Below are 72,089 nucleotides of genomic sequence, written 5' to 3'. Positions count from 1 at the left end.
TGAAGTAGACTTGAAATATGTTTTAAATTAAAAGGCTCTGAGTCAAAAAGGAGGTTGGTTTTGTGCTCACTGTGCAGCATTTTTATAAATAAAAGACAAACCAGTTAAGGAAAATTCATACCCTCCTTTGTAAATACTGATTTTTTTTTTCATATTCCTATATTACTGTGTCTCGATTTGTTGTGTCGCAAAGAATGCTTCTGTTTACATACATAAGTGTAACTTAATCAGCTTATAAAAATGGAATGAAATAGAAACTCTTCTACTTTCATAAATGTTGAATTGTGTAACTGAAGTGATAAAAATGTTATTTTAGTCTTACATTACACATATATTGCTTACTTATCAACAATATTTTGAAGCTTAGCTTGAAAATGCAGACTAAATCTTGAATTTGTGTGCTACCCTTCTGGAGTGCAGAATAGACTTCCCTGCTTTCAATGCTGAAAAAGCTGCTATCTCAGTGGCTGGCAGGTTTTTGTGGCTGTAGCTTGGCTAAATGCTACTTCAAACAGAGTGCAGAAGTGATTGCAAAGCACTGTCTGTGAATTCTTTTTCCGCTGGGTGGGCAGGGATTTCTCATTTCATACATCATTCACAACTCGCTGCAGTGATTCCACAAAGTCACTTAGGGGGCTGTAAACAGTTAATGGAAAAGAAAAACTTCCTTTTAGTTTGGGATATTTTTTCTGTCTCCTCTTGGCTCTGCACTTTGGCTGTGCTCTGTACCTGCCTCTATTGGTAACACTGACAAAGTCAAGGGAGTTTTTATGGCAGAGGTACTTGGGGGCAATCTTTGCTGGCCTCTTAGTAACAAGTGGTTACAGGAAGAGGTTGGAGCATCAGCAAGCAGAAATAGCTTTCTCACCGTAAAGGGGAAAGACAGCCTAAACAGGATCTCATTTTGACAAGAAGATTAAGTTGCTGGCTTGGACAACTACCTCCAAGCCTGCCTCCATTGCCCAGGAGAGCCATTGGGTTCTGACTTTGAACAAGAGGTTGCCTCTGCAAAAGTGGTCTGCTTTTACAGACTTGGTAAACAACAGATGTAAGTCATGTTATGTATTTCCTCATAGAAAACTCTGAATCTGTTGGAGACTGGAGGCTTTTGACATCTCACAGGAGGTATAAACCCTCTGTGTCCTCTGCATGGTCCTTCGCTCGATGATGTATGAGGTTGGCTGTGGATTCTACTGCAGTCGGGTGTTTTACTCAGAGGACCACAGCAAGGGCTCAAGGCATATTAGCAGTTTGTATTCATTAGTGTTACATACACTGAAATAAGAGCTAGGCCTGTATAAATTAATACACTTATACAGGTGACTTTTTTTTAAAATAACTTCACTTTCTTGACATAGTGTTTCCAATTTCAATTACAGCTTTACTAGAAGTTTCATTCAGCAGTTTATGGGCTGTGTTTTAATTTTGCTAATGTAAGTAAATGATGAACAAGCAGCTGAATATCTGTCTTTCTTTAGAAAAGCTACACAGTATTAGGAGTTCCAGGTAACAGAACAGATGGATTTCTTATGCAAAAGTGTGAAAATCATGTGTGCAGTAAGGAGAAAAGTAGGGTTTTTTCTGAATATAAAGAAATGTGAAATCTCTTTAATTTGGAATGTAAAAGTTAGTGATTCAGAATTTGACCTAAATTATGGCAGAATACAAGTGGAATTATTTCACTGGAGTTAATGGACTTCTCTGTAATTTTACTTCTATAAATTAATTCAGTATTTCTAGGTAGGCAGTTAACTGAGAGCCATTTTGCTCTTAACAAACCCCACAGAAATCTGAGCCTTGATTCTGTATTGCAGTGCCATCTTTTTTCTTCCCAAGACATGGTATAACATGGCACTAACATTGTAATCTCAGTTTAACCAAATGACTCCGACAGCGATGCAAGGAGCATTTGTTGCTAGCTTGGCACAACCATAGGCAGACGTATGCCTTTTCAGCTCTGTCATTGCAGGACTATGAGTGTGTCCCTATAGCTGTTAGTAGTTGAAGTGCCCAAGAAACTTCATTTATGTCAGCCATCCTTAGGTGTTCCTGCAAATCATAGAATCATAGAATGGTTTGGGTTGGAAGGGACCTTTAAGATCACCCAGTTCCAACCCCCCTGCTATAGGCAGGGACATCTCCCTCTAGACGAGGTTGCTCACAGCCCTATCCAGCCTGGCCTTGAGTGCTTCCAGGGAGGGGGCATCCACGACCTCGCTGGGCAACCTGTTCCAGTGTCTCACCACCCTCACAGTAAATAATTTCTTCCTAATATCTAGTCTAAATCTACCCTCTTCCAGTTTAAATCTGTTTCCCCTTGTCCTGTTGCTATGTGCCCTTATAAAAAGTCCCTCCCCACCTTTCCTGTAGGCCCCCTTCAGGTACTGGAAGGCTGCTATAAGGTCCCTCTGGAGCCTTCTCTTCTCCAGGCTGAAAAGCCCCAGCAATCTCAGCCTGCCTTCATAGTGGAGGTGCTCCAGCCCTCTGATGAACTTTGTGGCTCTCCACTGGACCCACTCCAACAGCTCAGTGTATGAGGTCTCTGTATTCTTGTGCAGTAATGCAGACATTGCACAGTAGCTAGCACTCTGTTTTCAGTAGTGTGTGTTTTACATTCCCTCTTTCTCAAGCTAGTCTAGTACATCTCTCTCTGGTTAGTAAACAGTTGATAAATTCATATAGATTGATGTGTAATGACTGGTAGGCTGCTGACAGAAATGGACTGTTTAACATTCTCTGACTGTGCATGTAAAATCATCATATATTCCAGTTTCACCTCACATGACCTGTTATCAGCTATTAATCATTTATAAAATCCTTTCAATGACATGTTGTTTGTATATGAGGTGTTACTGTGTCAAATTTTGTTATGCGCAAACAAAGCAGACTTCATTTTCCTTTCAGTCTGATGTGTTAGTGTCATGATTGCTTTAATCTTATTTTTATCTGTCTGGATAATCTTGGCTTTTAACAACACTAAAATCCAAGTGGTTTAATTTAATTGTTGGTTAAGATCCCTTAGCTTCTCTCCTAGATTTTATTCACAAATGTTCACATCAAATGTGCTTTACTTTGTTTTCCTTTATCCTGCTGGAGTTTCAAGTATGCATCGCTCTGATGTTTAGCACTGTAAGAGTTACTGCCTCACTGAACTCAGATGACAGATATTCATTTGTAAGCCAGTGAAATACCAGTGCTAAATTCAGAAGCACTAATGCTAATGTGTCCTTATTTCCTCTTTTCTTATTGCCAAAATAATGAAGGTTAAGATACCGAACCATAGTATATATCATAAATACCTTAGTATCAATCTAGCTGTTCTGCAGGACAACGGCCATCTGTATTTTATGTATGCATCTGTACATCTATTTATTTATTTATGACGATGAGTTTGCACCATTTACTGATATAGATTGTTTAAATTCTGTCTTTGTGTTCAGTTTTATTAGGATCATCTAGGATCTATGTTAGTAAAATCCAGGCACAGGATGCTCAGAGTTTGTATACTGCAGAAATTTGCCAGAAATATAATATATGCATATATATAATTTATGAATTTATTTTGGCAAATTTCCTTACAGCAGTTAATTATTCATATATATGAGGTAGAATTATTGTGAACAATCCAATAAAAAAGTTCAATTAAAAACCTAAATTATAAGTTTAATCAGAATCTTCAATGGCACAAAAAAATGATTTGCATATTGTCTCATTGAAGAATGCTTTGTGTAAGACGAACATTGCATTTTTGTGCAGTCTCAGCTCTATTAGTTATTTCCGCTGCATAAGAGATCATATATCATTTAATCGATGGCAATTTTCTCTGTGGCTGCAGTTCCTTAAAATATAAATAAATCTGTAGCGCTGCAACACCATACTGAGAATTCAGTGTGTTCTTCGTTTTTGTATATGAGCAGTATCAGTATCTGAATCAACACAAATTAGAAAATATAGAGTGTTCAAAAGGAAAGCTGTGTCTATCTGACTATCTCCTGTTTAGTACTACTGAATTGTTGGCCTGCCATCATAAAAATCACATCAATACATTAATAGCAGGCTTCAAAAAAGCTTTCTTGTTTTGACTAAAAGCACATAAATCTCTACAAGTATCAACCATAACACAGAGTGATTGGGGAGATTATTTTATCTGGTAAAATACAGAAATGAGAGCTGCCATGAAAATTGATCTTATTAACTGCAGAGGAAAATTACATTAAAAGAAAAAAAGTGAAAGCACAAAACCCCACCTTAATTGTGCTTTCATGATGCCTTCTTTATGTTTAAATGGAGGTTTGAGATGCATGCAAGGACAGTTTCAAACCCAACACAGTTCAGTAACTTTGGATAAACTCTGTAAGCAATCAGCATTTAGCACAACAGGATGCTCCTCTGATAGAAGAATGCATTAATTTTGTAGGTTCACATCCCCAGATTTAGTTGTGTTTTGTGGGTTTTTTCCTCCATTTTTCTTCCCATGCAGTATCTTTGAGTTTAATGTTTAGATCTTAGTTATATAAACATGTTTGTCAAGAGTGAGTTGATGGAGATCTTGTTACATTGAGTTCTGTATGTGACCTTTTGGATATTTTGGACTTTTGGATTGGAAAGAGTTCTATTTAAGAAAAGTATTTGTTTTGATTTGTGAACAGAATAAGCATAATGCAGTACGTGGAAAGAAAAGTGTATGTGTATGTTGGTGTATATGTGAGAAGTTGCTTTTTGCAGTATGAACAATTGTTTCTTCTACAGTCACTGTGGTTTTATGAATCTCTTTCCAAGAAAATCTTCTATTTGTGTAGAAGTTGTACAGAGTGATAATAGAAGAAATACTCAAAGCACTACCACCATGTATAAAAAGAAAATAATTTTTACATGTACAGGGGTCTAGATTCATGACTGTTATAAAATACTGAAGATATATAGTTGAATCTGACAATTCAACAACAGTTGTATTTTTTTAGGATGTGTTTAATTGTACAACTGAAATTGTAATTTTCTCTTTTTCTTCCTTTTACTTGTCTACTCATGATAACAGCTGAAGGTATGTACATTTCTTATTAAATTTACCTATCATTTTTTAACTATTAGGGATAGATTTTTATGTGGCAGAATTCGCTGCATTCATTCTCCAAGGCAAAGTCACCAAGAAGCAGTGGTCACTACAGGCTCTATTTTTTGTACAACCCTCTGTGCCATTATTCAAATAATTCCACAAATTCCATAGATAAGTTGCTGAGCAGTAGAGATAATATCTCTCTCATCTCTTTTCATCTAACAGCAATGGAAGAGGCTTAGTTGATCACTGTCTGTAATGAGGGCTATAAGAGTGCACAGACATTTGGATCAAAGGGCAATCTCTCTCTTTTATGTAACTGTGGAGCCTCACATATCACTAGATTATTCGCTGCACTTGCTGTAAATAATTCTCTCTATCAGAGCTAAGTACTTCGCAACCATTGCCTCTAAATTATAAAATGATCTATACCACCTCCACCTCGGTGCAGTTCTCTGACCTGAAGTTACTTATTTTCACTCGACACCAGTTGTAGATTTATGGCCACAGTAGTACATTTTATCTCAAGTGGACAATGCATTTTTCATATCAAACAGAATTTGTTTTCAATGAAATGTTTCACCATCACCCATTATTATTGTACTTTGGAAAGCATGGTGCCCAGCTGAAAATACGAACTTATCTCTATTCATTGAATAGCTTAGAGCTACAGGAGGGATGGGAGCAATGAAGATTTCCTCTGAAGAGTTTTCAAACAGAACTGTAGGGATCATTCAATATGTTTGCTCAGCTGCTTCTTTGCTGGCACATAAGGTGGAGATTGAAGACTTGACATTCACAGCTTGATGCTGTGGAATGCTGGAATCTATAGACATTCAAGGTTGGCTGGAAAACCCTCTACACCTTAGTACCTGAAGAAGCATACAAGGTTGTGCATTGTTTTGTGATCCTGACTTAGATCTCTTTCCTGTAGCTGTAAAACTGTGAAGTCTGAAGTTAAGTTCTGTGCTATGGTTTTGCACCATGATTTTTTTGCATATGATTTTGCCCAACTCTCTCAGCCTTCCCTCATAAACGTGATGTCCCAGTCTTCCAATCATCTTTGTAGCCCTCTCATGGGCTCTCTCCAGTAGATCCATATCCCTCTTGTACAGGGGAGCCTATCACTGGGCACAGTGCTCCAGATGTGGCCTCACCAGGACAGAGCAAAGGGGGAGGATAAAAGCATGCATCAGTCACGAATGAGATACTTTAATAGTTAAGATTTTATTTATCTCATGCCCTAGAAGTGGATGCTCAAGCAAGGAAGAGTTCTGATTACGCCGCATGCCTGGAAGTAATGTGGCCTTTTCCAAAGTACTGGAGTATAAAATGTCTTCGAGAGCAATCACACATGCACAGTATCATCTTCCATTTAATGTATATATACCTTCAGAAAGAACAGAACTGCAAGTAATATAACATCAACTGCTTCATTGCCAAAAGATGATTTTAAAAATAAAATAATGTAACAGTGGCAACGATGTCTTACTTTTTGCTGTAAAGCTCAAAAACAATGCAGGAATATGAAATTAAGAACTCTTTTCCCAGCTCTCTTACATGTGTAACTGTTCTTTCATTTTACAGTCATATGTTTTAAAATAGGGATGGCTGAAGGGGCTTCATGCTGCTTGTGGCTGTTCCCTTTCCACCAGACATTCCTCCTTCCCTTCACCTCCCCATCTCTATTTGGAGGGAAGATTCAATCTAACATTTCATTCAGAAGACATCATTTGTCCTCATGAGTATCCTTTTTACACTGCATATTACTTTTTTGCTCTGGATTTACCTCCAGCAATCTGTTATTGGTCTGCTACCACTGCCTGTTCTACCTTCCTGCTTGGCACCTTCTCTATCAGCGCTGCCCTGCTCTTTTTGTGGTGTGGGAACATGAATTGGTCTGGGTGTCATTTTGTCTTTCTAATACCCAGAACTGAAAGGCTGTAAAAATACGTGAGCCTCACTGCATCAATAACTCAGTCACTGATAGCTGGAGAAAACGCCTGATCGCAGCCTGTCCTGTTGGTCCCGCGGTGCGTGCATCCGGTGCTGAGGTGCCGAGCAGTGTCAGCAGGCCGTGCTGCTTGTCCACGTGTCAGCTGGCTGTCACAGGGACGGTGTGTGAGCACAGAGAGAGGTGCATTCAACATCTCGGAGATGACACTTTCCTAATGTGCCTTTTCACAGCGAGTGTTGGAGGTGAGAATGAAGAGGGTAGCGCTGAGTCCTGCAGCTGTCTTTCCTTTGGTTCTAACAACTCAGCAGCGCTCCACACGTGCAGCATTATCACTTGCACCGAGCAGTCCATCTCTGCCATGCCCTGAACTTGGTGCCAGTTTTCAATCAACTTCATTATGATAGTCACCTGCTGTGGTGAATTACCTCTGAATATACCTTTTTGTGTCAGTTTTTGCTACGCAGTTTCAGATGTCATCAACCTCTTGTGATAGAGCTGTGGTAATAAGACAGATAAAGGGCAGCGGAGCAGAGCATTCAGAGAGTAATGGAAGGAACGAAGTACAGAGCACACTCTTTGTCAAAGGAGCAAAGCAGTTGCTGTTATGATAGAAGAAATTTACTGACAGGCAAAATAGAGATGAACCTCTTAATGCTTCGATTCGAGTGAAGCCAAACACTGATGATTTCTGCTGTTCTGTTAACTTACCTCTTACTGGATAGGTGCACTGAGTACTCCTGCTTGTGTCAGGGTGGGAGTCCTGAAAAATCTGAAAAATGCCCCCCCCAAGAGATGGTGTATAGCTTTTTAAAAAGAATCTGGGTACCAGAAAATAGTAGGGACTTTGTTGCCACACTAATACCAAAATTATGTGTCACAAGATTTTAGAACAGAAATAAATGCAGAGGAAATGTGAAGAACTGAGAAAATCTGTAAACTGGAAATTAATAAAACATTTCGCTAGTTGTGAAGAAAGACAGAATTTGCACAGTGAGCAAAGGTTTAGCAGAGGTGAAACTGGAGATGCTCTTCTCATAGAGTTGGTAAAAGATATGCAAGAAATGAACATAAGAGCTTACTCAGCAACATGCCAGATAGGATATGCTAGGTAACAGGCTAATTAAGGCTAGGCAAAAAACTATGGAGAGATACTTCATGCTTACCTAGGGCATCTTATTTGATGCTTTAAAGAAGCTAAAAATCTTACCTGTGCACATCATTGCTAGTAATGCCAGCAGCCGCGCTGATCATTCCTGAAAGTAAGGACAACTGATACTAGTGTGTGAGCTGGGAATGCCTTATCACACCCTGCTGGAATCCTCTAGTAGAGTGGATTTTTTTTTTTAATTGAAAAAAATAGATATGAAATTTAAGATGTTGGAATTTAAATCTTTCTGTGTGATGGTTTCAGCTGTTATTACAGCTGCTGTTGCATTTTATACTTTATTGTATCCTTTTCTTCCATCAGTATAGAACGAAGAAATTTGTGACTTAAACCTCAAAAAAATTATATATTAAAATCAAAAAATTTGGTAAGACAGGCCACAAGTGTAGCTTTTGAAGTTAAGTAAAGCTGACAACATTCATTTACAAAGTTCAAATGGCAAATGAAAAACATCTACAGTGAAGCAAAAGGAAGAGACCCATCTTTCGTAAGTAATTTATGAAGTTTTAATGCTCAGACAGAAAGAAATAAAAATAAAACCAAATGTAAGGGTTACTATACTACCAGCTGATGAACTGATATGAACAGGAGGAAAAACCAAGTCATGTACAAATTTAGTTGAATATTTCTTTGTGGGTAAATGATACTGAATTTTGGTGATTGAGGTTGTGGTGTTGTGTATATTTTTTGCTTTGTTTTATTTCATATAATGGTGATTTTGTTGCTCAGTGCATGTCTACTAAGCTTTGAGCTAGAAGAGCATTCTAAGCACAAACGTAGCCTTATACAAGAGCTTCAGATCCTAACATATCATACTGACTCCAAGGCAGAGTGATGCATTTCTTTTTGAATTTAAGGCCTTTATTCCTACACCCCTAGCATTTCTGTGCTTGTCCAACTTTATTAACACAGGAATGAGCCTGTGATGCTACCAAAGGCCTTACCAAGGGTCACCAGCCACCAAAACCTATAATTTCAAGGGAAGACTCCGGTTTTCATCTCATTTTTGAGTATTTGGTTTTGGCCTTAGCTTCATTGACCATCAGAAATGTTGAACTGGCAGCACTGTGTAACAAAGAAGTGTAGAGTAGTTCTCCTAGGGAGCAGCTTAGGCTAAGCCTAAATAATATGGAATAGTGAAGGGGAGCAGGATGATACAATTCAGCCTTCTGCAGCGTTTTCTGACTTACTGTGCTGATGCTGCTGGCTCGGAGCCCTTTGCACTGAGTACTGGGACTGCAGGATTGGCACAAACATGGCTCTCCACCACAAAGGGCTCTTCATGGAATAGCGAAGGATTGTACAGGCTGGTGTGTGAGGGCCTCTCCATGCGGCTCAAGTAGAGGATTTCAAACACAGAAGCTAGATCCTGTTGTCATTACACATTGCATATCCTGCAAGTTTTTCATAGAAGCATAAAAGGAAGAGCTCAACATCTGTCTAACAAGCACTTTCTGAGGAGTGCTTGTGCTATTCCTGTTGTCCAGTAGATGATGCCACCTGATTCAAAGCATATGAAAGGTTTAAATGATGCTAGAACTGCAAGAGCAAATTTATAGGCCAGACAGGCACTCCAACTGAAGTGGTGAATATCATATTTTAATATTTTGAAATATTAATGAAGAGTGCAAAGGGAGAGGATAAAAGGATGTAGAAAACATTGTCTGGATAAAGTCAATCCAAACTGGTTAAAAAATGTACAGTACTTGTGAGCTGCCTCCAAGAAGCTGGCTGCCTCTTGGAATGGGTATCTTGCATCACGTTATTCGAGTGAAAGAGATGATCTTTGCCTTTCCCCATATTCAGGGTACATCTTGATGTAGGACGCTGATGTATAGCAAGTCTGCCTTAATCTCTCTTATCAGCATAGAAACAGGTTGGACAATTTTGATAGTACTTTTTCATTGAATGTCTTTCTTCATTTAGAAAATGCAGCAAAATTTTGTCATACAAGTTTCTCCTTAGACATGCTTAAATTACTTACAGCCAAACTGATTTTATCTGTCAGTCAGGAATGCTTTATAATAGTTAGCTGGTTCATAATTTTTAGCAAATACCAAGTAGAATCAGGACTTCTTCCCTTCAGAGATCAGTCCAATATGTCTTTGATAATTCCGATTGCAGAACTTTCTGTTGTTAATTAGTATGCAAATTCACGTTTTAGTACTCTGTAGACTGCCACTGAATTTTAATGCGATCCAGCTAACTCCTCATGATACAGTACTAAATGAATAAAGGTACAGAAGTAAGAAGAATTTTCATATACTTTCACAGGTGCCTAGGTTTTACTTACCCAATATCCAGGTGTATCTATATTTTATGAGTGGTGCATAAGTGGTGCAGCTGGGTTTACTGTTCTTTGCTCCTTCAAGGGGAATGAGAGGAGGACCTATATATTCTTCAACAGCAGTCACAGTATTTCATGGCAGCCATCAGTTTCAGACTCTCTTCCATAAAAACTTGATGTCTATCAGTATGGATGCTGATGTTGTATCCTGTATGACCAGACATTGCTGGCCTGCCTTCCATGCTTCTTCAAGCTTAGTTAGAGTATTACTAAAACTACTTGAGAAGTATCATGTCCTGCACATATGTTGTTTGCTGGAAATGTTAAGTGATTTCCATCCTGATGAGATGGGCAGAGGTTAATCCTTGCAGAGAAAATTTTGGCTAATATATAAACCTGTCAAACAAATCACATAGGAAAACATTTTGTGTGATCTGATGTATTTTTTCATACTCTAAATCAGATTTCAGACACCAAAGAACAATTTTATGTAGGAGTCCACTTGAATGGCTACAAGAGTTCTGTGCTCATATGCATTAAATTCTGAATGTTTGTTGTGTGTAGCCTGCAAAAGTTGCATGATAAACTTTAGACAAGCCAATAATTGGCTCGGTTGAAAAGATTCTGTAAGGCTCTTTATAACATGTAATGTTAAGGTAGAGGCTGTATAAAGTGGATATCATTTGCTTGTGAATAAAAGATAATAAATGTGAAACATAAATTCAGATACTAGTGATAAATACCTGGATTTGTAGCCAAACAATTATTTGTAGAGTGCAGAGGGAGGAGAAACTCTTAAGTTGTAGCCTCAAAGTTGCCTAACCGTGTGTTTCCACTCTTAAAGACCTATGCTGTCTTTAACAAATAGTCTTAGTTGAGGAATTCTGAGAATTTTCAGGAATTTTCTCTTTCTGAGCAGAGGAAGACATCAGCCTCTTTCTTCCTCTCAGCTTTCTGTATTTTACCATTTGAACTCAGATTCTTTTTTGACTGAACTGCATTTGAGGGTAGATGTTAGAGCATTCAGAATTAAAGGTTTCAAACACTGTCTTGTAACAATCAAATATTTTTCTTATGAAAGAGAAACAGAATTCTCACATAGTCCTCATAATTCCTCAAAACACATTCTTCTAGGAAAAAAAACCAACAGTATATTTTGAAGATTTGCAATAAGAACATTGGCTGTGTGTTTTCCAGTGCTTAGTAAAATGGGCTTATGGTTCATACCACCCTGTCCTTTTTTTTCTCAAAGGGTATAAAGACAATTTTCACATTTTCCAGATATTCTTCATTTATTTTCACTCTTGGCTGTCTCTGTCTATATATGTGTACTTTAAGAACCAGCTTTAGGAAGGAGTTTGGGGGGAGATTTTTTTTCCTGGAAACTATTTTCTCCTTTTGAGTATTAAACATTATGACCACAGCAATGAAATTCAGGTGGAAACAATTACTATTATTTGCTCCTCTTCTGCATTAAGAGACTTGTTTAAACAAGCCCATTGTGTTGCAATGGGGATACTCTAGATTGCTCTGCATTAGATATACTAGATTGAATACTAGAAGACAGCAGAACCATTTTAGCATGCCTCCACCTATGCTAATTTACCAGCTATCTCACTGGTGCTAATGAACTGAGACATAATACTATGCTAACAGGGAGTCGTGGCTTCCAGTATCGAGCCAAATTTATTTAACTTTAGCTTGAGCATCTCTATGCACTCAATGAAATGCCGTTCTGTGCAGATATAAATTGAAGCAGATATTAATGTGTTTTTAATGAACTAGCAGAGAAAAAACACCCTTCCCCATACTCCTGTTTGATTTTTTTTTCTCTGTGCTCTTGAAAAACGAAATAGATTTTGAGAGCACAGGAATTACTTGAAAACAACTAACTTTCTAGTATGAAAAACAAGCAAGCAAACAAAAGGCTTTGCTTCCCTCCCCTCCCCTCCCCTCCCCTCCTCTTTCCCCCTTCTTTCTTTCAGTCGTTTGGACATATGAATGGAGAATAAATTCCTGAGACACAGTGAAACATAAATTCATGAAACACAATGAAAAATGCTGCTTTCCCCTGCAGCATTTAGTGTGTCCTCTACCATGAAGTCTCAATTTACATTTTTATTAAAAAAGAGTAAATTTATGTCAATTTATCTGAAATATTTCTGTGTAACTAGATACTACTCTGGAAAGCAGTTTAAAAAAAAACCCGCACCCTACTCTGGGAAATTTCAGGAAGTTACTATAATGGAAAAATCTGACTTTTTTCAGGAATAACAAGATAAAGATTTAAGTATTATTTGCAAAACTGCTTTTATGGGTTTTTTTGTTTGTTTGTTGTTGTTGTTTAGAATTATGATATTGAAAATTCTAGGTCTTGTACTAATATCGTGATGTTTGGGATATTTATACTATAAATAGAACAGAGTTTGGCTGGGAAGTGTGGATGTTTGAAGTCTTGCTTAAATTTCAACCACTTATTTAACTTGATGTAGTGATTCACTACCTCACACTGCAGTCTGCCTTCTTGAACCAGAAAGTAAGAACCGGATCTCCCTGTGTTGCCTGTGTCAATGCTTTTTAACAGTTTCTCTAGTCAACAGAGATTCTTGATAAATGTGAGATACAGATTTTGGCCTTCCATTGTAATTTCAAGAGACCAGACTTTGTGAAGGCAACAGTGCACACTGATTGGAAACAACAGCTTTAGTAAACCAAATACAACTGTGCAGATTAATTTCTTGTATAATCTAAAAGCTGTGCTAAGTCTGGCGAAACCATTTTTTGTTAACTTTTTTTTTTTGGTAGACAATAAACAAACCCCTATTCCTCACAGTCACATTTGAGGGATCACATTGGAAAGTCAAATTACAGAGGCATAAAAGGGGACAGCCTGCAGCATTTAGTTGTATGCCTGGAATGTTTAAAAACTCTTAACAGAAAGCTGGAAAAAATCAATGAACATGTAAACGGTACTTTCTCTAGTGCTTGTAAGAAGAGCAAGAAGCAGGGAAGGGACCATTCCATAATTGGCTCCAGAGCAGGGACAATGGTGTCAAAAAAAGAAAAAGTCTGCAGGGATCCTCAGGGAGCAAGGTGGTGGTGAGTCCTCCAGAGTCCTAGGGCAGAAAACAGGAGCCTAACTGCAGGCGCCCACTGTAGCGGTGGCTCAAGGTATCCTTGCACTGTCTCTACTTTCCATGTTGTTTGGCTCCTTTCCCATTTAGAGCCTCTTGGGCATTGCTACCGCCAGTCCCAGCCGTGCTGTAATGCACAGGAATTTTGTTTTGACATCTCTGCTCCTATTAATGTCATCCTCCTGCCACTTGTTTGAGAAGTGTTCTACAGCTTGTTTGTAGAAGTGTTTCTCGAATTATGCTGACAAGTGAGACCCAATTGTAGTTTGAGTGTTATGTGGTAAAAAAGATTTGAACTCTCTTGGTCTAAGATATGGAGAAAAGTGGCAGGCCACTTCCCTTCCTCTTCAGTATCACTCATCTATCATAGGCTGCCTTAAAGAACTTCAGCTGTTTGTCCCTTGCTGTCTGTCCTCCCTTCATTATTACAGCCAAACTTCTCTACCGCTGGTGTGTCCTAGAACCTTAAAGTTCTAAGAGCTGGCAGAATGTCCTTTTGCATTTTCCCTCCTGTTTAATGAAACATTCATGCCCACTCTGTTGGAGTTTCACATTCCTGGCCGATGTAAGAAAGTTTCAGACCACTAGATGATAAATCCTACAGCATGACAAATCACTTGGGAATATGCACAAATCTCAGAGCACAGATATAATGTGCTTTCATGAGAAGCACCATTAAGTCAGTGGGCTGCTTTATTACACATTAAAGCTTTGACACTGTTCATTAAGGCTAATAGCAACATTCCCTGTACATTCAGGAGAACACACCTCAGATCAACTTTCTGAAGTGACTTTGGGTATGGTTCCTTGAGAGGGCATGTAAAAGAATTCTGTCCTCGGTATATTTTATTGTACCTGCAGGGATGTAATTTCAAAAGGAGGAAATAACAGGGGAATAGTAGGCAAGGTTACATTTTTTAAAATTTTTCAAGACTTTTTGCTTCCACTTGAAATGCTATGCAAAATCCTGAGGCTACTTACAGAATAAGATATTAGCCTCTTTTGTTCATCCTTTGTTCTCACAAAAGCATTTATATTATTCATTCACCTATGCATTCACCCTTTATTTCACAGCTTTCCTGCAGAGATGGAGCCTTTCACAACAACATTCCAAAATCTTTCTCAGAGGGCAACGATTCACTCTTAAAGCACAAGGTGAAAAATGATCTTTACATTTTCGTATTCATCTCATGTTTGGACTGAATTAAAACTACAGAAGGAGAATGAATGCATTTTAATATTTATTTTCTTTCATAGTAGTCTGATAGGGTAGATCAAAATATTTTGTGCTTGAAATCAATATCAGAATAATGTGTTAAGTAAATCTTGCTGTTACCACTGTCTCAGCCTCATGTTTAGACTGTTGGTTGTTGGGGGACTGTCATTTCTTTTTCTTCACTCTGTGACAGAGTTGTTATGTTATTGCTTAATCATAATTTGCAGAATTTAAATATAATAAAAAACACAGGACTTGATTCTGCTGCACGCTGTAAGCTACTTGTCCGTCTTATTTACCAAGTTCTGGGTTTGCAGTACTGTATTCTGGATGATGCCCAGGCTCTTTCTGTTGAACCCTTTATAACCCTTCACCAAACCCAGTTCCATACAGTGCCGTACGTAACATTTTCTAACAAGTAGTTTAGGAGGTGATGCAAGATATCCAGGTTAAGTTTTACTAGAGTAACTTCCTTGTGATCTTTATGGAAGGTCCTCTATAGTTTTTATCTAGTTACTGACAGCTTTCATTTATTCTCTCTTCCCAATTCACTTTCCTTTGTTCTTCATGCTTTTCTCAACCTTTTGTTTCCTTATTCTTTTCTTCTGACATTGTTTTTCAGTTTAAAATACCTTTACATTTCTGATATTTCTTTGCCTGGCTATATAAGGCTTTAAGACCAGTTTGTGAGGATATGGGTTGAGAAGACAAATGTATGACAATTGGACAAGGATTTAAACAAGGACAGAAAAGTAATGAATGCTTTACTTATGCATTTGATTAATTACACGTTATTTATTTAGAGACATATTACAGTTCTAACCTGCAACTGCTTACCCTGTAAAATACATTTTAAGGATTTTGATAAAAAGTAAGCTACAAAGTTAGAAAGTGTGAGATTCCTGTCATTATATTTAAGTTGCCTAAAAGTTAGGTATTTAGTCTCTAATAGCTGTCTTGAGCCTTCTAATTTCCAGTGAATGTCCCATGATTTGGCTGGTGCTCAGAGAATCAAAACGAACTGCGCTGCAAATTTGTTTTGATGTTAACAAAGTAAGAGTCAAACATAATTGCTAAAATTTTTTCACATACTTTAAAATATAAATTAGTGTTCTCCTTCCTATCTTATTGGCATTAATCTATTTTGATATCTGTTTCTGTGTATTCTGTTGTTTACACTCTGCTAGCAGGTAATGTGATTAATTAGATACAGTAAACAAATGTGTTTTATGCAAGCTGCCTGCCAGTGTGATCATGTACATAGCATAGATAGTAAATACTTGAGTTTCTTTGGTTGCAGTGAAAGGAAAAGCTGTGCAAATTGTTTCTCGCACTAAGTAAAAATGCAAAGCAAAAATACTGTATTCAAATATTGTAGGAATATATAAAAATTGCTCGCAGAATGTTGTAGATTTGTCAGCTCTTTCCAAAACAAACATGGTTTGTTTTTACCAAAACATCTGAGAAATGAAAATCCAGGTTCACTTCCATGTGCTTTTGCATGTTTTCATAGTCCAAATATTAGCTGGAAAGTCAAGCCTCTCAGGAAACAAGTAGATGCTTAGGAACTTAAAAAGAGAGATTTGATGGGCAATTTAACAGTCATGGTTTGAGAAGCCAATAACTAGGCTGTCAGAAGCTAAGAAGATATTGTTACTTTTATTTGGCAGTAACTTTGTTTATCCATTGTTTATGAGATGTAAAATGGTGGAAAGAAATTAGTGAGCATTACAGGGGAGTATGCTACAAGCACTGAGTGCAAGGAATGAGACAAACATAGAGTGATGGGTTGGTTTACGCACCGCCGTTGAAGAGAGTTGGGCTCTGAACAGTCTGCGGTTGGTGAAACGAGGAGGGAAGGTTGAAAGATTCATTCTACAGGTTTCTTTATTATCATTTTTTTTTCGTACTGAGAAAGACAGTGCAGGAAAAGGAAACAAGAATGATTCCATTAAAGAGGAACAAACACAGTGCTGAAGCAATGTGTCTTTCCTGTATCTTCTGTGGCTGAGTTGCTGTAAGGGGAAACGCAGCCAGTGCACCAGCAAGACCCAGGGGCACAATATGATGGCACTAGTGGCAATGAAACATGATAGAAGCAGGCATGCCTGTTCTGAGAGGTTTTGTCTAGTTCTGATCTCATTCGCTTCAACGTGATAGAAAACACTCCACAAGAGTCAGAGGAATTGCACTGGGTTAAAAATGGTGTGGGTAAAGTTAGGATCAGGACTTTTGTTTCCTGGTTGAAAAGAAAAGTTCAGACTCAAATTTAAATCCCTGGAAATAAATTTAAACAAGAATGATGGTTCACACTTAATAACAGCACTACGGATGCTGCCAGGGGTATTGACAAGCAGCTATACAATATCCTTTTTCTTATTATTGTCATGATGACCTAAAAGCTGACACAAAACCATCATGCGTGATATTGTCTGTTAATTGGGTTATGCTTTATAAAGTATGCAGTTTTACTGATATTAGTACATGGCATGTAGGGAAACTGAAGCTCAGACATGGTGTTCAGATAATCCTTTGATCTGCTATCCTTCACAGTGTCACGCCTGACATTCTTGGGGCTGCATGAGTAGCTGCTAGGGTACTTAGATAGGAATGCCATTAGAAAAGGAAATTGTTCCAGATGGATCTGCAGGTTAAAGGACAACAGTTCATCTGGGAATTAGAGACATTCATATTCTCTAATGCTATCATTATTACATTGCTATCCTAGCTAATTTTTACTGGATGAACTAGTAGCAATTCTTATACTTAGGCTGCTTGCCACTTCTTATTATAGAGTGTTCTTGTAACCTTTATTTGAACAGTTTCAACACCTCAACTGCTTGCAAAAGACCTTTGAAATTCAGTAGGGTGGAAGCCCTCAAGGTAATAAGTGTTTTCAATGAGAATCAGCTGGGATCTTTCTGTAAAAGATTTAGAGGCTTTCAGGTTGAAAAATGCTGATTCCCATGAACTGAATCTTTCCAATCCTGAACTTTGGACAGAGGCAGAATGGAAGGTCTGGTCCAAATGAGAGAGAAAAAAATACATGACATGTCCAATATGCACAATGGAAATGAAACAGAAAATCGCCTACTTGAGAAGTGCGTCAGACACTTAAAATACTTAGAATCCATCATACAGGCAACTCAGTTTTAGTTAATGCTCTAAATTAATATCTTGAACCTGTACTTTTAATGTATTAGCTGTGCCATAATGTCTGAGCTTTGGGATTTGTAGCTACTCCTTCTCTCTGTCATTACCGATGAGAATTCTAATTTTGATCTGTATTAAGTTGCTAGCAGAATGGAAACTGTGCTAGGCAGCTGCAGGTGCAAAAATATTGGCAGGTATGAAAGAGGAAGGCAGACCTTGCTGAGTCCTGCAGAAAAGTTTGGTCCTACTCATAAATATACTGAGTTACATAGAAGTGAACCATGCCATCTTTGCAGAGCCAATTTTAAATGAGTGAGACTCCAGGGTTAGAGTTATTGCAAGACTATAATGACCACAACTTGTAATGTCTATGGTACACTCATCTCCAGACTGGTTGGTCTATTTTCAGCAGAGATAGTATAGCTCCTTCTGCGACGATATGTCTTCCAAACATCTTCATCTGAAAGATGAAGCTATTCTGTAACTCAGACACCAGCAGTGGAAAGACTGTTCATAAAAAGTGTTACTTCCAAACTCCAGATTATATTGCTTTTAAGGTGTCTGAGTCTGTTCTTTACTAATTACAAAGTGTCCTCCACTACAAGTACTTGGTTAGTTTAATAGTGTTTCTCTTACAATAAATAAAACGGACATTTATCCAATTCCTCTTTTGCAGCAGGTAAAATTGTTAATCACCTGCAGTACTCTCACACTGCAGCATGGCAGGGGATAACAAACACCCATTAGAGGCTAGCAATAACAGAGCATTCTTCTCTCAGCTGTATGGTGCTGCGTAGTGAAAATGTTAGTCAATAGAAGCTATTTTACCCCATTGAATTTCTTCTCTATTTGAGAAGTGAGTTTAATGGCCATGGAAACTGTTCATATGATATCTCTATGAACTCAAACCCTCTGCTATAACACAGTAGTGATGCAACATGGATTTGTATTGCTTCTGACCTGGTAGATCAGCTTTAGGAGTAACTTATCGGTGCAGCTGCCATGTCTCCTCTGCCCTGAAAAGACAAAGGGATATAACTGAGAGGGGATGTGTCTATTGGAAACAGATTGAGATCTTACAAATTATTCAACAAGCAAAAGAAAACCAAAAATAAATTAGTTGAATTTCTGTCACAAGCTAGAAAACTTACGAGCAGGATGGGGACCAATTTTTTACATGATCTGATAATGATAGGACAAGGGGTAATGGCTTTAACCCAAAAGAGGGGAGATTTAATTTAGATGTTAGGAAGAAATGTTTTAGTCAGAGAGTGATGAAGCACTGGCACTGCTGCCCAGAGAAGTTGTGGGTGCCCCATCCCTGGAGGTGCCCAAGGCCAGGTTCAATTCTTCCTGTGTGAAATGGAAGAATTGTCATTTCCTTACTTTTCTAAAGCTGCAGGAGTCACTGTTATCAGTGCAACGCTACATTTGGAGGCTGAGGAACAGCAGATTTCTTCAGTTCTGCAAACTATTTTTCCCAAATTTATTCCATTCAATCCCACTCTTTGTTTCTTATCTTTTATCATTCTCAATTAAATTTTACACAAAATTACATGACAAAAATCCTTAAAATCCTTTCACAATCAGATCCTCCTTCCTCTGAGCAGTTCTTAGTGAAATGTGGGCCTGAAAGCAAAGTAAGGAAAACCTTGGCAATGTGTGACAACATTTGCAAACCAACCAGTATTTACAGTAAAGTATTGTTAGTTTTAGCGTGATTGCAATGAACAGATGATCACTAGCTAATAAGTTATTAATAAATTGTTGATCATCAGTTTGTGTATGCTTGTTGCAAGTTTATCTGTCTGTATTTAGCCCATCTTATATGAGAAGAAAAGAATCTCACAATTTATTTTCCCAACATACTGTCTGTATCCTTCAACTGCTGTTTTTGATTTGGGGTTTTTTTTGTTTTTTTTTGTTTTGTTTTTTTTTTTTTGCTTTTTTTCTTGTAACCAGAAAGCTACAAGAGTCTTCAAGTATAAACACTCTTTGTACTGACTGCAAAGCAATTTTCTCATTATCCTTTCAGTAAAGGTCTCTCTTGCTATTGCCTTTTAAGTGGATCACTGCAGATGTGTTTTAATATCTCAGACAATTTTGTCTCCTCCTCAGTTTCTTCTAGAGGGCCGAGTTTTCTATTTTCAGAAAATATTAACACTGCTTTGATGACATATTAAGCTGTCTTTAAAAGCTATTGCTTTGATGAAAGTTGGTGTATTCTTTTTGCAGTAGAATTGTAGCTAAACAAATTTTATCTGGGAAAAAAAAAGAGACATAAAGGCAAAATATTACAATAAAGAAATGGAATGTTAAAATTTTCATGTTGTTCTCATTGGGTAGTGATAACTTGTTCCCTAAGTAAGCTTAGGTAACAAAATTTAGATCTAGATTCCTGTTAGGTAGATGCTGGCAAAAGTTGGATGCTTGCAATTGTAGCATTTGTCATTGAGAATGGGAGGCACTGGAAATTCCCAGGCACCTGTACAATGCCTGTCTATGGCTCCAGTTTGGGTCATGCGCAGTTTGTGATTATAATGGCATTGAGTGATTCCAAAGCAGATATGGCTACCACAATTCTGGACGTGGTGGTACTGAGCTGTGTGTCTCTAGTGCAGAAAGAGAAGTGAAGTCATACACTCTTTCCACAACACGTAGGAGGATGTATGTATTTTAGGCAGGTGTTCCTATCACTCAGTAGCCTTTGTGAGGTTATACCTTAGTTAATTCTTGAGATACATTAAGAAAGGAGGACAATGAAACCCTCTTGCAAATTGAATGAGGCTGAATTTCTCTGATAAATAAGCACTGTGAAATGAAAGCAGAAGACCAAAAATGGAATTTCTGAGGTCAAGGAACAGTCTCAGAAACCTGCTCAGTGCTCTTTTTACCCCTTCAAATATGTAAGAGCTTGACTTTGTTCATGAAACCATCTGTGTATATAATTTTGTACATATTAATGATGTTTTTGTAGGAAAGTGTAAAGGTCTAGGAATAAATTACAGTTTCCAGTGGTCTTTGAAAATCAATTAGAAAAAATACTTTACAGTGTTCTATAATTTGTTTTCTCTTTCATCTAACCAATTTAAACATGCTCAGAAAATAGAAAACATGAATCATACTGAGATTTTATCACAGGTGAAACTAAACACAGCTTTTAAAAATTTACTCTTTGCTACAGATCCATTTCAGCTGAAAGTTATTATACACTTCCTCCAGTATTATGTGTTCCAGTTTATCCACTTTTTCCATTTTTTCTTTGCTTTTGTTTTTTTCATCTAGGAACAAAATGAAATGCAGATTAAACATATACTGGAAAGCAGGTTTTTGCTTCCATCTCCTAGTTCTCTAGCTACGTGCAGTGTATTAGAAAATTTATTTCTGTGCCTCAATTTATCAAGCTGGATTGTATTAGTTAGAACCTTTATTTTTGGTAGCATTTGTTTTATTTAATGAAGTTCTGCCTATACTTGAAAAACCTCCACTGCGGCACTGCATTGGAATTATTTTAGGAGACAAAATGTAGATTACAGGCACATTTCAGCTAACATAAATCTCTTTTAGCTCCAAGTGATAGGTGAGTTTATTTCAACAAGGTACCAGGCAGAGGCCATTTTGGATGTGGAGAAGAAAGATGATTTGTTGTCAACTCACAATTTTGTATGTATATTTGTTTAGGAAGACTGTTTGTCTTAATCCATTAGTTCAAAAGAGTGTTACTGTATTAAAGAATCAATAATGGTTGCTTAAAATGTAAAAGTGTACAGGGAATATGCAGCCAGGATCAATAGTATCACTTTTTAAATCCCTGCCTGATACTGAGCATCTCTAAGAAGGTTCCGGAGGCTTCAGACTCCTACTGGCCTCAGCAGCAGCGCTTTTCTCACAGTACACAAAGCAACCAGAAGCATTCCTAATGTCTACACTGTGAGAGGAGCAAGGTGGGTGCATATGGAAGACTTTTCAAGGCTAAAACCAGCCTCTTCCCATCCTCCTTTCACACATGCTTAACAATTAAAATACCTTTACATACATATTTTGTTTCTATATATTTTGTTTGCGAAGAAGTTACATTTAATGAGTTGTTGACCACTAGAGAAAAACTCAAACATGCCCAAATCTGGCATCAAATACAAGCAAACCCATAGTTGTTTCTTTCCTTCTTAGAGAATGATAGAACAGAAGAAGAAACAATTATTGATAGCAGATGTTCACAAGGCTGCATAAGAGGAGATGTTTTCCTTGTGAGGTCTTGGCTTAGGAAACATTTCCATTCATAAGGCTGCTGGCTTTCAGTAGGAGTTGAAGTTGTCAGCGATCTTCAGATGGCTTTCATTAGGAGACTTTCACCTGCAAAGAACGCTGTGTTTTGTTCTACTTTTGCTTGTTTGCAGAGGTCGTTTGTAATGGTATCTTATGAATGGTGGTCAAAATGGCTTGTGAAGCTGAGTGCTTGATCCTCTTAGTGGTTTGAGCTTAGGGCACATCAAACACTGACATTATGTAAATGTTCCTATACAATTCTCTAAGTCTTTCTAAATGAATCACTTAATCTTTCTTCTCCAGCATTAAATCTCTCCATCAGGAACTCTCCCGGGAAGTATGCCACTGGAGACGTTAGCTATAGAAGAGACATAGATTGTATGAATAAGTATTCAGCACGCATATTTCAAGTGATATTTACTGTGTGTGGTAGATTCTGAATAGTCTGAAATTGTTGAAAATGGATCACTTCCTTCTATTCCTGCTGTTGTTTTGTCCCCTAGTATGCATTACAAAGATTTAAGTTAGCAATAGTTTCATATTTCTTTATTTTTGATGTCTGCGATAAGTATATTTCTCATTTTTTTTCTACAGAACAACAGTCTGTCTAAAGAGTTTTGTGAATCTTATTTGTATTCATTGCCACTGGAATCATAAATTAAAGAAGTGATTAATTTAAACTTTTTTAAAGAAGTGGTTATGATATCAAAATACAACTTTTACAGCCTTGTCTAGATTCCACTTGTAATTGTTTGATGCCAACAGCCTGAAATGCTGCTTGTGTTAGAAAAAAATGTATATCCACCCATGCTCTTGACATTCTGTAGAAAGATAATTGAAAACAATTTCAGTTTACTGGTATTTTGTTTAGTGATTATAAAGTGGCAGGTTTAATTAAATTTCATGATCATGTTCCTAACTCCAATAAGTATTCAAAATCCACTGCATTCTAAATTTTAAATTTGATTTTCTTAATATTTTTTCTCCTTCTGATACTGCAATTTTATTAGGAATTGTAGGAGATAAAATAAGCACTGCAGGCTAGAGTCAGCTGGCATTAATAGTATTATTCCACTGCAGTTGCCTAACAGCATGGTGCCCTTGACAAGAGATAATCTTGACAGGCTTGTTCAATCCATCAAAAGAAACAATGATATAGGGATGTTTACGGACAATAAATTCCACAGATATTTGACGAACTGAGAACACAGTAGGAAATCTTACATGTCATCTGAGCTAAGTCCTTCAATTGTGCAGAAGTTTGCTTTCTTAAAAAAAAATATTAACAGGCATAGAAAAGCCGTACTTACCTAGTTATGTTGTAGGCATTGTCCTGAATACATGACAGGATGACAATACATTTTTATTCTTCTATTAATTTATTGCTATACAGTCAGAAAATTCCTCAAACATATTCCATTTCACTGGCTCTCTCCCAGTGACACACTGCTGCCTGCTCTGAAAAGAGAAAAGAACAGAGTTTTATTCCTACCTTCTTGCATGTCAGCTCTTGTACTCGGGATGCTATGAAAGCCACCATTTCCTTCTGTCTGCTTTCTTACAACTGTACAAATGCTGAACTCTCACAATTGCCAAAGTAATAACAATTAAACTCTTTCAGTAAGTTTTGTAGTATTTCATTGAGTTTTAAAATGGTTAATTGAAATCCAGCTTTGTGAAAGTCTGTATATTTTGTCAAAGTAAAATTATCTGTTGATGATCAACGGCAGTTTAATACAAATAATTGTGTTAGTATCTGTCTGAGTTAATTTCCCAGAGGATTTACCGAGAAGATTGCACCAAAATTAATTACAAAGTCTTCTATAACTTATTTAGCAAAGCCTCTGCTTATTTGCAAATAACAATTGGGATACTATCAATAATAGCACAACCTGAAGTCACTGAAAAAGCTAATTAAAAAATTGTTTACATTTAGTGAAACATCAGTTCCGATCAAAATTGCCTTCCCAAGTGATAAGTCATTGTCAAACTTTCTTCTTTCATACACTTGCTAATGCCTGCAATGAATGATTCCAGCTAATTCTAGATTCTTTTGAAATTCATTAGTAGCCGTAACCACGGTAACCTGTAGTTCTAATCTTAGTTCACTATGAAGTCTTGCACAGATTTTATCAGACATGATGGTAAACTCTTCATTTATGCATCAGACATTCATTAAATCAATTTGGTCTGCCTCTCTCCAAAAGAACTGACAATTTTCTGCAATATACAATGGTGCTGTCTGTAGGTTGTAATGGCTGAGGCTCTTGGTTTGTGTGTGTGCCATTTGTAGTTAGCATTTCCTTACACATAATTAATGCTTTCCACTATATTAGTTTGGTAACATCTGAAATTAAAAAACTTTTCCTGTTTCCTCCATTTGTGAAAGTCAATGCCAGAAATTGCTGCATTTAAGAATGAGAGCTGAGGCACGAAAAGTGGTTGATGTACACATAAATATTGTTCCTCATGCTCTTTGTTGCTGGTGTTAACACATAGAGCCATTTTGGTAATTTCTTGTGTCAGTTCAGTCAGTTCATGGATGGATGTTGCCTATCAGTGATATATGTACCTTTGCATGGGTCAACACTGAGTGTGCAAGGCCCTGTGAAACTTATACAAATCAGTGCATCTTATGGACATACAAACAGCTGTATAGGGGAGAAGCAAATGTGCTAGTGTGCACAGTTATGCTTAGTGTCTCAGGAAGAACATTATAGCTAGTAGTAGAATGATTGCATGTTAAAAGCAGACTGCGTGCAGATAGAAATGAGTTGTTTATCTGCTAGCAAGAAAGGCTTACATGGACATAGAGGATCTACCGAGAAATATCCTTCCTAGAATATCTTGGTCTTCTGGAGAAGTAGAAATCTTCTATCATTCATTCCTTAGTAAGGAGCCTTGCTTATGAGCATCCTGATAATTAGACAGCTGTCAGTATGATTTAAGATAGAATGTGTTTTTTTGTGGTTATTTTCTTTTTTTTTCAGAAAGGATGATTCTTATGTTTTCAATATTTATTTTTAGCTAAATGAAAAAAGCAGTCATGATTATCTAAAGTTTTTATGCTATTCGCACATGATGGATATGCTATAGAGAACACAGTTAATAGTCTTTCTAACTGCATATTGCACTTCCTGCAGTGTCAGTTTTATTGGATGATAAAGCTAGATTCACTCTGGGATTTCATCTCTCTGTTTTTTTTATTAAAATTATCAGCCTAACCAAAGGGAAAAATTAAAACCCCATCAGTATCAATGAGACCAGTGCTGATTCCCAGTGAATGTTATCTGTGTCCTTCTCTGGCTCATATCACGGAGCAGATCTACGTGATGTCGTGCATCTATAATCTCTTTTAAATATTGAGAGACTCCTCCTGCCGGAACTGTTCACTGCATTCTATGTAACAGTCAGCTAATAGAACAAAATGATGAGAGTCACTCTAACATTTACACAGAATATACACTGCAGCATTAGCTTTCTTTCCATGTTCCTAATCAGCTGTTCTTATTTCTTTTTATTAACATTAGGCAACTTATAGCGTGAATTTTGTCCTATATAGAGCGTGTAAGACTTGCAAAAGCAGTTTTAATTCTATGTGTTTAAATCTTTCATGGTTGGTGTCCCTGCGGAAGTTAAGAATGATGCAGCCCATTTTGGGCTACTGTATAAGGCTATAATAATTTTCACTGTCACAAGATCAAGGCTAGAACTTCTGGTTATGGCATTTCTATGAGGGCTGAGATGCTGGCTCAAAGTCAGCCTTACATTGCTGAAGGCATTACCAGAAATTAAGTAAGTAGACTTTGCCACTTCTTAGGTGATGATTGCTTAATCTCTCTCTCAGGTGGTGATCTGCCCTTCTGTTCACAAATATCCAAATCCCTTCCTCCAGTGAAATTCATTCACTCTTGTACAAATATTTATTCGAGACAATGCACAGATCTGAATGACACCAGAATTAGACTGCAGTAACCCCAGTTAATTCCAGAAGGCATGTTCTGGATTTATCCTACTCAGAGATAAATAAATAAATGAATGTATATTTATAGTATATCTGTCTTTGAATTGCATGGCATAGAGTATGATGATGTGCCAAGCTTCATTCTCAGTTAGCAAAAATTAGTCCAGGGTAATCAGTGGAAAAATGTTAGTGTATACAAGATTGGCAAGCTAGATGTTCCATTATCACTTTAGTCAAGCAAAATATGAATGCTAGTGAATTCATTTTATTCTGTCATGCCCTTTTGAGAATAAGAAAACTTCGAAAACAGGTTTTTTTTGTTTATTTTTGTATAATTCTTACTTCATAGAAACATAGAATGGCCTGGGCATGTGCAGGAAATAAAAATTGAATTCTAGCCAATTAGTGAGTTTTCTAGTGGATTAGTGTTTGGTAGATAGAAATTAGGTTCTTTCAACCAAGATTTTCTACAATACTTAAAAAATGTTAAACTCATCAGTTTACCTTTTTTGGGTGTTATCTATAAATTTTCAGCAGAAAATTTCAGTGGAAGAATCAGTTTCATCCTACACTCAAATGTATGGGGGGATGCTTTACCTATGTTCCACGGCACTTTACCATGACAGCTCTCATTGGTACAAAGGCAGTGTAGTTCAGCTGCAGTGGAAGCACGTGCTTATCCCTGAAGCATTGTTATGACTTCCAAATTTAAAAAAAATAGTAATCTGGAGAAAATTTTCAGGATTAAGGGAAAAAAGTTATTTTCCCTTTTTGTGTTCCTCTGTACATACGTGTGGCAATTAAAAGGAGGACTCTTCTCCCTGGTCTTTTCCATGCCTCTCTTAAGTCACAGGAACAGCTTTGCAATCTGACCTGAGTGACAGTTCTCACAGAGCACGGAAAGGACTCTAGGTGCACTATAAGCATGTAGTCAGGATATACTCTATAGTACAGTTTCTGATACTGGATCTTTCCTGCACTGCCCCTTCTCTCTTTGCTCAGGAAAACAAATGAATAAATAAAAAACCTTTACAGTTTATGAAGGCAAATATCCTGACCTCAGTTGCTATGCTGAAAGTTTTCATAAGAAAGCTGATGAAATTATTATTTCACCCATTCTCTCTTTTTTGTTTCCTCCAGAATCTCTACTTTCAACTATTTTTTATTTTGAATTTCATCATATTTCATGACTCACATTTAGATTGCAGAATAGGCATGTGCTCTGTTTTAGACTTGGCAAAATACCACATAAAGTTATGTGTACCATCTCATTTTAATAATAATATTGCATTTAGTTCAGATAATTTTATTATTTCAATAAATAAGCATTACATGAAATTGGTGCCTTCTTGTCTGTGGATATTATTTTATTACATTAGATATTCATCAGTTTTAGAAAAGCAAAGCAATATTGCAATGCAGAATAGTAGCCTTTCTCAGCTCTGTTTTATTCCATGTTTTTTTTTACATTAATGCTTAGACATCCAACTGTTGTCAGATATTTCTTCAGAAACATCATTTGGTGTTCAGGGAAATTTAGGACAGAGTAGAATCTGACATTTTAATAAAGAAGTGTGGCTTTGTGCTGCAGTCATCATGCTTGACTAGAAAACAGCAAGCCATGCAGAGATGATGATAAAGTAGGGTTTTTTTTTTTTTTGTCCTTTAACTTTAATCCAGTAATCAGCAGAATTTTGTAGTTCTAAGAGCTAATCTGAAGATGAAATTGTTATTGAAGACTTTTGTAGTTACCTATTTAAAACCATAGGGTTCAGTCTGCTCTCGAAATGATTTTCTCATCGCTCTATTATGACAGGATATTGCAGGTACTGGAAAAAATGTTGACGTTAGTATAGAATTATGAACTTGGGAACACCCCTCCAGCCACACTACCACTTCCCCATTCCAAAAATACCACCTTATTTCATTTATTGTAGCATAACCACATCCTTTGTTACAGATAATCCGTATCTTTCAGATAGAGAAAGATGTAGTTTTTAAGAATTAGGAAAATAAATAGATTTTGCTCTTGGGATACTCTCTGGAGCACAAAAGGATAACTCAGTTTTAAGACAAATTCTTTAGTAAGGTAAACATACTCCAAAATAAATCTCACATCATCTATTCTATCAAAAACATATCCTCATATTCAGAACTTAGCTCTTTACATTAAACGGATCTGCATAGGCTCAAAAAGCTTCATGATAACACTGAAAGGTTGCAATATAACAGTCCTAATAATAAGTTTTCAAGCTGGAAATCTTATTTTTAGAAAGAATAGCTGTGTATAATTATTATTCAACACCTGTATATGGTAGTATTTTCAGGTGTTGGTGCTTAACGTATGTGGGCTTTAAAACTTGAAGGATGTAAACCTTGTTGGAAGTCAGAGAGTGTCTGCAGTACTTGACATTTGGCAAATCAAATCACTTTAAAATATGACAATTTTCAGTGACCTTGAGAATCAGTGGCTTTTCTTATAGGTTATGTCCAGTACCTCAGGAAGATATAAGGGGAGAGATGGGGGCTACTCAGTGTCTAAACAAATCAGTCTAATTTTAATAAGGATCAAAATATGAGTCTTATGTCTTGGCCTCAGTGATCTTTTTCAATAATTTCTGAAGATGAATAGACTTACTGCTGGGGCTTTGGGCCTTTGTTTGTTTCAGGAAGGACTGAATTTTTTTACATACAGATTTCTTTTAATGCATTTTCTTTGCATGGTGGGAAAATATTCTTATTTTCACTCCTGTTTCTTAAATGCTTTATGGACACTTCCTGTGCAGTGATGACCAGCTCCTAACTCTGCACTAGCAAGAACCTTTGCCTAGATAAGATATCAGGGAACTGGACAATAATTTTTCACAAACTTGCACTTAAAAATGGAACAAAGGCCAGACATCATGAGTTCCATGAGTGCAAGACAAATATGCTTGAGCATACAGTGATTTTGAAATGCTTAGCGTATAGTACCATAATGTAATAATGCTGGCATTATTTTGCACGTTATTGTAAACGGTGTCAGAGTGATCGTATGCTTGTGTTACACTCATAAGATGGCCATCAAAATATGGTGACTTAATTTTGGCAAGTAATTCTTATGTTTGAGTGCTCTTGAATTTGAAATTTATTGCACCCCTGTTGATTTGGTCAATTGTTATGAAAATACTCCTCTGGAGGTTTATTTTCTTGCAACGTTATGTCTCTCAGTTTAAGATGAAGCCCCTTTTTTTATTTGAAAGAGAATTTTTGCCACAGTTTTATTTGGAAGAACAGAAGGTGGTTCTTGACTTGAAGCTCTTTCAATCATCTTTCAAATTAATGTTACCAATTAAAATTAAGTTTTGATTAATTAGTAGTTGACTTGTTAGGACAGAGACAAGTCATGAATGTTGGTAAGATTCATTCAGTGCAAATCATGGGAGGAAAGTGTCACGGAAAAGAAGCCATCAGTGTCTCAAAGGACGCCAATCATTTTGCTAAAGGACATCCTCTGTCAGCCTGTTCAAACTGGTTTGAATGAAGGAACACGGAAACCTGCTATCATTTGTAAGTAGTTTGATGCTAATAAGAGCACCCCTCCTTGAGCATGAGGGAATGGTTGCACATAATATTTTTCAAATGCCAGGCTGCCACACCAAAGGAAATGTCAAGGGCATGTGCACATCCTCAGACAATCAGTCTGAGTAATGAAGACATTAGTTTAATTTTATCCTCTTATTTTAAGAGATGTGTGGTATCTGCTGTGCCAAAGGAGAGAATTGCTTTTGGAAGTAAGGAAAGGGTGCTTTACTGGACACTGTATCTCTAGTTCCCATTTGTCTAAATCTATAGATTTTTAGCACTAGCATTTTCTTTGTCATTTTCATAATGCCACTTACGTAGAAGCCTTGGAATTGTCTTCACACAGGTGAAGTATAGATGGTACCTGGATGTGGCTACTCAGAAAAAGATATATGCTCTGCCAGCAGTGGCTCCCTCTTGGGAGACTGGCTCCACCAATCTTTCAGCATGGCTGCTGTAGCAATAGGCAACAACTTTTACTGATGTATCCTAGGAAAAAAAAAAAGTACATTCCTAAGGTGAATTATATTCTTGCACTTGATGAATTCAAGTCAGGGAAACAATCTAAGACACTTTCAGTGCTCTCCGTTTGTGTGGCTTTAGTTTCTATTGTAAGTTGATATTTTGGTTTTCATACAGCAGGTATTTGACAGTCTTTGTTTTCTTTCAAACATAAGGGAAGAGGTGTTTAACAGGCTTTTCTTTGTAAGACAGTGAACAGAGGTTGGATAATTTGCTCAACAAGTAGGTATATCAAACATATTAAAATATCCATGCGTATTATCCTTTTATTTAGTTTTTAGAAAACATCTTTATTTGACCATCTTTGTTGCAGATGTTCAATTGTAGCTGTAGACTATTTGGTGTACCTGGTAATTGGAGCAGGAACTGAGAACCTGTATCTAGAAACCCACTTAAAACTTTCTGGTTGCATGGTTTTATCTAGAAAGAAGAATACATTGGTTACGAACTTTCCTGCCAACCGCTTATTTTTGAAGGAAGGAGTTCTGATGTTTTCTGAACTGAAAACTATTGCAGGTGGCAATGATGAAAGAAAGTAAAAATCTAAAGCCAGTGAAGCTCATCTAAGAATAATTTTAGTGGTGCAGAGAATGAAAAGATAGCATCTTTGACGCAGAGAAAGAAGTATCAGGTTTAGTTTTAGAACTTCTGTGTCCTGAAAACACTCTTATAACAGAAAGAGTGTAATACTGACTATTGTTTTTTTTTTTCTTAATGTGACAGTTGTAGCTTTCATAAGCAGACACTCTGTTCCGCAAAGTGAAATTCAGTTCTCATAAAACTGAACAAATTTGACCCCACAATACATTCAATTTTAAGATTTTTTTTTCTTTTAGAAAATCTCCAGCACTTAGCCAGCACTGCTTTCTTTTTCCACAGTAGTGTTTTAACATGTAGTCTGCCTGTCATCTTCCTTCTCTTTCACATGTAAAAACATGTTGCTTCCTGCATCCTGATACTTCATGATAAGATGGTGAATTGTATTCATTTCTACCCAATTTTTTGATCTGCCAGGCAGCAGCAGAACAAGTAAAAACTCTTATATTTAGGGTATCATTTGTTCATTTACTTGCACTACTCTAATGTCATTATCTTAGTAGGACCAATAGTGTTACTAGGTATGAATAACAAAGCAGCATTATGCTTCCTTTTCAGTCTGAAACATCAATACAAAATCATCTCAGCTTCTAAAGGAAGCAAATGATTGACTGCTTTGTTGTTTCTGGTTATTTAAATTAAAAATTTCAAGTGGAAGTAGTGAAGACTGTTGATACATTATCCAGAATTCAGAGGAAATCAATAAAAACCTTAATGACCTCCCCACACTGTTCTTTAGATTGCGTTAGTCACATCTTGGGAGAGCACTGTGGCCATCAATCAAGCAAACAAATTACTTTATTTTCATATTGTCAACATGGTGGCAGCCCTTGCTTAATCTTTCCAAGCTAGTTCTGAAATTCTGCATGAAAAATAGAACAGGAAAAAGATTCTGAAAGGATGATGAACTTGAAAGAATATACAACCAGTAATTCAGATACCACATGAACTTTAGAAAACCAATTTGTGTTCTTTCCAAGAATAGAATCATCTCGGTATGTAACCCTGTGCCTTCTAGTGTTGAACTTGGAGAACAGATAAAATAAGAAAGATTCTGTAACAACCATACAGACGTAGACTAAGTACACCTGCTGTCCAATATCTGAGATCCTTGTCAGTTATAATAAATATAAAATACTCAGAATAACAATTTTTTAATCTAAAATTTTGTTGTAATTCATTGTGACTAGTGAAACTTCACAAACGTTTTGATACAGATTAAAAACACATTCAAGTTGGTTCTTATGGCTGCTAATGAATATATCCTAACAAAGTTCCATTTGTTCATTTGTCATGGTTCCTACGATGTTTGTAGGCCAGCTGATGACTGAGTTTATTGCCCCCAGATTCCTAGAAACGATGAGAAGAGGAATATACAAGCAGGATAACAAATGCTTTCAACACTGTATAAGTGCTTAATTCATGCATTGGAGTAATTATCTAGCAATGAAATGGTTAGCAGTGGGTTTAAAACAAACGAAATGCGGAGCTGTTCTGAGTAAATTCAGTTAGAGGCTGTAATCTTAAATGTTTAGAAGAGGATGATTAGATATATTTATGAATACCAGCTCCATCAGTGGTCATTAAAACAATGGTTTGGATACTGCCTCTACTTCACCTTAAGGCACTGTCTGCTCAGAGTGGAGGCCATACTTAAAGACGGAGCACCTTGTCCTTATTTTTTATATGCTTTCATTAAGCATTTCATTAGCTATTTCTAGAGAGAATAAAAGCAGAACACTATTTGTTTTCTCTATAGACAGTGTAGCCTTTTGGTCCATCTTTTCCATCTGTGATAAATGTTTGGGTGAATTTGACCCTCAAATGTGAGGGCTACTCCAAAAGTAATGCCTCCAAAAGTAATTACTCCAAAAGTACTTTTTTTTTTTCCGTAGAAATCAGGGCTTCAGCACAAAGAGCACTGCTTTCTCTCTCCACCACCCCCAGGAGTATTTTAGCATGCTGCTTGCCTGTTGGCTTTCTTCTCTTTCCCATGCAAACCTATTCATCATCTTACTGATGAAAAGTATGTCTAGAGAGTAAACCTTCTGAATTTGAGAGACCAATTCTCAATTTCTCTTGATTTCCAGATTTAAATATTGGATTTGTTTTCTGTGACTTATTTCTACGTAGACACAGAAACAAAATTTGTTGTAAGATAGCAAGATTCTGATGTCTATTGCTATTATTTTTTTTCTAACAAAATTTTGTTTTGTTTTGTTTTGTTTTTGTTGTTGTTGGGTTTTTTTTTGCTGCTAAACCAGAAAGGTGTAACTGAACAGTGCCTGTTCAGTAACCTATGCAGCTTTTGCTAAATGAAAAAAGTAGTTTCCTTCCCCTCTGAAGGGATGCTGGCAAGACAGTTTGTTGCTCTGGGATCAAATTAAAGATATTTTCTTTGATCCCAGGGGACTGATTACCTAAATTTCACTGCACAACAAGTTCAGTTTCTAACAAGAGTTATTCATTAAGGTCACAATCCAAATTCCTGATGTAGCTGAGTAACTGTTTTTCCTATTTATTGGTGCAAGCCTAGTTTGCAACTGAAATATTTTTAATGGTTAGTTTAATGAAGGAATCAGTTTTATTACAGGAGAAAAACAAACAAACAAAAACCCACTATGAACAAAAATTTATTGTACCATAGTTTTCTTCTGCTCTCTGGTCTGTTTTTGGTTTATAAATCAGTCATCCTCTTTTGTTGTCAAAACTGTTATGAGTCTGCTGGAAAAAGCTGTTCTCTTTATTCACATATGCTCAACTTTTTTTTTTTTTTCTTAGTTTACATTCTTTATCCACTTGTTTCACCTGCAAGAAGCCTGACCTGGAAAGGGTCATTTTGTGTTTCTGTTCCTAAACTCATGATTCAAGGTAACAAGTAACATGCCAAATTAATGAGTTATCCACTGCATACTGTGTGCCTGAACTGACTTTAAAACCATAAAGCAGGTGACTTATAATTACTTATGTGTGTTTTTCGTGACCCAAAGTTCTATCCCATGTACACGCTTTGTAGATTTTTTCCTATTCAGGTGATTTTAAGAAAAAACAATTGATTTTACATACTATGCTTGTTTTGAGTATCTCAGTAGATGTGGAATTTGAGCATTTCTTCCAAGAGAAGTTCAGTAGCTTCCCACTAGTAGTCCAAGAGTCCAAATTCATGTCATCATGCCCTCAGCTTCAGAAATAACTCAAATTATTGTATTTCTGTATTTCTTTTGCCACTTGTTATAGTTACTTCTATAGTATTCCTGAGTGCTGCAAGCTAAAAGGCAAGTTTGTTGATTAGCAGCAGCCACATATGTATATACATGTTTAAATCAACCACAACATCAACTACCCCTCATGCACCTCAAATGCAGATTCAAGTTTATTTTCTTAATGTAAGCAGATAAACTGAATCACAATGAAAAGCTATAAGGTCTGTCATCATGTTAAAGATTGTGCTCAGAGTAGAGGCAAACTGAAAGATGAGAGCAGTAATGCTGGCAAAAATCTTTCTGAATTTTTGTTCTGGACATTTGTCCTGTAAGACTTCCTCCCTCTAAATTCTTCTGGTTTACTGAAAGGCCTGACAGATTGCACACTGGAAAATGCCTGTCATTCTTACAAGTTGGATATCTGGACACATTACTATGGTAATGCCTTCACTTATCTATAAAAGTCATGATCAAATTGACATACATTTTCTCCATGTCATTTGCAAGTATCAATGTGGTTTTTCATCCTTGGGATAACTTTAAAAGGGTTGAGATTTCACAAGAAGCTGAGAAAAATATTGCTTTTTTTCATTTGCATGGTAGGACATATTTTTAAAATAGAAGCTTTCCAAGCTAAATACTTGAATAAGACTCCATGAACCAGGTAGATTTTTCCCAATCAACTGGAAGTCAGCTCAAGAAAATACTGTTAATAGAAACTTTCCTAACATTGATACATCAGTCAATGTGATGCCATTATCTCAAACATCTTCATACCTATTCTAAAATATGCTGGTTCTTATCATTTTCAGGGCTTTGTAGATGGAAAAGAGTTGCAATTTCTTCTCCGAGAATGGAGAAAATCTAAATTATGTCAAAGCTGAAGAACTGATTATTGCTCTCACATTTTCATATATTAGTACAGTCTCAGACTTTTTTCAGGAAGGGTTTTTGTCTTTTTCAGGTTGGATTATTTTTGAAGTGCTTAATTTTAAAGAGTTAATGCAAACAAACCTCCTGCTGATTTCTCATGGATTTCTCATGGCTTGCAAAAGAAAGTCAGAGAGATTACTCTACTGGGATTACTAAAAAATTCATCTGGAGTTGCTGCCATTTTGCTTTCACTTCTTCATGATCTCAGCCATATTGTGACATATCATCTCATTCTGATGAGAGGAAAGTCAAGGTGTATACAACAAGAAGATCAGTGATCAACTGCTATATGGTTGGAATGCAAGGAAACAAAAGATGTGGTCTTTCTAAAATAATCCAAATTTTTACATGACAACATATTTTCTCTATTAGCGTCTGCTAGGCTGATTCAGCCCTCATTAAGAGCACTAGTAATCCTTCCAGTGACATTAAGAAGATTTGGGTCAGAACACAAAACAAAAATCTCCTTTATTATTTATCTGGATTTCAGTACATTATTTTTATAACAACTGAATAATTTACATCACTAGTTTACACTCATACACATTAGTTTAGGTCAAGCTTATTGTTTATCACAATTAAGATTAGTTCGGTTCATTCTAGGTAATTGGAAGGTTGAAGTAGAAAGTGAGAAAAATAAAAGTTTTTTTCTCATTGTTTTATTGAATGTTTTACCTTTGATGCATAATTGAGTAAATGACTCCTGTTTGGTAGAAATTCTTAGACCCATTACATTTTCATATCTACTGATCTGTTTTAAACAGATCCAGATATGATGTTATGCACACAAAAATTTATGTCTCCATCTTTAAGCTATTACATCTTTTTTTTTTTTAATTTAGTATAAAAGTCATTTTGAATATCTAGCTTTAGAGATGTTCATGATATTTGTTTCTGATAACCTGCAGTAAATAAAGCACCATGGACTGAATGATCCCTTCCAGGTACTCTACAGTGTTATATCATCTCTTCAAGCTATAGGAGGACACTTCAGAGTTGTTACCGTTCATGATGTTGGATCTAGACTCACCGTTTACCAGTGTGTAGTCTTTGCTGTGATTTTTCCTTGTGATATCTACCGAGGATAACTCAAAATGCACTACTGAATAACTCACTGACTTAGAAATCATCCACATGATCTTGCATTTTGATGACAGATTGAGTAAAGTGAGATGTGGGAGAACACAGGGAGCAAAAGATCAAACTGATGTAGGTTGAGTGTTATTCAGATCTTAAAAATGATTAGATATGTTTTAGTCTAACACCTTTGGTTTGACCTTCATAGATGCTTTCTGATTTTTGGTTGTACAAAGTTTGTACAAACCCTTCACTTTGGAGTTGAAATTTACAAGATGCAAAAGAATTTCAGACATCTCTTATTCATTTTCAAGAAAGTGACATAGATCCTGCTAACTGCTTGGTATATTTCAGTTTAGATGTCCAGTTCATATCTGTCCTTTGCTGCAGTACATGCTAGATGTTTTTCTAGGTAGAACCAGATGTTAAATATCCTTGAGTTTGTAAAGAAGGTGATTAGGGTTCAGGTTGTAAATTAGATCTTCAGGAATGTGGAATGTTTCTAGGAACAGAGTTATGATAAAAAAATTCTTCTCTGTACTACCTATATAAAAAAGATTTTCTCCCAACTTTTTCTAAAGTATAAGAGATGGACGATAAAGAGCTAACATGAAAGTATGCCACTTTAAACAATCAACATTCTCTCTCTCTGTTTGGATTGTGTGAAGAAAACACTGGAATTTTTCCTCAAGGCAAAATGACTCAAGGATCCTTGACAGCCACTCATGTTCTGAGCCACTGAATATAATCCCTTTATAAATAAGGAAGCTACGCTTAGAATACTTACTCTGCTTCCAGAGGTATCAAAGGCGATACATTCATTCTTGAGTAATAGATCATTGCTTTGAATTTCAGAGGACATATGGAATATTGTAGAGACTGGGATTTTGTGCTCAGTATATCAAAGATATCAGTATCTCAAGAAGTTTGATTAACTTCTTAAGCAAACAGTAAATGGCATATTTGTTTAGCTGGAGAATGTGTGCCAGGCATAATTTTCCTGACTAGTGCCATATTCTATCTCAAAGACACAAGTTTTGGACCCACAGAATAGGCTAACGATTTATTGGATATCTGTAATTTCCTCTTTGACAGTTCTATTTCATTTCTCTTTTTCCTTCATTCAACAACATTTACTGCCCCAAATATCCTATTTTTGAGAGTATGAACCAATATCAGTCAAGTGAGATGTTTTTTTTACTCAGCCAGTGGTCTTCTGAAGTTTATAACAGATGATAAAGTCCATTAAAAGGAGAGTATTGGTCATTTCTGAGTAAATTCCTTCATGTCAAATAAGAACTATTAAAACAGGGAAGATGGATTGGTTTTGTATTCGACTACCTCATGTTTTAAAAATGTCAGGTCATTTTTCTGTCTTGGTTCAATGAGTATTTATAACATCTAAATATAAAATGAAAAAAAAAGCTTCCAAAAATATACATATGTGTGTATCTCCATGTCTGTATTTGTGTATACAGTAGCTTATGCTGCTGTCACATAAACTGACTATTCAGCTATAATATTATGCAGTTGAATGATAATTGCAATGCCAAGAATTGGGGGTTATTTAAAAGGTGAATGAGTAATGGTGAAATGGCTTAGAAGAGCATCTTAAATTCATAATGGTCATTCACATAAATAACACTTTACCATTTCCCATCTGTCATCCTCTGTGAAGATTTGTGGTACCCTTTGATCAGATGACTTGTCCTTGAAGTACAGTTAGCATTCTAGTGTGAAATATCAACTGTTCTGCTGACAGAATGAGTTCAGTCAGCAAGCATCAAACACTCTGTATGGCACTTATCATGGGAACTAAGAATAAAATAGTTTTAGCCCCCAGGCAGAGCAACCTGCACTAATAAGTGTTGCATTAGCATTATGAAAGCCTTAATTTTTAAAAGTGAATTCATTCTGGTGGCAACAACATATTTCAAAATAGTTCAAGCAAAGCAATGAACTATCGTTGCCTGAAATTGTTGCCTCTCCAAAGTAGTCACCTCATTGTTTAGAAAGCTTCTATATTACTTCCACCCCCACTCTTTTTTTCCCTCTAGTAATTCTTGACTTAATTCTAAATCTTTCTTTTCTCCACAACTTCACATTTTGTTTAGTTTGGTCTATGTTATAAATGGAAAATTAAGTAATAATACTGATGGGCAGCAGGGGAAACAAAGCTAGGTTATTTTTAATGAAAGGAAATTAACATAATTGTATCTCTCCTAACAGAATACCCAATTAATGTGATATCCGCTCAGGTTTTAGAGTTCTCTTGATGACCTGATACTTGAAGGAAATGAATATGTAGTACCTACTCATGAGTCAGAGAATATCTCTATAGAAGTAGTCCAGTACCCACATCTGTATAAATTTGGTTGAATTCATTGACTTCAGGATGAACAGTTTTCATCTGGATGTGTGTAGGTCCCAAATATGCTGTGGGGCAACTGAACCCTACAAAATATCTCATAGCTTTTATGGTTTTATCATCCACAACTTCTTTCTGGCTCAAATGCTGAGCTGCCTTTGTGTGAAAATAAGGTCACATGCACATTGTACTTCTGGCTTTTCCTTCCCACACAAAGCCGAAAGTAGTTTCTAGAGACATTTGGAGCCAGCAAACACTTCCACTACCTACAGTGTAGCTCTATCTTTAAAGTCAATTCTGTCCCTTTGCCTTTTCTAAAATAGCTTGCTTACACTGATAGTGATTAAAGCTGTCTATGGAGCTGACCTTGAAGAAGCCTATGATGCTTCTTGTATGGAACAGAGAATACCTAGAACACACAGAATGTGAATGCAAAGTAAGGATGATTTTCTTTTAAGCAGACAGACAGTTGCTCCCACAATGGCATTGCCCCTACTGCAAGCATTAAAACTGGAGATTTCTTGCCCATGCAGAAGACTTTGAATGAATGCAGATCTTGTGTCAAAGCATAAACACTTCAGTGGGATCTGTGCTGCTTTTGACAGAATAAGAAGCACAAAATGAGAAAGAGTTTTCATTATTCTGTTACATGCAATGATCTTTTATCCTTACGTTAGCTACAGTTTTTCTTTTGCTGGTTTAGGAAGTAAAAATTGAGTAATGAGTTCTTGGTTTACTTACAAATTTAAAACATAACTTCCATGTAGATCAATGTATGCCTTTCATTTTGTTCATTCAATATACTTTTATTTAAGTTATGCATATAGATATATGCACTATGACCTAGTTCTAAATACCTGAGGATGCATTTCTTTGTGACCAAGTATGAATGTGATGTAGATATTCTGAATATTCTAAATTGTCCAGCATCAAACTTAGCTAATGAATAGATTTGGATGAGCTCTCTATGAATTTTGCTGCCAGCAAACAAATCTTTCCTTAGACGTCTGAATGACCCTGAGCTGAAAGGTATTTTAATAAAATATTCATTTTTTACAGTAGACTCAAACTTATGCATAAAGAAAATAATCTATCAATTTTATTTCTTATAAATATAGTCTTCTTAGTTCTTTGTTCCTTTTCTTCAGAAAACCAGAAAATCTTCATAGCTTACTCAGTAGGGAACTGATACATTATTTCCACTGAGACTAAGATGATATTAAAGAACAACTGGTACATAAGTGACATTACTCAGATATCTGGACCGCATCCAATCCTCCTCATAATTCCTAGATGCCATGAGATGTTGTGCTAGTATTGATTTTCATTTTTTTCCTTCTCTTTCCTCTGTAGCAATTGGAGTGGGGAACAATTCAAAGATCAGTCAGTTTCCCACAAAAATTCATCACCTTATTTTCCTAGTGGTTTCTTCCCACAAAAGTCTCTGGAGGGGCAAAGGGATATACTAACAGGATGAGTGTGCTTAGCCTCCTGTGGTGCTCATCACAATCGTAGCAGTGTCTTTGAAAGGATGGCTGCAGGACAGAAGGGATTTGTCAATCCCTACTCACATACAATAGCTGGGAAATTAACAATGGATAGAATTCTTTTTCTTGAATCATAATGGATTCATTATTTATGATATTCATCATGGTGAGATGCATTTATGCAATTTATTCTTGGAATAATTTTCTGTGGAGGTGAGAAAAAACATCAGATATTTCTTTATACGACATTTTTTTTCCTTAGTAATCCCTGTTAGTTGTTGATCGCAGATCATTTCTGAAACTTCAGTTCCTCACAGTCTAAAACAGTGCATCTGGGGAAATTTTCAGGAATGCACCAAGTCTTCAATTTTATAGGCAGTTTTCCACATGATAAGGGACAACAGAAAGTTGGTTTTCTTCTAAGAGGCTAATTCTATTTCAATAGAGCTGATTATTTTAATTCTGTTAAAACACTTAAGATATGAAATATTAGGAATTAAGAGCCTGGAGTATACATCCTTTTAGCAAGATTTTGTATACATAAGTCTTCTTATTATAATAATTATAACACATATCTGATTCTGTCTGTGTTCAGTTAGCGCTTCCATTTAGTTAGTGGTATGGGTTCAAGACATTGTATAAGTCATGTATGTTGGATGAATACTTCATGGTTTTTCAGAAAAAATCTGCATCAAAATTTCTTGGTGTGGCTTAAGGCCACAAAGGGATGAAAATTCTGTGCTGAGTTTCTAAAACTTTGCTGCAAAAGTGTGCCTTGAAATAAAGTTTAAGTGGTTCCCTGTTGTGCCTTGATCTTGCTTGTGAATGTCTGTGCTTTTGTTGGTGCAGACAAAAGTTGTCAAACTGGTCTTTTTAAAAGCTGGGGAAGAGAAAGAAAATAGCCTATAAACTTTTCTGGTTAGAAAAGTAGAAAGGTCCACACTGGTCAGACTCAGAAAATTTCCTTTGTGTGCCATTCTCAGAGGAGCAGATGAAGCTGAACAATGGCAGTTCTGTCTTGTGGATACAAATTTGTTAAGAATTATATTGTTGTTATTCCCCAAGTAACTAAAAAAATAATTGTCTCTATTGCTTGCTGTAACACCTTAAGGAGCCTGCATATCAAAACGGCTTTTGTATAGTGGAAGAAATCAGTAGAAACTGAAAAAGTTAAGAATTTTTTATGCAAATCACTTAAATGAAGCTCCTCCACTCCACCAACAGTAAAGGATCAGGATTTCTATTAAAATCAGACTGATTTTTATTTTATCAGTTTGAAATGTCCATGTAACTAAGACGGTGTTTAGTTTTATATTTAGCCTAAAAAATGATTTTATACATCTAGAATATACTAGCTAGTAGAAAACAATAGAAAATAATGTTTAAGAACACAGTTATTGATTGAAATATCCTCACATTGACATGAAGTTAGCATTTTGGAACACTCTGATTGAGGGCTACAGGCTCCTCAGAAGGGATAGACAGGGCAGGAAGGGAGGGGGAGTTGCCCTCTATGTTAGGAAGTGGATAGATTGTGAAGAGCTGTGTCTAAGTAACAGCCACGACCAGGTTGAGAGCTTATGGGTTAAAGTCAGGGATCGGTCCAGTAAAGGAGATCTAGTGGTTGGGGTCTGTCACAGGCCACCTGATCAGGGGGAGCCTGTTGACGAGGCCTTCTTGCTCCAGCTGCAGGAGGTGTTGCGTTCACGGGCTCTTGTCCTGATGGGGGATTTCAACCACCCAAATATCTGCTGGGATAGTGGAAAGGCGGGCGGCAGACAGTCCAGCAGATTCCTGGAGTCTGTTGAGGATAACTTCCTTGTCCAGGTATTAGACGGACCGACCCGAGGTGAAGCCTTACTGGACCTGGTGCTCACCAACATGGAGGCAAGCATTAGAGGGGTTAAGATTGGAGGCAGCCTGGGCTGTAGTGATCATGCCCTGGTGGAGTTTGTGATCTGGAGGAATGCAGGCCTGGCAAAGAGTAAAATCAGGACCCTGAACTTCAGGAGAGTGAACTTCTGGCTGCTCAAGGAACTGCTGGGTGGGATCCCCTGGGAAACTGTCCTTAAGGGCGTAGGAACAGAGCAGAGCTGGCAGCTCTTTAAGGACACCCTCCTGAGAGCGCAAGAGCTCTCCATTCCACAGCAAAAGAAATCGAGCAGAGGAGGCAGGTGACCGGCATGGCTGAGCAAGGACCTGCAGCTTAAACTGAGGGAAAAGAGAGAAATGTATGTGAAGTGGAAGCAGGGTTGTGTAGCCTGGGAGGAATATAGGGCTGTTGTCCGCATGTGTAGAGATAGGATCAGGAAAGCCAAGGCACAGGTAGAGCTAAACTTGGCTAGGGATGTGAAAAATAACAAGAAGGGGTTCTACAGGTACATAGGCAAGAGAAGACAAGTCAAGGAGAGTGTTCCCCCTCTGATAAATGAGGATGGAGAATTGGCTTCCTCAGACATGGAAAAAGCTGAGGTGCTCAATAAGTGCTTTGCCTCAGTCTTCACTGGTGGTCAGGCTTCCCGTGTCTGCCAGGACCCTGAACCTCAAGGTGTGGGTGAGAGGAGCAGATTCTGTCCCACTGTAACAGTGGAACAAGTTCAAGACCTCCTCATGAAACGGAATGTGTGGAAGTCCATGGGGCCGGATGACATCCATCCTAGGGTTCTGAGAGAGACGGCTGATGTGGTTGCCGAGCCGCTCTCCATCATGTTTGAAAAATCATGGCTGTCCGGTGAAGTCCCCGGTGACTGGAGAAAGGGAAACATTGCTCCCATTTTTAAGAAAGGGAGAAAGGATGACCTGGAGAACTACAGGCCGGTGAGCCTCACCTCTGTGCCTGGGAAGATCATGGAGCAGATCCTCCTAGAAGACATGTTAAGGCACATACATGACAAGGAGGTGATCTGAGACAGCCAGCATGGCTTCACCAAGGGTAGATCTTGCCTGACCAATCTGGTGGCCTTCTACGATGAAGTGACGGCATCGATGGATGGAGGAGGGCAATGGTTGTCATCTACCTGGACTTCTCCAAAGCCTTTGACAGGGTCCCTCATCACATCCTTCTCTCCAAATTGGAGAGGTATGGATTTGAAGGATGGACTGTTCAGTGGGTGAAGAACTGGTTGGCTGGTCGCAGCCAAGGGGTTGTGATTAATGGTTCTATGTCAGGGTGGAGGCCAGTCACGAGTGGTGTCCCCCAAGGCTCAGTCCTGGGACCAGTGCTCTTCAATGTCTTTATCAATGACATAGACGATGGAATCGAGTGCACCCTCAGCAAGTTTGCAGATGACACCAAGCTGAGCGGTGTAGTTGATACATTGGAGGGAAGGAAAGCCATCCAGAGGGACCTGGACAGGCTGGACAAGTGGGCCCACAAGAACCTAATGAGGTTCAACAAGGCCAAGTGCAGGGTGCTGCACTTGGGCCAGGGTAATCCCAGGTATTTATACAACCTGGGGGAAGAACTCGAGAGCAGCCCTGTGGAGAGGGACTTGGGGGTCCTGGTGGACAAGAAGCTGGACATGAGCCAGCAGTGTGTGCTGGCAGCCCGGTAGGGCAGCTATGTTCTGGGCTGCATTAAAAGAGGAGTGGTCAGCAGGGAGAGGGAGGTGGTGGTCCCTCTCTACTCGGCTCTTGTGAGGCCCCATCTGGAGTACTGCGTCCAGGCCTGGGGGCCCCAGCACAAGAAGGACGTGGAGCTCTTGGAAAGAGTTCAGAGGAGGGCCACCAAGATGATCACAGGGCTGGAGCACCTCTCCTATGAGGAAAGGTTGAGGGAACTGGGCTTGTTTAGTTTGGAGAAGAGAAGGCTTCAGGGAGACCTCACTGCAGCCTTCCAATACTTGAAGGGAGCGTATAAACAGGAGGGGGATCGATTATTTGTGAGGGTAGATAGCGATAGGACAAGGGGGAATGGTTTTAAGCTGAGACAGGGAAAATTTAGGTTAGATATTAGGAGGAAGTTTTTCACACAGAGGGTGGTGATGCACTGGAACAGGTTGCCCAAGGAGGTTGTGGACGCCCTGTCCCTGGAGGCATTCAAGGCCAGGCTGGACGTGGCTCTGGGCAGCCTGGTCTAGTGGTTGGCAACCCTGCACTTAGCAGGGGGGTTGAGACTCAGTGATCTTTGAGGTCCTTTTCAACCGAGGCCATTCCATGATGATTCTATGATGATTTTATTTTTACATTTTTCCTCCCAATACCATGTTAGAAAATATACATTCATATATTACACTTGTAGTTAAGCAAATGAAATGTGCTTTTCACAACTTGTGAATGAAACAAAAGGGATGTCTATATTGTGTATGAAAAATCATTCTTAATAGATTTGTTCATCAACAGTACCAAAATGACAACTGTGAGTCCACCTTAAAAGCAGAAGTAGCTACAAAAAAGGCAAAAAACCTCTCACAATTGCAAAAAGCTTTTTCATGATGCTGGAAATAACATTTCCACTTGATCCCTTTTAAAACAGCTTATCTGTAAGAAAGAAAAACATGGGCATTCAACCTTTAGACAGATGAAAGGACCTCTTTACAGAGAAGTAATCCATTGATGGATTAATTTAATTTAGAGCCCTTAACTGGTTAAGGGTCAGCCCCATTTTATGTTAGAATATTATTTTCATGTTTTAAAACAGATTGACATAGACTTTTCTATCAAGAAGAATTTATTTCAGTGTCAGTTTGTCCAGTTTACTTAAATTGCCTATGTTAGATTGATATATTGCCTCCTAAAACTATTTCACATATATGATGACATTAATTTTTGATTTGCACTTGAGGAAAAAATGGAGAATAGGTTCTAATATAGTAGAGATGCCTTGGAAGCCCAATACATTCCAGCTGCTGCATAGAAATTACGATTGCACGTGGATTTTTGTGCACTTTTTGTTGTGGAAAGTGTAAAACATGACCAATCAGTTGATCTTTGCTTCTTCAACAAGAACTGAGAAGCAGAAAAGAACTTTGGCATTCAGCAGCTTAGTGAATATGACATCAAAAACAGTTTTTATATGCAGAGATAATCATAGTGAAATCTCTGTTTTGTTTTGTTTTGTTTTCAATTAAAACAATATAGGATCTGGATTTAGCACTGAGTCAGAAACCTGAACTACCATTCTATTTGTTTCTTCATGCATAGTAACAGTAGAGGTATCCTTCAAACTGGGCTGGAGGACAGCTGCTATGATGAACTGAGTATTCAATCTTAATGAGCTTTTCAAGTGCCACAAAATGACAGCTGACTTTATAAACCACATTACAGGAACTAGTGAGTCCACCATTTTTCTGTGGTTACGCTTCAAACCTTGAGTGATAGCCAGTGCATAGGTTGTGTTACTGTATAACAAGAAGTTATGATGTTCATACTTTAAATTATTTTAAAACAGCTATAACTAAAGTAAATAATACTATGTTTCTGTTTATCACTTACTATCATTGGTAGTTGCAACATAAAGAAGTGCAGTGTCTGGAGATGAAAATATGATATCCTAAAAGATTTCATTGCCCATTCTTTGCCAAACATCAGGATTAGATGGAAAATTCTTTCTTTCATAAAAACTAAATTTTCTTGATAGATACAGTGACTGTAATTTAATGTGTTTTTAGTAGTAGTACACTTTCCTCAGGCTCTGTCCTAAAAAATTCCATACTTTGTAAATCCAAGGTTTTAGACTTACAAAGTGAAGTTCTTCAGAATGAAACAGTCTGAGTGAAAGCTTCAATAGAAGGATCACTGAGGTGCAAGAGAAATACTGTTGGTGTTGCTCTTTTCATAAGTATACTTTTTAAAGTGAGACAAAGATCACTTGATGACAAAGTCTAGAAGTTCTGTACCAAACCGGAAAAGAGGATGTAGATGGTTTGATTATTTATTTTCTTATGGCAGATTCTTATGCAGAGCTTAAGGGAGATTCTGCATATCCTCATATAAATAGTTTTCATTCATGGAAGAATTCCTTTTTGTGCCACTGGAACTGCTACTTGAATGAAGGCTGTTTGGTCTTTAATGTAAAAGGTTTTCTATGGATGGAATATAAAGTACATGGCCTGTATTTTGGTTACAAAAAAAAAACCAAGATAAACAAAGTTCTTGAAATGGTTTGGTTCATTTATATACTTTAAAAAATCACAAAATTTTATCACCCTTCCATTTAAGTTGAACTTCATTGTATTGGCATCAGGAGACTGACAGGTCTAAATATTACATGACTAATGAGATTTTCACAAATGTATCATTATGATTGATAACCAGCCCAGAGAGATATTTAAGTAGGGATAACAGTAAAAGTCATGACCAGACCTCTGATCTGCTGATTAACAATTCTGCGGTAGAACACAATTCCATCATGTAGACATAGAACAAAGAAAATCCATGGATCAATGTCTGGGTAATCATAGATTTAAGTTTAATAGAAGAGTAGGAACAGAAGTTGCATGTCCCTTCTCACAATGTCTTCTGATGAATATTTACAAACTCTGAAACTAAAACTGCTTTAAATAAATGATTTTGAAAAATATGGACAGAAGAGAAGATAGAAATAATAAAAAGAAAGAAATTGGTTTGTATGGATGCAAACTTCACTTAGTAAGACTACATCCAAATATCCATGATATATTGGACATCTGTGTGAATGGCTGCAGAAACTGAGTTTCCTCTGCTCTCTTTCTAAGCAGCCTGGGTGAAAGATATTTACAGTCTCAGACACCTATATCATTATGCCCGAAGTAATAAATTCATAATAAGTATTCTAAAATATGAGCTCATTTCTGAGCTCTATGAAGCTAATCACAGTCTGTGCAATTAGTATCCCTTTGACTGTAAATAGTATGCCCTCAAGTAGTATTTGAGACTGTGAATTCTATCATGTAAGTAGGTCTACGTAAATCCTTCATTGCTATCCATTTTTGTCGTACTGTTTCCTTGTTCAACTCCTCAGGGTTTAAGTAACTTACTGCATGTTTATGGAGTCGCCATGTATGAAAATCAAATGTAGAAAGTCCTGTTTATCCTAAGGCAGTGTTAATCATTTTCCTTAAAATGTTTGCAGATACAACACATTATGAATGAATAATCATTCTTCTTTAATCAATAAGTAATTATAAAATAACAGATTCCAATGAATTGCACAAATGAATTATTAGCTTTTGCCCTTTGTGTGATAAGACTCATGATTCTAGGTTCTTTTTCCCAGTGATCTGCCTTCAATGGAGCTGTCAACTTTTCTTCTACAGCCAAGTATGTAGCTCTGAGTCTTAGAGTTTCACGTGCCATGGTTTTTAACTGTGATTACCTAATCCAAATGCTATAACTTGCGTTGCATAAAATGTTAAATGAATAAACATGGATCTAGTGCAGTTTAATTTGTAAAAGTAAGAGAATAATGTAAAGATACTAAAGCCTAAGGCTGTCTCATGTTGTTACATATTTTTGCACCAAAGGAGAAATAAGTATGTTTCTGTGATTTAACATGATATGACTGAATATTGAATTTTAAAATTAAATTTTACTTTTACTTTATCAATTTATTTTCATTTTATTTATTACTTTAAGATGTTTCTGATGAAGTTTAATTCTCTTTAAATGCAATTTGAGAATTCGTTCTAAGTACGTAATTAAATCTTGTCAATATTATAATGGATGTAATATATTTCTAGTATGAGTTCTTTGAGTAGCAGACATGTTTTGTGCTGGATTATGCTTCATACAGTCCTGATATAAACTGTAGCAACAGAGAAACATGTTCCCAAGGCAAAATAAACTGAGAAATGGAATTTTGGTAAGGTCACTTATCCTCAGTAAGTTAACTGTGGTGGGCATAACAAATTACTATTAATTCCTATCTCCTGGCCATATCGTCTTTTTAAAACTTCAGCCTTCCATCAACACATTTAATATTAAAAAATATAGTGAAATCTCTTTTCTACATTTATCTTTTCTCCCTCTTCTCACCCTGTGAAATACCCTATAACTTTATAGATGTAAACCATGTGCAGGAAGGGAGAATTGGGAGCGATGGACAGGCTTTCTGCCAAACTAGTGGTAAGGATACCTACCACCTTCACTTGCATTCCTAAGGGAGGTTTGTATTCAAGCAGCATGCTGTAGTGTGGAAGCCAGAGAGCTCTGTTCCTTGCCAAATGGACAATATTTTGTCATGCTGTGACTAAAAAAATCTCCCTGATCTTGCTATAGCATGCCATCCTAAATCACAAAAGATAAATCTGGCAGTTTCCTATAATTGCAGTTTTTAGCTGTGATACTTTTCTTGGCTCAGATAAAATAAAGGGAACATTGCCTTTTTTTTTTTTTCCTTTAAAGTGGGATACCATGTCCTTCTCCGTCTGACAAAGTGAAATGTCTTTGAAGGTATTTTCATTAGGACTCTTCTTTCCCCCTCATGCATTTTAAAAAAGCTAGCACCTTACAAAGTTCTGCTCTTAGTAGGATTTAGAATGGCTACTAGACTCCAGATTTTCACTGCAATCCTCCTGCAGCTGAAATGTTCGCCATACCTTTTACTGAACATCAGGAGAAGCCACAGCCAAGAATCAAATGGAAATATTGTCAGAGAACAGGAAAAGTGAGCCCAATTCAGCGATCGAATCTCTTTACTGTGCTGAGCTGGATCTTGTTGGAGAGGGTCTGGTTCAATGCCAGAAGTAGTCAACTGATGGGGGCTCTCTTCCCAATTCTCTTAGGCTTTTTGTGTAGCTATGAGTGAATGATCATCCTCTGAAGAGAAATGACATCGTGAAATATTGTCTCTTGTTTCACTTGTTATGAAACCATTCTTCTCAGGTCTTGCATTGATTTGGCACATACACTATTATCATTTTGTAAGCTGCACAGTTTCGGATATAAATAGAATAATAATTCTACAGTGTACCGTTGATCATTAATGAGCTGATTAATGATTAAACACCTTTCCTCTCCTTAGTATAACAAAGAAGCACTGAGATATCTACCTCTGGCTTTGTTGTGATCTGCCCCAGAAAAGTTCATATGTTTTACTTACGAAATACTTTAGTGCTGATATTGCAATAAGATTTTGCCACTTTTTGCTCTGTTAGTCCACTAATCTGGCAGTTCTCAAGCCTAATTCATGCCATTTCTTAGCAGCTGAATAGTAGATACTCATATCAGCAAGGCTTCATCTAATCTACTGCAGTGCATGTATTATATACTGTGGAGTATTACTGACAGCAGAGCTCTCAGACAAGCTCAGTTTTCATTTTCTCATATGTTCATTTCTCATCTGTTCTTCCCCCTGAATTTTGATTAAGCTTTGGATTTCTGCTGTAGATTTCCATGGGTTGAATTACGTTTTTCATGATCGGTGTTGTAAACAAGATTCCCATAATTTCCTTTGGGTAATGAAACTGTTCCTGTGGGAGGGGTCTTGCATAAGTTTGGATGGTTGTGGTGATCTGCCTCTGGCCAACAGTGCACAGAAACACTGACTCTGTTAACAAGGGCCTCCAGCTATGTACTGCACCCAGGAGGTATTAAGAGCTGTTTCTAAACCAGATAATTGAAAACAAAGAGGAGTCAGGATGAAAAATTCAGATGTCCAAGATACATGCATTAAGAGCAAATTGGTTTCTGCCCCTAAAGAAATACAAATCTCATGATAAGTTTTAGTCTTTCTCCTCATGCATCTTTGCTTTCCTTACTACCACCCCTTGTTTGATTAAAACATGGCTTTCATGATAAAGAGCCTATGGGTCCTGTTGGTTTAAGGTGAAAGAGGATTTTCCTCGAGGAGGTAGGCAGGGGCACCAGCTGCCTGATGATCTTATCATGAAGAGAAACCTAAAAGAAATATTCTTTCTTTTGTCCTCTCTGTAATAATAGTGAGAATAGAGCTTTTTTTTTTTTCCTATGATTTTAGGTCTGTTATCTAATAAATCTATCTGTGAAGTAGTCAGTCCATTACCAGACAGAAATCTTTTGATCAATTTATTTTTTAATCAAAAGATAGACAGCCTTCCCCAAAATAACTATCTTTTAATTAGCAGAAAAACATCAAAGGTTTTGGACTCCATCCAGTGTAGAATAAGGGCGTTCTGAAATCTCAGAGACTTTAGTGAGAAAACCATCTCAGTCTGAAGGGGAATTCATGGTCAAACAAGTGGGCTTCATACCGGCAATGGTATGAAGTCTCTGAGAGGGATGATCTTGGGGGAGAGGAGGACATCAGAAGAAGGGTAGTGTGAATTAGAGCTGTAAACTTATGGCAAAAGTCTTGCCTGATGAGCTGAACTCAAAAGACACTTCCTGTAGATAGCTTTATAAGTCAGGCAGTGGCTGAGATAAAATTCTTGGAGGAATTTGGGGTAGGAAAGTGAACAGCAACTCTGACTCTGTTTTTATTTGCTTGTAAAGGATAGCTCCCATAATGATGAAAAGGATATTCTTACATCTATCTCACTCCCCTCAGAAGATCTTCAAATTGTAAGAAAATCACAAATTTTTAAAAAACAATTAATAATTACAGCTGCCCAGGCAGTAATGAAGATGAAAGGTGTTTGAGAAAATCTTGGCTTTTCTACCAAAAATGGCAAGTTCGTTACTGACTTTTTTTTGTGAATAACACAATTAAATCTTGTTATGGCCCAGGGAATATTAAGTTAGTAGCTCAGTTTAATAAAGGAGAGAGAGCGATTTAGGCAAAAAAAATTAAGAAGTCAGTCAGAAACTGCTAATGGCACCAGAAAGCTGAAAATGAAACAAGGAGTTTGTGGGAAATGTAAAAAAAAATCAGTTCATATGATTAAAGATAGAGACCGGCTGGAAATAAGATACTGAGAACGGCAGTAATGATGACAAGCAACAAAAATGAGCTACTACAGAAATCCTGGGACACATTTATGAAGTTGTTTAGAAATGAAAGTGTAATCTGTAAGAATTACTGAATGATAACATTTTCCTAAGGCTTATAGGTAGAGTTAGAATTGATGAGTTTGGATAGGGGCTTGAAGACATGCCTATCTAGGCAACACTTACAACTCACAGTGTAGGAGGTTGGTTTGTTCATTTGTTTTGATTTTGTTGTCAGAAGGGGAAGAGAAGGGAAAAGTTAGCTGAGAAATAGGCTTGTTCCATTAATGAATAAGGAAACTGAAAGAGGTAGAAAAGGGAAATGGTGAAGAGGAAAAAATTAAGCATTCAAACAAATCATAGGAAAAAACTATGAGAGTAAAAATGTATTAGCTGTATACTGGAAAGGTGAGAACCCGTGGAAAATAAAGGCTTTTAAAGTCTGCATATTACATGGAATTTCATCTTACGGACAATACAAACTTGATAATATAAAGCTCTACTTGTTTTTCTGTGTAGATCATTGGTTAGGTGCTTCACTTGCAGTCTGGTTTGATGTTTGTATCCTGACTGATGTAATGACTGAATAGAAATTCAGTTAGTTTTTAGTTTTGCATTGATTCATATTCAGAATCAGATTGTGGAATATGGGGCTTTAAACTCTGATCCAAACTCCACTTGAATAAGCAGAAGTTAATGAGGTGTTTCAGTACTTACCCACCTGTATAAATGGATCTCGTGTCACTAACAGGCAATGTAGAACAAGGTATACATTTACTAACAGTGATTTCAATATTTATCTCTTACACTAAAGAGAGCAGGACAGTCATGAAGGAATATCAATGCCAGCATCCTAAGGAGAAGAACTCAGAATTGTTTTGTACAGGGAAGATCTGGCATTTAATGACTCGGAATATTCTTACTTGAAGCAGAGCATCTTTTATAGCCTCTCCTTCCCCCAAGCGCTGCAGAGTTATGGAAAGTACTAATGTGCAAGCTTATAGTGACCTGCCATTGCAGCAGGTATTTTGCTACTTCCAATTACTTACTAAAAGTTTTAGAAAAGCACTTTTGTTCTAGCTGCTGTTGCATCAAAAGATATAATCCACCATGGCATTGCACTAAGTTGCCTAATAAGAAATGACAAAACTTGTCATGTCAGGGATTTAACAAAGAATCACTTCTCTCTCCCATATTGCACCTGTTAAAAATATATACATTTCATTTTAAAGACTTCATGTTGTATAAAAATGTACAAGATTCTTCAATATCACTTTAGAATTGCCTTTCTATGTGAATTGCAACCAAAAATGTACATGGAATATTTGGTGTGAAGGAAATGAAAACAGTTAATTGAATTTGCTATGCTTCTATTCCTTGCTATATAAGCTTTCTGTTTTTCTTCTTTTATGCCAGCTTTCTGTCCTGATGGAGAAATGACAGTTTGTTTTGAGAAACTAAAATGAAGATAAAGGTTTCTGACTGAGTGGCTTTCTTTCTATTAATTTAGCACAATTCATTAGCCAGGAGGGAAAGAGGGAGGTATAAATCAGACCTTGGTGCTTGGAAACTCAGGTGCCATTAAGAGGTGTGTTCTTTATGAAGCAAATCTGCTAAGAGTAAGAGTAAATTTTTATTTCCCTCTTTGTTATATCAGGAGTTACAAGAGCTATACTTTGTTTGGGCTTTTTAACAGACTTCTCAGTATTTTTTGGTACTCTTGCTACAGGCTTGCTAGGTTTTTGCTCTTATCTCACCATTCTTTCTGAGAAACGCTTAAACACAGCCCTAAGCCTAGCAGAGTTATGAAGGTATGACTCACATCTCCTGTGAGAATGTCCTTTACCTGTTAGAAGCACCAGCTTTGTGTCACTGAGGAAACAATCCCACTCGCCGAGTCCACCAGCTCCTGAGAACTTCTAATAAAAGAAGAAAAAGAATTGGAAATTATTTTGTCAAATTAGCACTTACTAGTTAAAGAAAATTCTCTATGTAGAGCCGTCACTGAGCTTTTTCAACCTGAATGCGAGGCTGCTGTGGTGGGACTCATTTCATGCAACTTAAAATAGCTGAAATGTGCTCTAAAACTAGCTGCTCAGGCTCTATTTGTAATCACCATCATCAGAGGAGGAGAATGATTCCACTCTTTTACATCTGGACATATTGAGGCTATGACAAGCTATTACTAACTATTGCAAAGCCACCACAGAGCTCCAGTAACCAATTACTTGCTGTTGAGTCTGTGGATTTGTGGTGGGAGGATAAAGTATTGCCTTAAGTAACCACATCTAATGATGAATAAACTGAGTTTGATGTACCTTCCCATGTATATAACAGTTGGAACTCAAAGATGGCACACATTAGCTTATTGTAACTGCATTTGTCTCTTTAAATTAGGTATTTTAATCAATCGTTACAGTAGACAGCATAGGGTGTTACAAGCAGTAAAACAGCTCGAAGTTGAAAGCTGGTCACAGCAAATGACAAGGTGTGTCCAGTCTTCATATCAAGAGATGAGTAATATGTGGTATCAGAACAGGATTTAGTATAAACAGGATAATGCTAGGAGGTTTAAGAGCTCACATCGTGGAGAAATACACATATCACAGCTGGTCATGACTGAAGTGGAGTCAGGGAGAATATCTTATAGCTAGCTTTGAATCCCTAAGGACATGCATAAAACATTGCAAGTCATGTAGAATTATGGACTGATGGTGGAAAGGGATTATCTGATCCCATAAAATTCTGTCCTAACTCTGAGTCCAATCTTTCTACTCTTTGTTCTCTTTAATGATGGAAACTATGTTTCGGAACATTACCTCTCCCATTTCTAGGAGATGAATTGTCACTCAGACAAGAGCTATGATTAGAAAGCTGAAAGTGTGTGTTGTAGTATGAAAGGTAGCTGACACTGAATTTGTAGGCGATGATCTACAGTTCACTGAAGCAGAATTTAAATGATTCAGGACCATTGTGGAGGTAAGATGACTTCCTCTGAGCACCCACAAAGCAATGGGAAGAGAAGGTTGTCTGCAAAAAGCAACAGATATCTAATGGAAATGGTAAAATTGGAAGAAAGTCCGAGTAGCTTGTTGAACCACCCCTCCTGTCCTCAAATATCAGAGACTGAAATCTGGAGAATGGTAGAAACTAGCATACAGGTGCATAAGTTAGCTCTACCTCAGAGGAGCAGCCTCATTTAGCATGGATCCCTGCCCATCACAGGTGGGACAGAAAACCCAGGTTAGGCGTTCAATCTGGGACTTAAAACAGCAACAGAATTATGTTCAGAAAGACCTAAACCATAAGGGATATATCTCAACTCAGGACTGTAATGGACATAAACTTGACAATGTCTGTGAAGCCCTGTTGGACTGCTTATACACCCAGACAAATAGAGCTGATCTCAGGACTGGAATAAGTTTCAGCCTTCAGTTATTTTAAAGCAAATATGGTAAATGCACACAACACAACTTTCAAATTCTAATCAAGAATGCAAATTCCAGATAAGTATTCAAGTTAGATGTCACTTGAATTTTAAGTAGGATTCCTATATATGATGTTGTAATATTGAACTTCAAATAATGAATTAGAACAGAACAATTTTTGTTTAAACAAACACATGACAATTGTCAACAGTTATGTAAATATAGGGAAGACATCACAGTATGTATGCACTTGTATTTGTATAATTGTCACAAATGGAATTGCACTGGAAAGTATTGTAATGGTCTCATGATACCGATATGTGTCAGAGAACACTACTAATAGGTTGCGACATTGAAAATCCAGTAGTGGATAATAGTATAATGATTTCTTTATTTCTTCTGAATTTATTCCCTCTCTGATCTTTTGTTTCCAGGGCATTAGAACTGCAAATGTAGCAGAAAACAAGGGAAGAAGATGACTGGGAATATGGTGGTTGCTTTTTCTCCTTTTGATGTATACATGTACACACACACTTAATTTTTAAGTGTTATTATAAACAATTTCTGATTCATGGCAGTATGAAACAGTTAACCTGCAACAATCTTTGACTAATGTAAACATGAATATAATCTTACTGAGCTGGGGTTTATTTCCTTCTGCTTTTGACTGTCACTCTGAATTCATACTTCTGGAAAAAAAAGTTGAAAGATTCGTAAGTAACCTTACTCTTATAAAAGGTCTTTTTGTTTCATTTGATAAGACAGTTTACACGGTGGAAATGTGAGCGTTTCACTCCTAATTTTTTCATGCAGTGTTCGGTCAAGAATAAAGATGATTGCTGTAATAAATAGGGCTGAAATCATTGTTTATTTCTCTGTTTCCAGGCTTGGTATTAAATATTAACCACTTCCAAATTTCAAAAACATCTTTATGTCTCACAGTACTGTTTCAGGCAATTTAATAAGATTTCAATAAAATGTACCTGTGTTGTAAGGCTGACCAACACCAGGAACGCTTTTAGTATGGAAAGATGAAGAAAAAGATGCGTTTAAAAAAAAAACCACTAATAAAAGAATGCCTGTGTTGATATTTCTATTTGTAAAAGCTGTCTCTAACTGACATAAAGCTGACAAAAGCTACCTTTAAAAAACAAAATGCATGGCTATGCTTGAAAGATATCCTTCAAGGGGGCTGTCAATTATGTTTTGTTTGTTTTTCCTCAAATTTGATCTTTTTATAACTATAATGGGAATTAACAGGTCACGTGTTATGTGTCAGCCATTTTTAGTATAATAGAATGGTTTTGTGTAGATATAAAGTATGCATAAATATAAACATATGCATTATGTAAACAGAGAAGTATAAATATATTTTAACAAGCTGAAACAGGAGCTTGTTCTTTAAATACCCTTGTTACATCACAAGAGCTGTTTTTAGAAGTGTGTCACAAAATGACTTGTTCCGTGCTCGTTATGTGCAATATGCGATTGAATACAGCTAACAATTAAACTAGGAGATAATAGGATTCTAGCATTTCTCAGCAAGTATCAGAGCAGAATCTGAACATCTTATTGTGGAAAGGCTCCACAGCTGATGTGCGAGGGATCCAGGTGAGGAGACCCAGAAGGAAAACCACTGGGTCTTGCACTGGGTCAAGGTCTTCCAAGGCACACAGATGTCAGAGCTTTGCACTACAACAGCTCTGCAAATCTTACTGCAGCAGGATTCTTTCGCTCTTGCGAAAGGGATCTGTGTGAGCTGATTCATTTTTAAGCTCCAGTTAAGCAAGTTAATGACATGGAAAACCTGTAAGATGCTCAGTCCTATGGAGAGAGGGAGATGCTTCTGACTGCACGACTGTATTATCTTCTGATAACTGTCTTTTGGCTAGGTGGTAAAATACATTTCTTCTGCTCAGTGAGCACGTTGGCTCTCTAAAAGAAAGTATAACAACAGTGCAGAACATAAAAGGCAGTGGAAAACTGTGAAGGTGCAGCAGTGCAGCAACAAATATCATGGTGTGCTAGCAAGAGTAGTCTGGAAAAAGTAACATGAGAAACAATGCAAAACCAAAATTTGTGGACTTGTTCACTGATGCTTGTCTTATTTCTTGAGTTGGGAGGTTTACTTAGCAAAATCATCTGGTTTCAAAGCTTGTTGTCTCTACGTTTGAGAGTCATCAAAGACATGTGTGGTGCATGTCATCATTTCATACGCTGAGATTTTTTTTGGACTAATCTCATGAAAAGAAATGTAGGTTGACTTTATTTCTGAAAGTGTATTGCCATGTATTTGCAATAGGTGGCTGCTGCTGATAAGCGTTTTTCCCATTAAATACTAGGTTTTGCCCACCACTTTATATTTAGGAGACAGAGACAGAAAAGGATACTTTTCTTTGTATTTAATTCACATGTATTATAAAACACTTTTTTTTTAAAGATACTGATGATATAATCTCTGTTTTCCTTGACTCAGAGGAAAATGAATGAAAAAGGAATAGTATAGAGTTCTTCAACTTTGTGCATTGGCATTTGCAAATAAAATTATCTCATATAACTCTCAAAATATCCAATCCACCATAATAATTATCTGTTTTTTGTCTTTTTGTTCGGAAATTGCTTTTTGTTTTGGAAATAGTTGCTGGAAATGACAACTGTATTAATGAAACATGCAACTTTTGTTGTTAGTGCCCCTCCCGCACCCATTTTTACCTGTAAGTGAAAAATCTGGTGTGTTATTTAGCAGTGGGATGTTGAACATCTCTACCACCCTTAGGAAGAGAATGTAAGTTAGCACAGATAAGTGAAAAACAGATATTTAAGTGTTTTGAGAACATACATTAAATATATCCTAGCCTATAGGCTGCAAGTCTTGAGAGTGGGAAGAAATACTTTTTTAAGGGTGCAGGTCTGATTTGCTCGCTTTTTCTAGTATAAGAAAATCATTTAACAAGATACTCCAGAAGTGATCTGGAATGAGTGGTATTTACATTGCTTCAAAAATTGTTTAACAAAAAGAGGACTTAATGACCTTACAGGTGGAAAATATCTTTAAGTCGCCTGTTTGGGAGACCTGTCAGTACCAATTATGTTGGTATTTGCCTCTGATGTTGTGTGACTTAGAGTAAAAGGGCACCTCAGGCCTCAAGGTAAGTGAAACTCCTGCCTCTTCCATCTATCAGACATGTTAAAAGCTAAATCAGCATGGTTTGATTTGCAAAGCGTAAGTGTCTCCAAAATGCGTTAGTTCCTGTGTCCCACAGTTCCTTACGAATGTTTTTACCTCAGTGCCACTTATTAACATCAAGACACCCTGTCTATTCCATTTCTGAAGTCAAGTAACAATGCTTAAATTGTTGCTAGAGTGGATAACTGAGGACTGTTTTAAGCTTAAACAAATTGTGCCTTATGTAGTGAGGTCTACATATTGTATCATAAACAACTGGATTTTTTTTTATCCATGTCTAAAAAGTGATGGGTGACCTTTTACTGCAAGGAGATCAATTATTCCCTTTGGTAGAACAAGAAGTTAACCTAACTTCAAATATAATGTTGAAATCTGTCAGAAAAACTCAGGTGGATACACACACAAAGGAGAAGTATTTGTAGAAAACAGAAACAGGTGCTTTTTGCTTACCATTACAGTATATCAGAAAGAAATAGCTGCAGAGCTGTCAGATTTTTGTCATGGTTCTCAGATGCTTCTTTTTGTGTTTTTGTTTTCTGTGGTCAACAGAGTTCATGAGAACCTCTTTTCATTTTCAGTGAAATTGCTTCTGACCGTTGTTTAGAGAAAGCCTTGAAAATATGAAGGGAGGACAACCTGGTTAAGCAAGCCTCAGAAAAGCAGGAGGCAGGGGAGAAACTTCACATTTATTCTTCAGATGAAGACTCAAAGTCTTAAGTCTTTGAAAGGAATATTAGGATTCTTTCAGTTAACTTAAATAGTTCTTTTTTTCAATGTTTGTGCATGGAAGAGCACGTTCTGGGAGTGAATAATGAGGGGATTTTGGAGCTGAAGCAGTGTGCAATTCTGATAGTTTTGGTTTGCATGGGAGAATATCACCTTTTAAAAAGCAAGGGGGAACACGCAAGAGCACAGCCGTGATTTTAAAAGCAGTAAGGTGTGCATGCCAAGTTCTTTTTGTTATTCAGTAACAAAGCACTTATCAAAAAGATCTAGTGGATATCAGTGTTAATATTTACCTACATAAAAATAGTGATCTTTATTAAAAATGACCATTTTACAAGTATAAGTGACCTTAAGAATGCAACCAAGTTTCAGCAGCCAAACTTTGACTTAGGTTGATTGCATTGTTTAGTTTCTGATTTTTAACATTAGAAGGAACAACTATGATGCCTGTCACGTGTTTGTTTTGACACAACAGAGGGTTTTGCTTTCTCATATGAGGACATCAAGATTTATCTTGATAGGAACCAGTAGGCTTGTACTATCTGTAACATAAACAAATGGAAACCCCAGATGTGTTGTTTCTCTTTGCAATTCTTTACACTTCAGCTTTGTGTGATCTTTTAGCAAATTCACATCAGAACTACTTCATATCATTAGCAAATCACTTCTTCCCAGCTGTATGTTTGCAAACTAGTTACTGCAACATAAGCATGAAGCACAAAGCGCACTGGGATAGCTTGAGATGTCCTTTCAACTGAGGGATTCGTTAGCTCTAAGGAGTTGATTTTCTGCAGATTTCAAGCATTTCGTTCATGGAAGTTGAGTTATTTGGTGTTGAATAATATATTTTCAAGCATGATATTGCAGGAAAAAAAGCAGGAGAGGAAAGCAAGGTGTAGAGTCTTATTTTACAATTATGCACTTGGGTTTCCTGTGCAGTACCTTCCTGTAACTGAGATCAAGTGAATCTTAACCATATATCTGAATGATTTTTCAGTAACAGAGAAAATAGGCTTGAAATTTTCAAGATCAGCAAGGGGTTATTGAAGAGTTGTTCTAATGCCTGACTAGTGAAAGCTTTATCCCAAGGCATAAAATAGCTTCTTTTCCAGTGTTTTCAAGCTGAATAATATTGAATCAGCTGAGGAAAAGTATTTTTAATGACTATGGAAATGTAATTCATTTTGGCTAAAAGCTGGAAAGCTGCACAATATAACTCTAAAAAGACAATTTTATAGCAGGGTAGAGATGCTTGATTTCATTTGCAGTCCTGTTTTTTTTTTTTTCCATGTACACTGAAGATGGCTTTTTTCTAAATGGAAAATCATCTGTAGGCAAGAGGTGTCAGAATAAAGACCGATAACGTTTCTGTGCACTCTTGTAATCATTTGAAGTTTATTATTTTAAAGAAAATAGACTGAGTTCTCTTACAAATTTCACTGTCTGTTGTAAGCCCAGAAAGTTCCTGAGCCACCATGTCTTCTTTCCTCACATCCCCAGTCTGCACTCTTTTCTTAAATGGTTTTCTATCAACAGTGGAAAACTTTTCTTCCCTAAGAATCTATATGAATTTTCCTATCTTTTGATGATTTCTGCTGATAAAATGGAAGCCCTTGATTTAAAGAGTTCTTAAATGCAAAAATTCTAGCTCCAGCATCTTTGTTGTGCCCCATACTTCATTACAGATGTCTTGCTTGCAGCCTACATTTCTGAACTGATTATTTTACACACGTAGCTGTACTAAAGGTTATAAACATGAGCAGAGTATGGATATGTGAAAATCAAGTAGACCTAGATCAGCAAGAGATTTCTATACCTGATTCGAACAGACATGAAAAAATCAACATCAAAATCATTCTTATCTACACCTAGTACTGAATGCATTTGTGCTTATATCTGTAACATCCCTTGCTTGCCAGGTAATTTTGGGAGAGCCAAAGTCTTAATACTGCTGACCTGCTGGATGCCTGGTCATATGCAGAATACACCAAGATCAAGAACGTGGGGTTCTTTCTTCAGCAAAACCTGCCCTGCTGTTTTAGGGATAACATCCTGGCTGGAGCTCTGGTGATTTAGGGTGCATGACTTCTGTTACAGATTTACCCTGCAACTCCACCTGTGCTTGTGAGTAAACCACCTGGACTCCAGCACTGGTGCTTTCCACACGATCTTACCTGCAGTGAATTCAAGACCAGAGCACCCTGATTAAAATGCACATACAAAGTCCTCTGGGAGTTAGTGCTCCAGGCACGCACAATGCCTGTTTAGGGTCAACTGGTGCAAATCCTATTGCTGGTAAAAGCTTTTTTTCCTGTTTAGATATATATCTCTTCTTCTGGATCGCATAGAAGAGCTACTAGCACCTAAAAATAAGGTACTCACAACTTTCCAGTCGTTTTAGGATCTTAGTTTCAAGAACTTTGCTCACTCAATTCAAGTCAGCTTATATGCCCTCATGCAAACAGCTGTAATTATGGTACTTTAAGCACGTGTTGCAATGACATTGCAATTTGTCAGCAGGGTACTACTACTGACTGTTGTCATGGGAAATTTATATTAGCAGCATTTCTAAGTAGGATGTTTACTGTTTTCTTAGTGAACTGCAGCAAACTATGCCACTGTACCTTGTATGCTGTTTAATAGAGAGCACAGCATTAGTGAGGAGTTTCACCCTACCATGAAAAAAAAACAACACTGAAAACATGCTGTATCTCTTGCAATTTTCTGTCACTTTTCTTGATGTTATAGGTGCATGCATTTACAGCAGCTAAGGATCCATAAAAATGCAGTTTCATAAGTTTAAATCACAACTGTACTGTGCGAACTGGTATTAACTTTATCTCCATCGTTCTGAAGGCACCAAAAAAAAAAGTACTTAGAAGATGTGTGTCAGGTGCTCATTTTACTCCAGGGGAAAAAGCTATGACTGAAATCCAGGTGCTCAGACCTGCTAAGTAGGTGCTTCAGCCTGCATCAAGGGGAAGCTACAGAGTCCTTTGCTTGAAGAAAATATACTTTCCAAAGGTAAGGGCTAGTTTCTAAGAAAATCAGTGAAAGTCTCCTTCTTACTTTAATGGTCTGGATCAAATAATAAAAACTGCTGATGGTGTACATTTGAAGCATAGCTGTCAAAACAAAAAGATCCACCTTTTTGCATTTTTAAATTTGCAAATATTGCTAGGGGGACAATTCTGAATTCTTGTTCTGTTGGCATAGAATCATAAAATCTTTTGAGCTGGAAGGGACCCTTTAAGGCTGTCACTCCAACTCCCCTGCAATGAGCAAGGACACTTTCAGCTCCATTAGGTGCTCAGAGCCCAGTCCAGCCTGACCTTGAGTGTCTCCAGGGATATTCAGCAATACCCCCAGGTACTTTTCAGCACAGCTGTGCTCCATTGTTACAACCCCCAGCTTAATTTGATAGTGGAGGGTTGCCATGACCCAGGTGCAGACCTTCCAGTTAGATTTATTGAACCTCATGAAGTTCACCTGGGCCCACTGCTGGAGCCTGTCTAGGTCTCTCTGAATGGCATCCTGTTCCTCGGGCATGTTGACTTTACCACACAGCTTGGTGTCATCTGCATCAGGAGATGAGAATGACTCTGAAGGAAGCTGAGAACCAAAATGGTTACACAGAGAGAATATGGATCCTGTCCTAAGAAGGAATCAGAAGCAGCCTGTGCTCATACAAAGGGATCCACCTGACACTACTGATACTGGAGAATGTGGTAGTGATTATAAGAGGGCTGCTCCAAAAGTAATGCTGCTTATTTTATAAAATTGGCCTGTGATATCAGAGGCAGGTGTTAGTGAGATGGAAGTAGAGGCTGAACCTTCCTGCCAACATTCCGTTACATTTTGCTGCCATTTGACAGGTGACAGCAGAGGGGCAGTCTGACAAAGTGGTGTCTGACATGGATGTGCATGTGAAGCAAAGGTATGTTACAGAATTCCTCCATGTGGAAAAACTGTACCTGTTGACATTCATCAATGCTTCCTGAATGTTTATGGACGCCAAACAGTGTATTTGAGTGCAGTGAGGCAGTGGGTTCTGTGTTTCAGCAGTGGTGACAATGATATGAAAGACAAGCCATATTCTGAATGGCCATGCACAGCTGTCAAATCACAAAATGAGCATCTCAATCAGCACATCCACACAAATTTGGTGATGTTGGTGACTGTCTTGAAAAATAGTTTCTTGTAGCTGGTAATTTGCGCAATCAAGTAGTGTTATTGTGCTCTTCATATCTGTTGCAGTTTCTATGAAAATAAATGAGATGCATTACTTTCAGAGCAATGTACAAATATTGGCTGATAGGGACAGCAAAGGAGGAGAGTGAAATGTTGGGAATCAGTATTTAAGTACTGAGAATGAGTAACAGCAGATACACAAGTAAAGTATTCTATGACAAATACAGTCCATGAGAGTAGACTGGATGAAACTGAGGGTCATTCACCAGTGAGGAAAACACTGGATAAATCTGCTGCTATAAGTGAATCCCACATCACCCTGAATCTGTCATCGTTGAAGACAGGTGATAGCTTGGAAAGCAGGAAAGAGACAAAGCAAGGAGGTTTATAAATTTTGGCTGCAAGAGCAATGTGCCTCCTTGTGGGATAGTGTTGAAACTGATTTTGAGTTCACTCCCATATATAAAGCCACAGAAGCTGTAGGGTGCTCCTGGTTGCAGAGCAACCTATTTTGTGCCCTAAGAATCCACTGAACTGGCTCGTCAGCATCTCTTCTGCGAAGGATGGAAGCATAGGCCTTACACTGATGTGAATGCTTCCTCTGAAATATAAGAAACTGGAGTCAAGCTGAGACAGCCAGGACTCACAACAATTACTTTCAACTTAACAAGGTTTAAAATAAGAAAATTGATGATTGAATACAAATGTAATAATTGCAAAGGAGAGATGTGTAGTACTGCATATTCCTTGGAAAGGAAGATAAGTATTAGCAGGATAATGTGAGCTCTGTATTAGTAAGTCCCTGTAAGAAAGTCTGTCACTCAGTTTTCCATTTTTAAACGGGAAATGGATCACCTATAATTTACTTATTATTTTAGTGTTGTGAACCATGTACAATTCAGAAAGCATTGGGTGCAAAGTGTTAGTTTGAAATAGCATTAGTGTTGTGACACATGGTTAATATAATTTTGGTATTTATAGCTATTACTTAGAATATTTTTAACAAAGGTTCAAGAGAACACAATTATACTTATGTATAATGTGTGAGACGAAATCATGAAGTGCTATAACATTTCTATAAAATAAATGTAAAATGAAGCAGTAGTTCTTTTTGAGGTGTTTTCAACTGTTGATACTAAACGTAATTATTACATTTGTCAGTGGCAAAGGCTATGGCAGCAGACCATCTAAATTCATTTGTGAGTTACGATGTTTCTAGGTTTTTTCTCTCCTCAAAGCTATTTTGGTAATAGGAACCTCAGGCAGTCAAAACTCACTATTCACCTCTTCTCTCTTAGACATTCAATTTATAAGATTGGTTTAAAACATAATGATAAAACAAAACATAAATATAATGATTTTAAAATACAAGGAATATGTATTACTTTTTATGTACCTTTTAGTTTTAGAGCCTTTTAGCCCAGATAGATATTAACATTCATTAAAGAAAAGCTGGGAAAAAAAACTCAGATTTAGGAATTCAGGAACCAGAGAAGCAACTACATGGCTTGCAATCTATTGTTACTTAACACAATCTTAGGATTTGATGAACATAATAACTTGTAATATCTGGGTGCACCAGTCACCTAAAGCATTGAGTGGAAGAAACCTGACTCTGTTGGAGTCCAGAAAAAAATATTCATGAAGCTTTAAACAGTAGTTTAATAGACAAAACTTAATATGCCAATTAATGAAAGTAATATAATTCTTGGATAGAATGCCTTAGTGCTTTATGCATCTTTGGTAGTGCTTAGGCTGTGCTCTCACTAACTATGAGGCAAGCAAGTAGTGGCAGACAGTTGGAGAAATGTTTGAAGGCATGCAGCTTTTTACAGGTTCAATTCTGACTCAAGGTATGCAAGATCAGCTTGAGTCTCACTTATTTATTTGGCAACCTAATCTTCTGCTTCTTCAAGGAGGACTCTGTTGAGTTAGTAAATATTTATCAATGGTAAAATCTTTTTAAAACTGCGTCCTTATCTTCATTGTTTAGAGATAACATTTAATGGCCTGGAGGAGACATGAGGGAACTGATTGTGTTCTTTTATTTCTCCCGAAAGTCAAGCACAAATTATATATAATATATTCCTAGCTCTTGCTGTTACAGGGAGATCTTTTGGCCTCCCGAAAATGATATTTGGATGTGTAATTAAATTTGGTGTAGCTACAATGTTCTCCCAAAGTTTGCAAAACAGTCCTTCAGCACCTTGATGCACATTTTATAATATAGCTATTAAACATGGATTATCTTTTGGAGGAGAGGCAAAGATTAATGACTCAAACTAAAATGATGAATTAGTTGCGTGTGATGAGATGCAGTCTCGCAGAAACGTAGGAAATGGAACCAGAGAAGGCAAGAACTTTTTAAAATGAGATTAATAGAGCCACAAGTTTAAAACATAACAAAAGAAGGAAAAAAAAATATAACATCTACCTATTTTGCACAGAGGTGAGAAAAGAAACGCCTCCCTCACATATATTAAGTAGGCATACCTAAGGGAATTGTTATGTTACAGCCTGAACTGATGGCTGAGCACCTGGTGAAGGGGGTGGCTGGCCCACAAAGCACAGGTGCAAGCAATTCACCTGCACTTCCCATGTGACCAGAAGGGGCAGACCCTGGTCCCTCCTCTCTCTGGGGTCATTTAAGGGCTGGCCTCTGAAAGGAGAACATCTCCTGGATGAAGGCTGCATTCTGAGAGGGGGTGTTCTATGGCTGGAGAATCTATCACTGGTTGGGTGAGTCAACTTTTTTTATGTACGCGATTGCTGATATTCCTGGTGATGCTTTGCATGGTGTTGCAAAGAACTTATCAGAGGCAATTTCACCTCTTCTAGGACCAGAGGGCCTGTAATGACTTCTTAGAGAAACCTGGATGGTAGTTATTCTCTGTTGTTTTGCAGTAAGCCTGCCTGTAACTTTGGCAAAGCAGTCTTCATGGGAAGAGAGCCTGCAGAAACTGTTTTGTAGAGTATTCCTCAGAATTCCTAAAATAAGAGTAGACAAGTATGCTTTTTTGGTATACTTTATCTCTAGGGCTAAATTAACTTCAAGGTGTGGTGTGTGGAAGGCATTTCTCCCCAGTCACTATAGCAATATCTGTTGGTTTTTATTTTGTGTTCTTATGTAGGCTTTCAGTCTGCTTTCTGAGATTACTTGAGTGCTTGTTTAGTAGAGTCCTATCTTTATGGGCAGTGCATGTAGGACAATCCCACCTGTATGGCTGTGGGAGATGGAGCCCATGTGGGGGCATTACAGGAGCAGCAGGTGCTCTCAGCTGCTCGTATAGTTCACTTCAGGAGGAGCCAGGCCCTGGCCTCCTTTTGTGTGATAGAGCATAGGTTTCAAATGCTTGATGACAGGTGCTGGGAGAGGCTCATACTTTTGTGGTGTCTCTACTGCCTGAGCAGCTGCTTCCAGTTTGTTTGTGTGCTGGGACAGCAGAGCAGCCCTGGGCCACCAGCCGGTCTGCTGGCTGAACTGCTGGCAGCGTGTGATACAAAGGGACAGCTTTTTCACAAGTGGTTAGCATCTGATGAACCTGCAGACTTCTAGAAATCTGGACTGGTGTTGGCGTTTCTATGGAAGCTAACCTCCTTTAGTCTATTTCTCCCTCACTGTGAGCATTGTACGAGTCCTTTTGTATCTCACCACTACAGAAGATGCTCCATCTTAAACGTGATGTTTATGGTTATCACAATTTGTGCTCTACTCAAATGAAATGTTGTTTTCTTCTTTAAGGAAGAGCTACAGGAAGGCAAGCAGGTTTTATCTATAACTGTTCTTCTGCCTAGTCTTTCTGTCTGTACTATCCTGGATGGAGAAAGATGTATTCACTTCTAAATTGGTTGAAAACCAATTGTAGTGTAAAGCCCTAGTGTAGGCACAAATTAAGATGTGTTCATCCTTGGATAAATCAAGCTGTAGACAGGGCTTCTGTGCTGCTGGAAGGGTAACCCTTTTGTAGGTGCTTAGGAACAGAGCTCCCAGAGATACTCCCTCAGACTCATTATAAATGGATAGTTTTTTTAACAGAGGATGGTAGTGAACTGATTTAACACATTAGTTCCTTGACTGAATTAGTTTAATCTGGGAGTACTTGTGCAAGCAGCATCTGCCAGCAGCTAATAAGCTGAGGAGTGTCATGTTATTAGGAAAATGCTGCTAAGTAGACAAGTATAGCGGCCTCTTCCACTAAATTAGCTAGGTCTGGATTAGGGTATTGCAGCATCTGAAGGTATGCACTCAGATGCGTGAACGATCCAATCCTTCATTGCAGGTTCTAATATCCCGTGTATATATACATATCCAAGCTTTCTCTTGCAACTTTCCATCCCCCCCAACATGTCAATAAAACACTTAACAAGTCTCCTTCACGTCTAGACCCTGACTGCCCGCTCAAGTGCTCCTCCAATCAGAGCCATAAATTGCTTCTATTCACTTGCTTCTTCTCCAGTCAGGGTCGTCATCACGCGGGGATTACGCACCCCATTTAACTTCTGCTCTTGTCTCTTGGAGACAGCCTTTGTTCTCGGTGTTCTTCTTCCACACCCTGTCAAACTTGTTTTTCAGCCTCTATTCTGCACGCTGTCTTGAACCCCCATGGGGTATGTTTGCAACCTTTCTGTTTCCCCTCTCTTCTATTGGGAATGTTGACCTTATAGATATTATTATCCCTTATTTGGCAGCAGGCTATCTGTATTTGTATCCTAGTGGTGGGCCTCTCATCAAATAGAGTATAGACTCTTCTTGCTCACATGCTACTTCCCTGCACTCCGTGTCTGATGCACAGTGGTGACATTACAATATATTTTAGAGTCCTGTATGTATCAAAAACTCCAATAATAAGTAAAGATAATTCTCCTTATATTCTTGTCTAACTTGGCACAGATGTGCCAAATAAATTGCGTGGGGATATTAGGAGAATGCATTGTTTAGTAAACCAGTTTTTTTTTCTTAGCTGAGGATTGAGGCCTATTCTAGGGTTGTGGAAAGATCAGCAGTTCAGTCCTATTAAGATGTGGGAGTAAGTAAATACTTGCAGACAGTAATTACAGACTGTTTTCGTTCCTCTGCCCAGGGGAAATGGAGGTGCTGATGGCTGGGGAGGAGGAGGGCTGGAAGGGTGGCAGGAAGACTGATGAGGCGAAAGGGGCTGTATCTTAAAAATGCTCGAAAAACGTTGTCATAGGTGGTTATACAACATTTAATGTTAGCTTGTGGTAGAGGGAACACAGCACAGAACTGCTCAGTGATTGATGACTCACTCAAGATTCAGTTTGGGGGGAAAAAATCATCTTTAAATAAACTGAGATGCTCTGTATAAGAGGCTTCTTTATTCCTGAAACATACCTGAATCCTATGCAGCATTCCTGTTTGGGATGTAGCTGCTCTGAAAACTTGGGCACTGCTGGCAGTTTGTTTCTGGCTAGGAATGATTGGTCCAAAATCCACATGTTGTCCTGGAATGAGAATATATGAACTTCGTGTGTAGCCAGAAGGGTGCTTAGTTTTACTGTTTGAGAGTAATGCATTGGCCATCTGCACTATCTGCTCCTGCAGATTGAATACAGCTTTTGCCTAATGGTTTCTTCTCTGGAAGAACTTAATAAAATCTGCAGTAGTTGAAGTAGCAGCTCACAGTTGCACAATTTAGCACACACTGTGCTTATCTCACAGTCAGTAGGATGCCTTAGTCTGGAGTAGGATCTGGATGAATATGACTATCATCCATTATTTTTTTAATACAGAACTCCTGTTGCCTATAGTGGGATTTTCCTTTAAAGGATAATGGCAGAATGCATACAATACTCTGAAACATCGTTAAAAAAATACCTGGATGCCAAACATGTTGTTTCATATTAAGTGCTCACTTCTGAAAAGAGGGCACTGGACTCACTCCAGCAAAGCACTCAAATACAGACTAAACTATCAGCACACAAAAATAGCTTTTGTTCATGGAGCATGGCTTGGTGTGAGTCCAACGATTAAATACCTACCCACAGAGGGTCTTTGTAGACACTGCTGAAGTCAGTAGGAATGTCGGTGTGCTTAATGGTAAACACATGGATAAAGCTCAGCTCAAAGTTTTTGATATCTTCAGAAGAGATTTTTCTGTTCGCTGAACTGTCTTTACTTTCCACAAGGGAATGGTTATCTGTCACCTGCATGGAAAGATGTTCAGCATGATGGCTTCAGCCATGTCATCCTATCCATCTGGACTGTAACTGATGAGTTTTGCAGTTGAAATTCTTGATTTAAAACTTAATGGGAAGAGAGTTGATTTAAAAAAAAAAAATGTATTTTCATGATCCTATGTTTGGTAAGGCCTAGTGAATAAAGAAGGGACCCAAAAAATCTAAGTTCTGTTGCTGACTTTCCTTCTAACCTGTACATTGACTGAGGATGAGGTGATTTATCTCCTTTGTGGATCAGCACTACTTGGGGTATAACAAGATTACGATGTATGCCTTGTGAGTAGTAAGTATAGTCCTGTTTGCACATCTGCACTGCTGATAAGCAGTAATACCTTTGTCCAAAGACTGTCTGGGGATTTTAGCACTTGTATATGAATTCTGAAGATTCCAAATGGCTTATTATAGATTGTTGGGTTTTTTGATTGAATGTTTATAATCAAAAAGCAACCAAATAAAACCATGCACACAGACACCAAAAGTCCCCAAAATACACCCACCCCAGCTGCTAAAAGTGTCTGGATGCACTTGGTGCTTGCATGTAATTGCCAGGATGTCTAGGGTGACTTGAAATTTAGTGAAGAAAATCTCATGTAGCAACAATTACATCTGGGAAATTATGATGGAGAGTGCTTTGAATACAGATTTCTACTCATAATTAATGATTCAAAGTAATTTGTTAACAGGAGATACGTTGTCTTGTTTTTGCTGCTGCTCTGTGCCTTACAGACAAAGAATGGGAAGATTCATTTTAAAGATGCTTGCAAATTTAGTAGAAAATATAGACCAAAAAATAAGCTGTCTCAATTTTACAGGTGAAGTTATGAAGCTTAAGAAGCTTGTTTAGAATGACATGGAATGCTAGTGGTCCTACTGAACCAATCTTGAGATCCAGCTTTTTTTTAATATCCCAACATGTTGTGCAACCTGGTTATGATATATTTCCAGATCTCCTCAGAAAGACAAATTAAAACTGTTTGCTGGAGAATCTAATCTGTTTCCCACCCGATGTAGTGGTAGTAGTACAGCTCACTGGAATTTATCATCAGTCACAATTGCTTCATCACTTAATCCCAGAGTGTATCACCTCCAGGATGCAGGCTTCAGAGTCTGCTTCCCTCATGTTTTCAGACAGTTCCCCTTGAGGTTTATTGTCCGGCTAAATGATTCCTGTGGTGCATCAAATCAAATGTGCAAGATTGCTGAACTTTCTGTGAATGCTCTTTTCAGAACTGTTCAGCAGAACCTCTTTGAGGGTATTCCAGTTTCAGGAATGTGTAGCAGAGGAGAAGCAGCTAGCAGTTCGCCATCACTGTTTTGTGGTATGTCTGCCTGTGAAGGAAGAGGGAATCCTTTCAGGAGCCTAAATCACAAAGTTGATGTAACTGAAAAATGTGAAGCACTGCAGAATTCTTGGCTGTTTGTTGTTCTACCATAGGTTGCTACTGGCTCAGGCCTTGTAGTGGAGCTGGCTTTCACCTGCTTCTTGCAGAAAACTGTTTCTTTTGAAGTAGCTGCTGTATCATGCAAATACTTGCATGAGATATCAGTAATTCCAGTTCTCACTGTAACAGAATTGAGCATATGACAGTGGTCTGGAATTGCTGTGGAACTTCTCAATTGTTTATGTGGAGCCTCACAGGGTGGATTTCAGATCTATGATTTGGAAAACAATACATAAATTTTTCTCTTGAAGAGAGGTAATGATCCTGAGGATGCAACATATGTCTCAATGGGGACCAGCTTTCCGCGAACACTGCTTGTCTGTCTCACAGTTCATTATGTTCCATATATTCCGTTTCCCTTCATTTTTAAGCAGAAATGCTAAATGGATAAGGAGAGTGATTCCCACAGCAATTGCATTTCTTAAAACAAGTTTATTAATGTACACCTCTTATGAGAGTGTAAATGCAAGTCTGTTGACATTACTGGAACTTGTATTTTGCGAAGTTCATCCTTGTTCTTATCTCAGGATAGAGTTGAAGTTAGTTGAATGTCCACAAAGACTTTATTTTAAAACTTAAACTATTAATATAAAAATCAGATTTCCACAGTATCACAGAGCATACTTGGCTGCAGTTCAGCAATTCAATGTCCGAGTTCACTAGAGGGTAAACTTGGTTTGAGATCCCTTTTTGTCCTGTGCCAGAAGGTTCCATAATCTCAATTACTGTTAGTAAAGTAGTTGCTTCTACTTCATCAACTCCTCTACAAAATGATTCTGTACAGTTTGGAATTAGAATAATTAACAGGCTCATATGGAAAAAGCCATACAGATCTAAGGGCATAGTAACGTATGCCAAGATGAGCAGCCTGGAAGAAAAGCAACTGATCTATTATCTGGATAGCACCTCTTCAAATAGAGATGTTGCTGAAGGAGTCCTACTATGGCAATGCAGCTGTATAGCTATCAGTTATGAGATGACTGCCTGTTTGCATAGTAGGTACAGGTGTTTCTCTCTTAATGAAGACAACTGAGTTAACTAGTTCAAATGAGAAAATTCACCTACTAGTTTGATTTACCCTTCTAGGATCTAAAAGGGTAACTTCCTCTTGAGTTTAAATGCTTCAGGGACTTAACTGATTTGCTCAAGACCACATCTATCAGGCCAAACTTGGATCTTAGGTGTATTTCTCATTTCAGCCTGAATAAAGACTTTTTAACATGTTAGTAACCAGTGGATAATTTTGCTGTGTCACATTGTCTGCTTTGTATTCTGGTGAAGGGAATGCGGAATTCTGGATCTATTCCTTCTGCAGCTTATTACCATATGTTGTTTTGTTTAAAGTGGCAATATGTGAACTGAAATTAAGAACAACTGAACAAGAGTTATTTTCACAGCTGTAGGGAGTAGAGGTGAGAGCAGTGTTTTACTGCCTATATTCTCTTCCAGTGTCTTTATTGGAATCATTATGATCAAGCATATTCCTAAAAAAACAAACATTGTTCTAGCTCTTCAGAAAGGTTTCTGTTAAGTACTTGCATTCATCTCAAGCATCCTGAAGTTGTGGCCAAGTTATAAGAGAGGTTGCTAGTGTTCTGATTACTAAGCAGACAAAGTTCAAATCAAGTACTGACAAGGTGACAGTGCAATGTCACTTTGTGGTTAATGAAATCTTGTGTTTTGGATTATGAAGTATTTGTGGTTCAGACTCCCAGTGCTGTATACAGAAGCTTTGGGGGAGTCCTTAAATATTATTAATTTAATAGTTGAATAACTTCCCACGTTCTCATAAAAGCACTTAAACTATTTTATATCTTCCACTGACCAGATAGTCTGGTGAGGCTTCCCATACTCTTACAGTTGTGCATGTTTAGGATGGAATGAGCCTGAAGCTGAATTTTTTGAAAGTGTCCTTTAAAGAGAGAGATAACCTGAGCTAACAGCAAAATAATCAATCATGTTACTGGAACAATAAGAGCTGTGTCTTGCATCTGATATTTTAAAAGCAAGAGGCAAATAGTCAAGATCTCTCTCTGGGGGTATGATGGAAGTGAAGGAAAATCTTTCAAAATTCAGCTGGTTGGTTGAAGGAGAAACTGGGAGACGAGGTGAAGTGAGAGTAGCATTTGGATGCATCCAGCAGTCTG

This window comes from Numida meleagris, chromosome 8, assembly GCF_002078875.1.
Source record: "Numida meleagris isolate 19003 breed g44 Domestic line chromosome 8, NumMel1.0, whole genome shotgun sequence".
Taxonomy (NCBI): domain Eukaryota; kingdom Metazoa; phylum Chordata; class Aves; order Galliformes; family Numididae; genus Numida; species Numida meleagris.
Note: the sequence above shows the minus strand (reverse complement) of the source record.